Source organism: Chroicocephalus ridibundus, chromosome 3 (genome assembly GCF_963924245.1).
Source record: "Chroicocephalus ridibundus chromosome 3, bChrRid1.1, whole genome shotgun sequence".
Lineage (NCBI taxonomy): Eukaryota > Metazoa > Chordata > Aves > Charadriiformes > Laridae > Chroicocephalus > Chroicocephalus ridibundus.
In genome coordinates, this window is record NC_086286.1 from 67,675,997 (window position 1) to 67,732,672 (window position 56,676).

A 56,676-nucleotide genomic window follows, 5' to 3' on the forward strand; every position below is an offset into this window, starting at 1 on the left:
AGCTGGGGTCTCACGAGTAGAGGGGCAGAATCAACTCCCTCGACCTGCTGGCCACGCTGCTTTTGGTGCAGCCCAAGATGCTGTTGGCTTTCTGGGCTGCGAGTGCACATTGCCGGGCATCTCTTCTTCTAAATGCACCTTTAAATACATCTATAATTTCCCACTCAGAGATGAAGTGACCCAAACTGAAGGCAGTGCTTCAAAGCAGGATATTAGCGTGGTAACATCATATTTTTCACTGTAATATTGTTTCATTATTCATGTTTTCCCCTTGATTCCTGATGCAACAGCATCTTTTCCTTAAATTCGACTCTCTTCATCCGGAGCTGCCGGCGAGGGGCCGGGGCTGTCCCGTTCCCCCTGGGAGCGCTCGGGGCCTGTCAGCCGGGAGCCTCCGGCCATGAGGGGCGGCCCGGCCGCCACACCGCCCCGCCCCGCCCCGCCCCGCCCCGCCCGGCCCGGCCCCGCTCACTCGGCCCGCCTCCCTACGCCCCCGCCGTCACGGCGGGCCGGGGCGGGGACGGGCCGGGGCCTGACCGTTCCTCCTCGCCCTGCCGCCGCCGCCCGCCGCGCCCGGTGGGAGCAGGTTCGCCGGGGCCGGGTAAGGGCAGCGGGAGCTGGGCTGGGGCGCCAGGGGTGGTCGCCGTCCGTCCGGGGGAAGGGGCGGACGGGGCGGTGTCCGGCCAGGAGCGGGGAGCCTGTCAGAGGGCGGTGTTCCGGGCCGCAGCGGGCCAGGGCCAGGGCCGGGGTCGGGGCCGTAGCGCCCCGCGGGCCCTCGGCTGGGGTCGGGGCCGGCCTCCGGCGCGGGCGCCTGGCCTGGGACGGGCAGGAAGGGGGTGAGGGGGCCGTGGGGCGGGCCGGACAGGAGACAGTGTTTGGGAGTGGGGTCGGTTGTGTCACCACCGCCTTTCCCGCACCGCTCCCCGTGACATCCCCTTGGTAACCCGGCTGCGGGCGCGACGCTGACCGTGGTGCTCCGAGGGGAGAGTCGGGGCCTGCAGGTGGTGTCGGGTTGTAGGGTGGGGTGGTCACCGTCGCCGTATGGAAACGCGCTCCGTGCCCTTCCAGATCCGCGATGAGCAAAGTGTGGCAGCAGGAGGGAAGGCAGAGGACAAAAATCCCCTCTGTAAACAGGGAACCTGTGCCTGGCGCCTCAGGCCCCTGGCCTGATGCTGTTTCTGCTCCCCTGGTGAGCCCCTTGCCGTGGCATCAGCACTGGGCACTTCTTGAAACTGTTCAAGGAAATGGAAGGTTTCACTCTGCTTGGCATGAAATGCAAGGCACTGCATCTTAATTAAAGCTCAGTGATCAAGTCCCGGGATACTTTATCATAGAATCATCGAATGGTTCAGGTTGGAAGGGGCCTTAAAGATCATCTAGTTCCAACCCCCCGGCCATGGGCAGGGACACCTCTCACTACACCACGTTGCTTAAAGCCCCATCCAGCGTGGTCTCGCTGGTCTTCATGGCCAGAAGTGATGTGCTTGTGTGTGTTGTGACCCCCTCCACTGACGAACATGCCGTGCTGGCAGGGTGAGCAGAGCCCTTCTGACCATGCATTGTCTGGGTGTCTGCTTTGCCAGCGGTTCAGCCCTTCTGCTTGGAGCCTGAGGTTTTGTGCAAGGGCCGTTAATAGAAAAGGAGGAAGAGAGGAGGAAAAAAATGTTAAAATATATTAAAATTAGAAGCATGCGATGCTAAAGGGCAGCATTGTTCCAGGCCAGGCTGCATGAGGCTTTGAGCAACCTGGTCTAGTGGGAGGTGTCCCTGCCCATGGCAGGGGGCTTGGAACTAGGTGATATTTAAGGTCGCTTCCAACTCTAACCATTCTATGATTCTATGATACTGTATTTGTGTTGCCTTCATGAAGACACCTCTTGTAGTCTTAGAATATTAAGGAGCACCATTCTTGGTGGCTTACATTGAAGTGAAACTCTTTGGGTGTGGGGGAAGGGAAGGAAGCGGGGGGGCAGGAAAGACCATGAACTCTATGTAGTCATTACCATCCTGGTAGGCCTCAGAGAGACTCAGCATCCAGCTCAATCAGATTTTTTTGCAAAGATAACTTCTCCCTCGATGTACTTGATCCTGAGCGTTTGGTTCAAAGTGAACAAGCTGCTGTTAGGGAGATTTGGGTGTGAACATGTAGCACGCTAGATGGTCCATCTTTGTTTTCCCATGAGGTGTTGTTTGTCTGCCAGCAGCACTTCATGTTGGGTCCATTTTCAGCCCTCCTGTTCCCTCCTCTCCCCAATAGTTCCAGTACCCAGTGTTCATTTTCCTATTCCTGCTTCATCATCAGGCCTCTAAACACTTTGTGTGCTCCTAAGAAACATAATTCCCTTACCTAAGGCATTTCCCTGAGAACTAATATGTTCTATTAGGCCTGTGAAAACTATGTGCTTCCTTCTCCTAGTTCTTTATAAATGTCGATGTGGATGAATCGGACGATGATAAGCATATTCTTTTTTTAGCCATATATGCTGAGCGTTGGTGATGCATATAGCATTTCAGGCTTCTATAATTTAATTTTCCACACTGGGCAATTCTAAATGCCACCGCTTTAAATTGCGTCTTTGTTGGACAGAATAGTTTCGAGCGAGAATGACTAAAACACTGACCAGTGGCACAATCTAATTTTTTTTTTTCCTTTCTAAAAAAAATAATAATAAAATACTTCTAGCCGTTACACGATGTAAGCTTGGTTTTGGTATGTTTCAGCATGACTAATGTGGCAAGGCTGAGGGAATTGGGCAGGGTGGAACAGAAAATTGCCTTGTGACATCTTTTATGTTAGTGTTGCTGCATTGGAGCAAAGAAAGTTTTAAATAAACTTTGCTTGTTTTTTCCTACCCTATATGGATTTAAGTTTGACTTTGACCTGAAACTAGGTGATAAAAGAAAATCTAGAAACCTTTTTTTTCTTTTAAGAAGGCAGGAAGGAATTAATTTTACTGCTATTTTGTTTGCGTGATTATTATACTGCATAGTTGGTTTTTATTATAGAAGCCCCCAGCCTGCCTTTGTGGACCAGGGTTCCAGAACATTAGGAGCTGTAAAAGCACAAAGTGTAAAATACGATCTCTGTCTCTAGATATTTTAGCCTAAAGGGAAAAAAATGGACAAATCCAGAAAAAACTTAAACTCTGTCATCCCCACTAGAGAAAACAGTGACAGATTTAGCACTCACCTGTATATTAATAAGTCAGTTGCTATGAGTCGGTTGTCAGAATCCCTCAGGTGCTGTAGCAGGGATTACTTATCTTGCAGCATACAGCCTGACCTTTATTCTAAGAGCTTTTTTTAAATATTTTGTTTAAAATTAATTTTACCTGCTGCAAAGTTACTGCTGAAGTCAGCAGCAGATGCTGTCTGAAGATGGTATTGTGTTTTTGGTTGCCTTAGGTAAGTGCCAGAGTCACCCTGTAGGTGCACCTTGTCTCATGTCAGTATTTGGGGGGTAACACCTACTGAGGTGAAATAGATTGAGCAGTGTTATATTGCAGAGATGTTACTAATCATGGCTGTTACCATGTTACAAATTTTCTGTAGCTAACATTGTGATTGGCTGCAATTTATTTTTTTTTCTCCAAAGTCTTTCAGCAGTTTCTCAGTTTTGCCTGTGTTTTCACTCTGCTTGAAGGATTTTGCACTTTTTTTTGGCAGTAGTTTACAAAGGAAGTTACATTTAGGAGTTGTGTGGGAGAAGCTTTGTTTCTGTGACCTTTATTTAGGGAAAAAAAAATAATCACGTACAAGAAAGCCCCATGACTTGTCTCTGGATATTTAAAGGCATAAAATCCTAATTCAGATCAAATTTAAATTTTCAAGCAGTTCTACAGAATGCAGCATGTACTTTTTGATTTCTGAAAGTTGAGGATCCATGTAAACATTTCTAGGTCCTGATGCTAAAGCACTGCTTGAACAGTAAAATTATTGCTTACAGGTTCTTCCCCTAAATGTATATGGGCTAGATTTATAGCAGAAAGAAAACTCTTAGAATGTCTAAATGAGAAAATACAAAATAGATTAGGTGCTTATTAACTGTAGCTGACTGGATCTGCAGGCTATTTAGGTGACTGCTGCTGAGATCTAACCTGTGCTGCACTTGTCATGTCGCATCATTTTGTCCCTATGGAGCTTTCAAGAATGGCACTGGGAAGCTGCTTGGTTGCGGAGTTCCCACTTTCTTGTCTCTACACTTGGCAGTGATCTGTCTGGAAATAGCTAAGGGAAAAGTGGATTTTTTTTCCATGCCTGACAAACACTTTTTCTAGAAAACAAGTTGATACTAAGGTTAATTTTTTGCTTGGGTGTGGAGTGACAGTGTGATGCAGGAATCAGTTAATGCAGAAATTAGGAAAAAAGATATAGCAATCCTTTGAATTCTTTAAATTTCATGTATGTACAGAGAGGTCTTGCTTCAGCGAGTGTTGATGAAGTGTTCTGATTCTTTATTTCATTTGTGCCAGTAGACTCAGTTCTTTGATTTTCTTCAGTATCTTGACAAGCCGAGTTGCCACTAGATATACTCCCATTCAAAGACAGAGATGTTGAGCAGTAGTAGAAGGTGCAATCAAACGCTCACGCCCGACTGAAACTTTTAGAGGAACTGAAGACTACCACAGATGCAGCGCTGTTCCAGTTTGAATGCAAAGTGTACTTCCCTCAACTGTAGCTGATTATTAACTTTTGCTTTTTAAAAGTTAAGCAGGCAGTAATACCAAAATAAGTCACGACAGAGTAGTTAAATGCTGTGGAAATGAAAAGGGGTAATTTCAGTGGAAATTCAGAATCTTGATGAATGCTCCTATCACCTTGGTATGGAAGGAAACGTGTGGTGCACACGTCTGTTTTATTTCCTGGTGGCTGAAACCCTGACCTTGTCAAAACCATTAGCAAAACTCCTGTTGACTTCCCAAGGGCTCAGCTATCTGTCTTTTCAGAGGAGTTCAAGTAACTTGGTGATAACAAGTGAAGGGTGTGTGAGTGGAAGTAGGGTGTTCATTTGGTTCAGACACCCGTGTTGCTGTGAGAACCAGAATGAGGAAGAAGTTCACACTTCCTGTTTAAAAATAATAATAAACAAATACAAAAATTTCCTTCTCTTTGGGCTATTCAGTTTGGTTTTTCTTGACGTGGGGAGTTTTGGGGGAAGATTGGGAAGTGACGAGAGCTGATGGCTGACCCTGTCACCAAACCGTATTATTGACATGCTCAGGAATAGCATTGCTGGTTGAAGAATTTGTATGGAGTAGAACAGCTGTGAATTTACACTGCTATCCTACAAATTTACTCTAAATCTCAACTGAAACATGTGTGTTGATACAAAGAATTGTATCAACAATCGGAGGTCTATATGTGCAGATGAAAAGCTAAACTATATCCTCTGGACTTTGCAGTCCATCATCTGAACGTGCTTTCAATATGTATTGTGTTTGGCTGCCCAATGTTGTAGCTAGAAAGTTGAAAAGCTGAAAGTCTTATGTATTGTATAATCTGTACATTTGTCAGTCTAGTGCAGTGTAACTTGTTTACAGACACTTATGGTTAGCTGTAGAAATTTTCAAGACAAAAAAAGGAAGTCAATCACTGCTTTTGTCAAGACTTAGACGAAATGTTCTGTGTGTATCTCTTGATTGAAATGCTGTTGCTGAGAACAGTGTTACAGGTAGCTGTCTGGTGAATACAAATACGAAGGGAAAACAATCATGAAGGACTATTTCAGTTAGTTCTGCAGCCTTTCTTTCTACACAAGGTAATTTGGTCTTTTGCTGTCTCCTGAGCAGCTGCATATTAATGTTTAATTTCTAACATTAAATATAATATTTGACTAAAAAGTATTTTAGCCAGTGCTAGTGTTATAGTTAGCAAGCTACTAACATGTCTAGAAATAGTCATAACTTTTAAAACAATGTCAACAGCTATGAGAAATAGTCTTTTTCAAAATAACTTCTTTTAGGTAATTTCTTTGGATTTTATGCCTATGATTGTGTTTTCCGCAACATTGATAAAATTTCCTTACTTAGTCAAGACACTAAAGCACAGAACCATTTATTTGCTGTAAAGTATGCAGGGGTTTGGTCTTACAGTACGAATTCAATGCAATATTGCCTAGAGTTTCCAAAAAGATCAAGGGTTGTTATGCCAGCCTTGGACCAGATAAGTGGGATTTAGGCTGGCTGGCTGACTGACTGACTGACTTCAGACTTTAGTCTGTGACCCAAAATGACTTGAATCTGCATGTGATACAGACAAAGACAGGAAACAATACTGCAGAGAGCTAGCATGACCCGCGGGAGATTGTGCGGCAAGTACATAGAAAAGAGCAAATGCACTCCCTCTTGCCTCATCTAGTAATGAACAACCTGACTGCAGGAGATGCTTCAGGGCCTGAAGACTCCAAACAGGGTTTGGGACCCTGGTGCAACAGCCGTTTCAAAATCATGCAGGGTTTGTCTTCACAGTAGCATCAGCTTGTTCATTCGGCATCGGTAATGTAACCTGCAGGGCAGCGGGGGCGAGCCTGACGTCTGCAGTTAGATCCCTAGTGAAGTTCTGGTGGGATGTGTCTGACCAGCACAATGTCTTGGCAGCTCTACTAGAGATCATTTCATATCATAGAGATATGAAAACAGTCATGTTTTAAAGCAACCAGGGTGTTGCTGTGCTGTATTAATACAGGCATTTCTGAAAGTGAAAGAAAATAATATTTGGCAACAAGGACGGTTAATTATTTTTTAAAAAAAGGTTTGTAAAAGACTTGAGTTTGCTAACTGTAGCACAGCTGGTATCACACTTGACAAATCAGTTGGCCTTTTCATTTCCTTCTTTTCTGTTTAAACATTTAAATGTGCTTTCTCTGTCTCCCTGAAATTGAGTTTTAGCACTGTCTGTTAACCAGAAGCTGACAGGCCTGGAGAAAAGGACATTGCTTGGATGGCACATGGTTTGGGTTGAACAGCAGAAGTGCAGGGAACTGGTGAGGTTGAAATGTTGAACCCATGAAGCTGATGTGCAGGAGAGTGGAAAGGATAAAGTTAAGACTAAACACAGCCTGGATGAAATTATGAGATTGTGTTGGATGCACATATGCTTGATTAGTCTGCATTCTCACTGCAGAATAGATACATTGCCGTATTTGATTTGCACGTGTATCCTAAGCTATGTCTCAGTAATGTAGATTTAGAGCATCTCTGAGCTTGTACTGAAATTTGGTCTGCATGGATGGAAAGCAGGTTAAGACATCTCTAGTAGTTACGTGCTGCACAATTGTGTATGTGTGCTTTTAGGGCAAGTGTATTTGTGAGTAATTGTCAGATTTTGACCTTGTTATGTAAGATATGATAGTTCTTGGTGTGAAAAATGCCCCTAAAAATACATTTGTATATCCAAGTTCTTGAAAAATTAGTTCATATTGGGAAACACAGCAGCTGAAAAAGGATAAAATTTCATTGAATTCAGATGAAACTGGATTACAACTAAAGTTGAAGTTGATAGAAATTATTGGGTTTTTAGAGGGAATTAGGTGCCTCCTTCATTCTGGTATCTTGTGTGATATCTGATGGTTTTTTTCCCAGGAGTTTATATATGCTAGGTTGTATTGGTTGGATGGGTGATACATGGTATGGAAATAATTTTCCTGGGACATAATTCATCAGAGGATTTGGCATTGACGGATTAAACATACAGCTTTTTTTCTGGAATTGCAAAAATGAAAATGCATACTATTTCTTTGCTTACCGTGGGGAAAATATGTAAGAAGTTTGACAAAGGATGTAGTTTCTGTAATGTAGCTTCCGTAGAGTAATTGCAGATCTTAAGCCATGTGTATTACGAAGAACCTAAATAGTAAGAGTTATTTGTAGGAAATTCAAAAAGGACATCATATTCTTATTTAGTACTTTTTTGAGAAAACATTTCCTTAAATTCTGCCTTGAAATACTGTGGTTTTGGAGAGGGTAAACATTAGTATATGGAGTTTTCTTTAATCTTTTCCTGTGTATTCTTCTTTAAGATGGTGAAGACCTTTGGAAACCAATAACAAAACATAATTCTGTTTTCTGGGGTGGGGTTTAGGTGTCTTTAATAGGTGGAGACTGTCTGACTTGTTCCCATCGTGGATGATCTTGACAGCGCATCTACTCAGCCATGTCGTACGGTGCGGGTTTTGGGGATCCTAATCAACTAGCCCAACGCATAACTTCTAACATCCAGAAGATCACGCAATGCTGTAAGTTGCATTTATGCATGTTTTTCTATAAAACTTCAATAATGGTGGTGCCCTCCATTCAGGGTTAGTTTCTCAGGTTCATTCATGGGAAATCACTGTGACTTCACCTGCTCGTTTGACAGGCTTGTGGCACCCCACACAGCAGATCCAGTCCTTTATACGTATGGTTAAGTGTGATCTGTCCTGGGGAAGTATAGTGTCACTCTGTATTCATCAGATGAATAAATAATTAGTAAGATGGCTGCTGATAATAAGCCAGTTTTGTCCTGGCCAGTTATGTGGCACCTTAAGATGGTAGATTGAGATGTTTGCGGAGGAAGGATTGCATCAAATATTTGCTGAAGCTTGAACTGTTTAGCAGGGACAGAAGCTGTGGCCTTGCAGCTTGCCCTTGAAAGTGCATATTAGATATGTAAATAAGATTGTGCAAGTTTTAATATATCTGTGCTTAGATTCATGCCACCTAATTTTTCTAGCCACTTAACTTTCCCTCCGTTTTCCATTATGTTTTTAATATGTGTGTGTACATGTAAATAAAGCAAATACAACTTGATCTCAGAAATTACGCGAAGTATACTGTTCATCAGAAGGCAGCTAGCCATGAACAACATATGGCTAGGTTTTGGCATGCATGTTCTTAATTTTGTGCAGGACGTAGTGTGCATGCAGAAATGGGTATTTTATTACTAAAACTTCAAATGAATTCTAATAAGCTAAGTATGTCAGTTTTAATAAAAATTTTGATCTTTGTTTTGCAAGACAAGTTTTAGGAGTTGATATTTGTAGCACAGATTAATAGCACAGATTGGGCTTTTGTGTATTTTTTCAGCTACATTTTTTATTTTCTTACAGAAAGAATGTATTTAAATCTCAACAGACAGGAAGAAAAATTGCAATTTTGCTTTATTGAAAAGTTTATGTACATCAGGCATGTATATCCTCAACCTTAAATTAACAAACTGGCTCTGTAAAAGCCCTTATGCTTTATTTCCTAAAATCTACTCAGTGCATTCACTCAGTCTCATGGCTTCTAACTTGGTGTTCCAGAGACACCTGCCAACCTGTGACAGACACCAAGTCTCCAAGATAAAAAAAAAGACCTCTTGGTTGTCGGGTGACAACCTAAAGTGGAAACAGTGGTTGAAACTGGAGCAATTGTGAAGACAGTCACTGAACAAAGTTAACCATCTTGTGCTGGACTCAGCAAGTCCTTAGTCTCATCCTGCCTGTCACATCTCCTCTCTTGGTTCTGCTGTGTCTCCCCTCCCCTTGTGACAAGACATACTAAAAGCAAGCTGCCCAGGCTTAGATAGAAGGAGATATGACACAGGGGTTACCTGCAATCCTGCTCTCCTCTCCTGTTTGAAATTTAGATGGCTAAAGTCTGAGCAAGAGACAGGTGCTTCTGCCATTCCAAGACCCAACTCCAAATCTCTCTTAGCCCTACTGCTACATGGCTTCAGAAACAGGAGCTTTGCCTTCAAAATCTCCAGTCAAGCACTTTTCTAGGACTGATAGGTACGCAGATGGATTCTATCCCTCGCTCTTCTGTAGATCTGACTGAACTGTAACCACTCAGTTACTCTTGTAGTCCATTCTCCTCTGGTAGATTTTATGAGCAACTGGATCTTATGGGCCTGCTGAATACTTTTCCTGGACTAAGCGCTGTAAGGGCTTACATACACTTCTCTAGCTATTTTGTTCCTACGTGTAGTACCTGTCCAGCTTCCTGTTGGAAGGTGTGAGCTGCAGGGACTTTGAGGTCAAATGGGAAGAAACCTGCAAGCTTGGGGACCCATGAAGCTAGTCAGCTGCTGAGCAGGGGTCTTTTACACTGCAATTTATGATCTTGGTTAGAGAGAGAAACAGGAATCTTAACCCTAAATCCATGTTTTTCCTTCTAAGCAATTGACTTGATTTTGCACTTCTGTCTAGAAATGCTTAGCATTTGTGAGACGAGTCAACATATTTGAAATCTTCTTGGTTAACCTGGGGTTGTGTAGATATTCTGGTTTTCAGAGTGAGATTAATAGAGAAAGAGAGTTTCATTTCAGGTTACCGAACCATGTGAGGAGATCCCTCAAAACTAATTCACCCTTCTGCTGACATGCTAGCAAACTGTGAATACTACTACAGAGATCTAGATGAGGTACAGGTTAGTTGGAAGGAAGACAGCTCTTCCAGGTAGAAGCTGGCCCTTTAACCTGTGGGAGAAATACAGAACTTCCTGAATTAGACAGCACCATACTGCCAAGTTTTCATAATACGCCAGAATTTTATAGGAAGTAGCACTGGTCAGAACAACAATTATTACTATAACATTTCTTCAAGGTTGAATTATTACACATCCTCTCCAAGTAATAAATTTGATCTGGTTCTTGATTAACTCTTCTTAATATGCCATACATATCCAAGATAAAATACATATATTAAATACCTCACATTTTATTATGCATCCACGTGACACTGCTGTTGTATTAATACTTGTAATCCTTACCTCCCTTCTTTCCTAGTTCATGTAGTCCACTGTTACTGATTGACAAACAAAGCTCATCTCTATGCTGGTTTAGCACACCAAGAATTAAATCAGTTGTGAGATAGCATTCTTTTTGGTTTGGGTTCTTCTGTGATAATAGAGAAGCCCTGTATGTGTATCAGGTAGCAGCTGCATTAGCTTAGCACCCTTTTAACTTTAAATAACAGATTTTATTGATCTGTTGATACAATCATGCAGTTGATTGTTATGTTGAAGATCGCTCTCTACAACTACCTGAAAGGAGGCTGTAGAGAGGTGGGGGTCATAGAATCACAGAATCATTTAGGTTGGAAAAGACACTTGGGATCATCGAGTCCAGCCATTAACTCCGCTCTACAAAGTACTCCCTTACACCACATCCCTTAACACCACATCTAAATGAGTCTTAAATACATCAGGGATGATGACTCCACCACCTCCCTGGGCAGCCTATTCCAGTGTCTGACCACTCTTTCTGTGAAGAATTTTTTCCTAATGTCCAGCCTAAACCTACCCTGCTGCAGCTGGAACCCATTGCCTCTTGTTCTATCGCTAATTACCTGTGAGAAGAGACCAGCACCAACCTCTCTACAGTGTCCTTTCAAGTAGTTGTAGAGAGTGATGAGGTCTCCCCTCAGCCTCCTCTTCCTCAAACTAAACAGTCCCAGCTCCTTCAGTCGCTCCTCATAAGATTTATTCTCGAGGCCCTTCACCGGCTTCGTTGCCCTCCTCTGCACTCGCTCCAGCACCTCAATATCTCTCTCGTATTGAGGTGCCCAGAACTGGACACAATACTCAAGGTGTGGCCTCACCAGTGCTGAGTACAGGGGGACAATCACCTCCCTACTTCTGCTGGTCACACTATTTCTAATACAAGCCAGGATGCCATTGGCTTTCTTGGCCACCTGGGCACACTGCTGGCTCATGTTCAGTCGCTTGTCAGTTAGAACCCCCAGGTCCTTTTCTGCCAGGCAGCTCTCCAGCCACACTTCCCCAAGCCTGTAGCGATGCATGGGGTTGTTGTGGCTTAAGTGCAGGACCTGGCACTTGGTCTTGTTGAAGCTCATACCGTTAGCATTGGCCCATCGGTCCAATCTATCCAAGTCTCTCTGTAGAGCCTCCCTATCCTCATGCAGATCAACACTCCCGCTTAGCTTCGTGTCATCTGCAAACTTGCTGATCGGTCAGGTCGGTCTCTCCTCCCAAGTAACAGGCAATAGGACAAGACGAAATGGCCTGAAGTTGCACCAGGGGAGGTTTAGACTGGATATCGGGAAAAATTTTTACACTGAAAGGGTTATCAAGCATCAGAACAGGCAGTCCAGGGAAGTGGTTGAGTCACCATCCCTAGAGGTATTTAAAAGACAGGTGGACATAGTGCTTAGAGATATGGTTTAGCGATGGTTTTTGTCAGAGTTAGGTTGATGGTTGGACTAGATGATCTGAAAGGTCCCCTCCAACCTAGGCGGTTCTATGATTCTATGTGTTAAGAGGTGTAAATTGCTTCTGCGTTTTCTGAACCACTGGTGAACTACTACAGTAAGTGCTATCTGTAGTGGGCTGTTTGAGTTTCTTTGGAGGAGAGGGCACTGGTGGGTCATTTTTAGGACCTTGAAGATATAATTGAGCTAGCTAATGGAAAGCAGCATACGTTGCTGTCTGCACTCTGAGCTCTCTTGGAAACTTAAGCCAGGAGGGCACCTATATGTGTTTGGGATCCCAAACCCCGTAGCGTTCTGTGAAACGAAGGTTCTTTCAGCTGTTCTTTAAAATGGATTCATGCTCTGTTTTGCATTTCCAGCATTTCTGCAGAAATAAGTGATTGTAATGTGTAGATGTTGCTACATCTAGGGAATGGAGTCTACTTTCCTCAGCCTGAAACTCATGTTTTATCAGCGGCATCTCCGAGCTGAGATTTAGGGAACCAGTCTGTGTAGCGTTTCTCTGTGCATTTTGTTAAAACTGTTCCACTGAGCAGCTGGAATTGCAAAACTGTAGGCTCTTCTTGATATCCGATGCAGAGTGGCAGGCCTCAGGCAAGAGAGGGAGTGAGGCTCTCAGACCCACTCCTACTTTTAGAGAATCCATGTGACTGTCTTTGAGCAGTGCTGTGTGTAAAACCTGGGGAGCCTGTATCACATGTGCTTGAATGAGCTGCAGTGTTGTGTGCCGAACCTCGGTGAGGTCAGCGATGCCTGCGAGCTGTGTCTCGCCAGTTTGGTTTCGGGTCTGTGTTAACAGTGGTGAGAAGCAGATCTGTGAACAGCTAGGGAACGTTCAGATTTAAATAATAAAACCAAAGAAGTGTATAATGAGCTTTGTCACCTCTTAGGCTTAGGCAGCTGCTAAATTTCTGTGTTACTAGAACACAATTTAGGATTAAGGTCTGAAAGTCTGTCTGGAATCTGGTCCAAAGTAACTGTAATTCTCATTCCAGGCCTATCTTTTATCTGATAATAAAATCTAGATGACATGCATTGCGTTGGATTTTTGAAATATGAATTTAAAAGTGGTTGAAGTTTGTCCCTAACTTTCTGAATATGAAGAACAGGAATATGGAGATCAGAATATAAGGAAAGATGCAGGGTGTAGAGCTTCAACCTGTCTGGGCTTTGGAGATGGAGAACCTGTTGTTATCAAGGTGTTTTAATCAGTGTTTACTGAAGGAGCAGTAGCTCCAGAACTGGGTTTCATAGGTTGCACTTTCACTTATGTGGCAGTTTAATGGCATCTGCTCTTAACTTGAGAAAAATCTCAATGCCTTCCTTCAGTGTTTCCTGTTGGTCACTCATTTACAGCAACTGGATAGACAAGGAATGAACGTGGTGCACAAAAACAAGATGAGCTAGCAAAAAATATTTTTGTGACAAACCAAGTCCTGCCTGCTTACAAATCTGTATTTCTGTCAGGCATGTTCATTTACCATACTGGGATATGCCTAGTAGGATGAGAGCACTGAGTCCATATTGTGATTATTTTTTTTCCTTTTTTTTTTTCCTTCTCCTCTTCTTGAGAAGTGTGTAGCAAATTGTACAACAGGAAATCTGTTCTTTCAACAAATGGAAAGATGAAAGTAGAATAAAACAGACAAAAAGCCTAATTTAAAAGCTTTAAAATGTTGATTTCGGACTTCTTACAACTGTGAAGATGAGGGGAAGCAGTTCTTTGAAATCTGACAGTTTTCTGCATTTTAAATAATTCATTCTCTGTATGGCAGAAAGAGGAAAAGCATTTTGGTTAAAAAGGTGTTCCCAAGAGGGGGCAAAATGGGAGTTGCATTCACCTACAGGGACAATTCCACAGTTATAAGACTAGGAAGGATATGGTTAGAGGAGTACAGGCCTCTTCTGCTCAGCTGGAAAGATTTGACTCGTGTCTCTGACAGGAACTGCGCAAGAAGAGGTAACCAGACATGGTTTTTCCGCCCCCCACATACTTCTTCTCAGGTCTCTCTCCTGTGTGTGGGTCATTAAGGAAGCAGACTTGTATGCCTTTGTTTTGTTTTGCTCCTAGTATTTTCTTTCTAGCCATGGAATACGTCACTCACTGCAATCTCTGAAGAAAAGCAGGAATGATACAGGCTAGGGAGGTAACTATCATGGCTTCACTGGCATCTTAAGCTTTGGGAGCTGTTTGTTTAGAAGCAATTTAGAATGCTGTCTTTTGCTTGGGAACAAAGCCTGGCATTGATAAAGTACACCAAATCTTTGAGTTTTAGAGAATTTCTGGTTTGCAAACTGTAATGAAGGAGTTACAGAACCTATGCTAACTGAAGTGAGGCATTCACATTCCCTCCCTACTTCTCACTTTCCAACTCCAGTTTATAAAGGTTGTGGCAGGATTTTGTGTAGTGGTAGTTGCAAAGTCAGTTACAGTGGCATAATCTACCCTTGCTCAGTATTGGCAAGGTCAGCGATACCGTACTTGACTTGTTCATGCACACTGAAAATCAGTCCAGCTGGAGAAACATATGCTCTGCATACTGCAAGATAATAAAAAAAAACAAAACAAAACTCAGTAGCCACAAGCCACATAGGGCTAGAGGGAGTCTGCCTGGCTTTGAGAGATTCTTTATGAGAAAGATTCTTGCCTTCTGCTAACTTTCTTTTCTGTTCATTATGTAGCACAAGCATTGATTCATATAAAGCACATTCCCAGAAGATCAGCTTCAGCCAGCAAAGATCCCTCTGTCATGTGGTACCTCTCCTGTGACAGCACGTTTGTCCAATTTCTGTTGCATCCCAAGTTTTCTATAAGCCAATATTTTCACTGGATGTTGTTAAAATGGGAGTTGAATTTCATCAGTTGTGTGACTTTCCCTTTCACCTTATGTAACTGTAGGAAATCATAACCATAAATTAAACCCTGAAGAATATTAGAGTTCTGATATATGCCTTTTTGTTGTGGTTTAAGCTCAGGAGGTAACTGAAAGGTTCAGCTAAAGCAGGCCAAAACATTCATGAAAAACTATGTCTGACACTATGTTTGTAACACCAACAGATTCACATGATTATTCTGTAGCTAAAGAAGGATACAGATGGGCAAGTGAAAAGTAAATGAAATCACTGAGGTGTTGAAATCAGAGCCTGTATGAAAACAAAATTCTGTTTTGTCTATATTTAAAGTGTGGTTCCGTACAGGTGTAGTTTTTAAGCAGCTAGGCTTAAAGTAGAGCTTGTTGAGACACTTACTATGATATTGTCAGAAATTACCAATTAGCAACAGTTACCCAGAATTTGATTTTGTGGGAATATACTAGTTAAAACAAATATATATATATATATATATATATATTTATTATTGTTGTTATTTTCAGGAAGGTTTCTTGGCTTTAGGATGAAGTCTCAGTAAAACCTGGAAAAGGCTGGTTACGTAGGTGTTTTAAGCACCCGTTATGGTCCTCCACCTTACATTTTGTGGACTTTCCCAAGGCTGAGGAATTGAACTTGAATCTGCTATATCCAAGTCATAACTTGAATATGGAGGATAACAGGAGGAGGAATTCAGATATTTTGGGTCTTTGTAAATGCCTGTCTTTCTGCAATGAGGTGAAGTCATGAAGACCACAATTCTTTTAGAAACCAACTATTTCTGAAAACTTCAAGCGTGAATTATTTGCATGCTGTTCTTAAAGGCTTTGTTCTATGTAAAGCAGCATATATATTTAAGGTAGTATGCCTCACAGATTTGTTTATGATTTTCCAGAGTTTTGTTAGTATTTTTCTGTGTTTTCTTTTGTTTGTTAAAAATATTTTCATTCTATAGAAAATGCCAAACAGTGCCTTAAGTGGGTGACATTGCACATGACGGAGAGGGATTTATTTATGCTAGCAGCAGAACAGAATGAAAAATGGGTCTTCCGTGTACACCCCAATGTGCTATTTGTGTTAGTATGTGTAGAAAAGGCAGAATTTTTCCTTGGCTTAGTGTTTTGTATTACCTTAGTTAACTAGTCTGGGTGAGGTGGGTATGAAAGAGCTCTGTAAATTAAGCCATCTTAGTTTGGAAGTGGTTTAAGTAACAGTTGTAAAACCAATGTGCAATTTAAAAATAGCAAGATGACAATAAAGACATCCACAATTTTGTCTGCAACTGTTGCTTTTGCTGATGCGGCAAGTATAAATGGACTCACCTAGACAACATAACTTTTGCAAAACAGCCTGCAAACAGCCGAGGGGAAGGGATGTAGCCAGGGTCCTCATGCTCCTTCCTGTCTCTAGAGAGTTACATTTCAGAGCCTCTCTAGGGTACTTAAAATACCTATTCCAGTTCAATTCTGTTGGATTTTCCTCCTTGTGAACAGAAGAGGAGATTGCATGGCAGTTTGGTTATCCAGAGAACCCTCTATCAAATCTCCTATAAATCTGCTGTGCGGGAGGCTGCGCTCCAGTTAGGGCTCAGAATAAACCCAGGTCAGTGGTTGATTGTGAGTGACCCCCAGAGTAACAGCTACTTGCTTGTGTTGACTAGTCCGTGATGTGTTGCATGTGTTTGCTTCCATGTTAGCTCCTGAGTTAGCTTCCTGCATTAATGACCTGACCTCTGAAAAAAAACAAGCTTTCTTCATGTAGGTGGGTGGGTTTATGGTGTTTGTGCAGCTACTGCTTACTGCAGAATCATGCATCATTTTCATAACTTAATAAGCTACTGGTATTCTTTAGAGAAATGTTGATACTTTGGGGTTCAGGGAATTACCAGAGGCATTTTAGGATTTGAATATAAAGTGATTGTAACTTGATTTAATGACTTCCCCTTGGCCAAGCTGTACTAATTGATCACATGATCAGTTATTGTGCACTTAAACAATGTGTATTTAGTGTGCTCTACGCCCACATTAGAAGAACAGGCACCACTTCAATCCCACTTCACAGTGTCTTTGAAAGACCATTATAGGTGGTAGTACACTAGCGTGAAATAATTATGACAGCACTGAAAAAGCTGAAGTCACATCCTGAACTTCTGACATGGTTGCTGGTGTTCCTGGTCACCTAGGGGCATGATTCTATTTAAAAATGCTAGAAGCTCTAATAAAATCCAACAGGAAAGGGTACAAGACGTGACATTTTCCCAGTCTTCCATGCTCAATGAGTGTTTAGTCCTTAGAGCTCTGAGGGCAATCTTCATCCCCATCCTCATTTTATTTACTCCTTCCCACACATACTTCAGTTACTGTGGCAATGAAGGAACTTCTCGTGCCAATGTATTATCCTGTTTTAGAATAATCTGTGTTATACACTGAGTTAAGATAGAATAAAGCAAATGACTTAAAACCAAATTACTGAAGTTTTTAGATACTTGATTCCAAGTAGGTGCGCTCTTGGGAGTGGGGGTGCTTTTTACTAAGCTGGGGTCTTTTGGCTGGTGCCCTGGATTTGATTCCTCTAGTGAACTGTCACTCTTGGTTAAAGCAGAGTTAGGAGGTGCACAGCACTGTGGCACTGTGATTTATCTAACATTTTAGTCAGTGTGAACTACACTAGTAGCCTTAAAGAGGCATTTACACTCATACAAAAAACTTCAATTTGCTGAATTTATTGCAACTACGTTATGTTGCTATGTGTAACAGCTTTTATAAAAGATTGATCTGGAAATGTTTTCTGCAGCGTCTGTCCATCTTTAGTCACGAACCCTCAGTTGAAGTGCAGAAGGAAAACACGCTGAATTGGATTTGAATAAATTGAGGAAGTCTGTTGTCCCTAGGCAAAAGCAGTTTGAACTGGTGTAATTTTTTACAAATAATTCTTCTGTTCCAGTAACCTGCTCTGAAGTGACTCTGAAGTTTATTAGATTCTGCACAACTTAATCTGTAACTGGATGTGCTGTTTGTTGACTCACTTCTTCAGCTGGGAACAAGTAGGAGATTTCTTCATAGTTACCCAACCGGTGGCAGTGTGTGTAAGGTCTTTGCTGAAGCATTTCTGAATGGTGACTGTGCTGGTGTGGTATTCACTGTATTTGCTGTATGAAGCCATAGCTGAGCCTGAGCCTCACGTGGAGCAGACTTTGCGTTTGGTGTGCACAAAGGAACGCTTTGCTGATTCTGTTTATTCTGCATGGGCTCAGGAGCTAAGAAGGTGACAAAAAATCAACGGCTTTAAATCCCCATTGTTTGTTTTAGTCCTTTGAACCTTAGGCAGCAACTAAAACCCTATCCATCCCTTTTTAAGTAAAAGACGGTGGCATGTGGGGGACCCTCACCATTGCAGTTAATATTCAGGAGCAGCTGTAGCCGCTGGTTGGAACAGTGTTCTGCTCCTTCTCCCTCTGACAGGTCCCCAGCCCTGCTGTTCTGTAAGGCAGGTTTCATTGTACTCGCCCTGCCTGCTTGTCTGGTTCTGGCCCTCTGCAGTACAGGGACTCCGCGTTTGTTGTTCCTCTTGCTGCCGGTGTTTTTTCCATGCACACCCAATGGGTGCCGCGTTTCCTGTGGAAGCATTAGAGCGCAGCTTTATGAAATTGGGCAATGTGGTGGGTCTGGCTTGGACTGTAGCACTGAAGGAAACTGCTGCTGCATAGCTGTGACGCAATCTTACATGATCCAAGTAAGAAGTGAGGTTCCAGGCTGCAAAGGGGTAATAAGCAGCGCTCATTAAACATATTCCCCCACCCACCCCCCTTTCATGCTTCTATGTTGTGTCATTTTTAGAATTCTGTGGGTTATGCGTTGATTCACCTCGCTTTCCAGCTGTAAAGCTGCAACAAGCTTGATCACGGCCACTTGAGGGTTTAAAGTTTGGTTTTCCAAATATTAAATAGAATGGAAGTTGAGATGGGAAGACAGCTGGTTGTAGGTAACTTGGGAAAGCTGCTCTCCTGTAGCTGGAGTTACTGGTAAGCGTTCCAAAGTTAGACCATCCTCAGTTGGGGATAATTTTTTTTGCTTCTGTGTTCTTAAAGGCAAGAAGTTGTTTACGTGTTGGTCTTCATTGTATTAATTTATTTATTTGTATCTTTATTTTAAGTTTGAAACTTCCTGTGTGATCTTAAATGTTTTCATGTTCAAGGAGCAGAACCAGCAGCTATGTCAACGTGGATTTACTAGTGGTAATGGAATAGCTTTGCAGAACTGGCTGAAAGACAAAGGAAGATGAGGAGAAAGGAGGTGAAGTTTCTTGTTTCCTAGCCAGCTGAAAGCCAGCTGTTAAACAAGGGTGATGTGTGATCCAATATGAGAAATACATTTTTATCTATGGAAAAAATAGTATATATTGCAAATCTGTCAGGAACATGTCTGTTAAAAGATGTAAATATTTCCACTGTAAATCTCACTACTCCTGTAACTCATGTAGAGAAAAGGGTGCCTTTTATATGAGACACTATTACAATTTTTTTCTGTGTCTTTTTTTGTTTTGGTTCCCTTTAACTAGAGGGGGAGCTTCCACTGACTAGAAATGGAACCACTGTTTGCCTTACTAAAAGTAAACATGGGCTGACTCTGAAATAATTGTCTCTGTAGGAATTCAGGTTTGGTCTTAATTGTTTCTCTGGCTCATCATTAACCGTGTCTGACCTGTTCCTGAGCACGTGACTGGTCTGAGGGTAGCTGAGTAGCTTTCATCAGCTAATAGTTATGTACGATGAGATTTAGATCAGGAATGTTGAAAAGGCAAGTGAACAGTCTTCTTGCTAATACAGTATTGCTTCTTTCTAAGAAGAGACTCATTTTCATGTGGAAAAAGTGAGATTCTTTTCTTTTGCATGGGAGACAGCAGTTGCTTGGAAAAAATGCACTTTGCTTGCGTGGTATCATGTACCCTGCTTCCTGCACTGCCCAGTTCCCAAGGGGGACCTGCCTGCTGGGGTGGCTCATTGCCAGCCCACAGCTGACAAGGTGCTGCTCCTTCAGGGTAGCAGTACGAGCCCTGAAAGAGCTGCTGATCTGCATTATATGCAAACATCTACCCTGATCTTCAGTGTAGAAGCGGCTGCAGGAGTTTGTGCACCTCTGACGGAGGCCGTTGTCATATCCTGGTGACTTTGGTGAAGAACACGTGTGCATGCGGTGTGTGCCCTTCTGCAGCTCATGAGCAAAGTCCAGCAGCTAGCTGTACGTACCCAAGGAACCTGAGTTAAAGTGTCAGAATTTGCACTGAAATGGATTAAAATCATGCATAAGATCCAGTCAGGCTCTGCTACAGGATTGGTGATGCCCAGATGGATAGCAGGGACTTCTGGTGGTCATATTACTCCTGTCTTTCAGAGCTCCTTGGGAAGTTGGAAGAATCAGGAAGTGGGGAAGGGAAAACCATAAAGGGTGAGGTAACCTAGGAACCCGTCAAAACGGTACTCTGATCTTTGGTCCCTGACTATTACCGGTGTGTTTACAGTGCAGAGCTGGGACTTTGTGAGGTGGGCCTAAGCCTTTGTCTCTCCGGGACACTTAAGCATTGCTGATGGATTGAGTGGCACCAAAGCAGCTGCCAGGTGCCTTGATGTGCCAGCCTGAACTTCCTGCAGAGGGGCAAAAATCTGCTTAAACAAGGGAGGCAGTACCCTTACAAATACCACCATCAGCAGTGAAGCTAATAACTTATGGGCCTGTGTTTTACGAAAAGTAATCCTGGTTTTCCAGCAGCTTTGCTCTCCACCGCCAGTGCCAAGACCCTCTCTGTGCTTGTTTCCCAAATGGGGCAATGGAAGGAGCCAGCAGAGGTGTTTCTACAGTCTAACCATCAGGAGGAGAGTCTAAGGCTACCCTGCTTTTCCTTTGAGGAAAGGAAGGGATATTGACTTTTCTCTAAGAAGTTTTGAAGCCAGTTCTTGCTTTGAATCAAATCCTGTAAGATCTCAGCGTATGCACGTGAGGGAACACAAGACACTTTACCTCTGTGATCCAGGTGGTAATGTCTCAAAGCCTGTTTTAAATTTTGTTTTTATCAATAAAGCTGTATGAGTTCACGAGTCTGGACAATTGTCTGTGGTTTAGGTGGTTTCGTGACTATATGAATAATATTATATCAAATGTCTGAATGAGTAGTAGCAACAGTAGGAATTCTGTTAAAACCCAATCCAAACCAAAGGAATTGTAAGACTATAAATACATTTTTTTTTTTTTTTTTTTTAGCCTCCATACACTCTAGCATGTTTATATTAATATGAAGGAGTACAAAGGGGCATTTCTTTTACTCCTCAACCTGCAGGTATGTACTGTAAATCAAGATTTCGGGGAGGTCAACTTCTCTACTTCCTGTGTTATACTGATCCTACCAACTTGCTTTTGGCTGGTTTTACACAGACAGCTTCAGCTGCTTAAGATGGTTGGCTGAAATTTATTATTACTGTTCCGCCTTTTTTCTGTTTGCTTACTTGAATAAGCAATGTTTCACTTTTCAATGCAGTATACTTCATATGTACATATGTACAAAAAACTGAAAAGAGAAATGCTGGGGTTTTTTTCTGAATAATATCCTTATTGTGAAAGGTTAAGTTGGAAAATGCTAAATTACAGGAAGCCCAGAAGAATTGCTGTCTGTTCAGTCCTTGGTTGTTTGGTTTTTTTCCCCTTGATTTATTTTATTTTTTCTGAGATTTAAGAGCCTGTTAGCACTTTGCTATTTTGATGCATATTTACAGACGACTTGGTAAAATATGTTTTAATTTTATGTTGAATTATTGAATCACAAGACCTGAACTGGGATGAACTTCCTTCTGCCTGGAACTGTATAACTGACCAGCTACGCAGTGCTGGCTTTTAATTTCCCCTCAATTATCTACTTGTGTTCAGTTTTAGAAGTAGGATAAATATCCAATTAACTTGGAATGCAAATATTTTAAGTATAGGCTTTGTTTCAGAGAAATTTTCGAGTGAGAGCCTTTATTTAAAACACAGGTATTTTCTTTATTTACAGTTAAATAATTCATCTCTAGGTGGCGGTAGAAGACACCGGCACTTTTTCTGTCTGCAAAACAACAGAGCGCTTGCGGTTTGGTTGGTTGTTGTGGATTTTTTTTTTGGTGTTTTGTTTGCCCCCCCCCCTTTTTTTTTTTTTTTTTTTAATTCTCGCTGTAAAAGTACATACAGAATCACTGAGTTCCTTGGCTCTGGAATCCGAAGGGAGAGTGCCTTGGAACAAATGAAGGATAATTTGTGCTCAGTCTTATAGATATTAAACGTTCACACTGTTGAAGATAACACCATCCGGTTATCTGTTTGTTTATTTGTTTTAAAACAACGCATTACACCGAACACAAAAAGAAGACTTAATTACCCAAAGCCGGTATCTATCAGTACGGCCGGAGCAGCGCGGGGACCTCCCGGTCCTGCCCCGGGAAGGGACGGGCTGATGCTCGGCGACAGGTGGCGACTCTTGCCAAAATTCCCAAATTTTTCACTTCTGTTTTTCTGCTTTTCAGCTCAATTAAAATACAAGCTATGTGAAACCCATCTTACAGGGCTGTTCCCCTCAGTTAATTCTTTTAGTAGCTTATGTCCGCTCATTTCCCCCAAAGACTTCTACCTTGAAGGATTTGATTTTTACCTTGTGCAAAACTTCCCCCTTTTTTTGATGTCTTCCTCACCTCGGTGTGCACCGAGGGAGTTGGCTGTAGCAGTTGTCAACGTTGGGATGCTGTGTAAAGTGGTGTAGAAAGTCCAATATCATCTAATTCAATGGAGCCTTGTTATGAAACAAAGCTTAGAAGTAATATTATTACTAAAAATGTTCAAAGGACTTCCAGTTTTATTTAACTGCTTAACATAAGTCACAGGTAACTTTCGTCTTGTAACTGAAGTTCTGTCTGTTACAGATCTCTTCCATGATATATGGAAAAATACTTTAAAAAAAAAATTGTTTTCTTCATTACTTAGAGATGGCAATTTTAACTGTATTTAGGAAAAAAAAAAAAAAAGGATAGTGTGCTGGTAAAGTGGGGATCCTGTGTACTATCATACGGTCGTATTTTGTAGTGACTGTGTGGTATACCAGTCTGCCTGGGGAGGGCCACAGAAATACAGGGAAGACAAGTCTACTCTTAGTCAGGGTCAAGCAAAAATAAAGTCATTTTGCATATGTATTCTTTCATTTTAGAAGGTGTGGGGGTGTTAAGCTGAGATAAAGCACATTGAGGGTATTAGCTTTGCAGTGTGATATCCTTGAAGTGTCTGTCCGTTTTTCTCCTTTCTCATGTGACAGTAAAATACATTAAGCTGAAAATAAGGCTCAGATGATGTGTCACTTCTTGCAGTTCAAAACTAATATTTTTTATGAAGTACACCTCAAAATCACTGGTGGTTTGTATCCCACATTTAAAAATGTAAGGCTATTAAAACTGCAATTTAAACCGGACAGCTGACTTTTCTTTTGGTTTTAGTGTACTGTAAGCCATGAATACTTTGTTGCTGTCTCTTCATTAATGCACTGGTTCTGAAATATTTTTGTATGACAATGTGATGGCAGTCTTTAATGTGGCTTTCCAAAATTACGTGTGTAAGATATGATTAAACCAGAATAAGAGTTGTGCTGCTTACTTTAGAAATTAATTTTAAAAGGCCTGATTTATACTTATTATAGTGAAGCTATTAACTGATCTTTAAATTGCCTGCTTCTACCTAGACACTTGAATACATTCCCATCCTTTATAAAAAACCCTGGGCTTTGTCTTTGACTTGGCAAAAACCATTCAATAGTTGTTCTGGGACTTCTTAAGTGGAGTCTTTGTAGTAACTTGAAAAAGTCTTAAGTATCAGTTTCTGTCAACTTTTATGGCTTAAGAATTGTAGAGCAAAAATGCATAAAATTAAGTATGAATTGTTTGTGCCCCATTAAAATTTCTCTTCCTCTTCACAAACAGCTGCCGAAATACAAAGAATACTACATCAGCTTGGAACACCACAAGACACGCCTGAGTTGAGACAACAGCTGTGAGTACTTCACATGAAAACATTTTATTTCATTGCATTGTAAACAATCGCCTGGTAGGTGATGAGGTGGTCTTTTTGTTAGACAGAGATCTCGCCGAGATCTCACCGAGAAAGGCAAGTGTAGAAAAATACTTGAAATTTAAATGTTGAGATCCACTTTTTTAAATTAATCTTGGGTAGTCTGTAAACTAGAGTCAGCTGGTTTGCTGCGGTATGTTGCCTGCAGTATCAATACATCTATGAGACCTATGCTGTATGTCAGCAAAGGGAAAGTGGCAGGACCAGAAAGCAATATCATTGTTTAAAAAACAAACACTGCATCCTGCCACCCCTATCAGCTCTTCAAACCTGTCTGTATAAGTTTCACAAGATAATGAATATGTTGGGGATTTTGGGACATGTGATACTGAGGGAGAGAGGGGAACGTCTATTTAGTGATGAAAGCTACAGTGAGGGGTGACATCATAGAGTAGAGGTGTACCAGAAATACTAACACAGCAGAAGTGAAATAAGGCTCCAGGGCAGATGCTGTGCTGTAGTTCAGTCACCTGAAGGTGGACTTCCATTAATATGCCACCAGCAGAGACGGTCAGCTGCTCTCCACTTTTCTGCACAGTCAAATGCACCAGGATGATTTTTTCCATTACCGCATTAATCTCAGCATAATAACTGCGTATAAGTGACGTGTTGTGCTAACCCTGTGGGTGAAAAAGTTGCCAGGCTTCAGTGTGGTTAATGCCGCACTGTGACCATTGAATAGGAGGAGGAGGTGTGTATTGGACCAAAGGCATCACATTCATTTTGTGTGAACAGCCAGATTGCTTTATAATAACCCGAGTTCAGGGCTCATAACATCAGCCAGGTACAATCCGCAAAAGATATCCTACTGGAGACTAAATAGGCGAAGATCAACATACAGTTTATGCAATAACCAGGCAGGATCTAGGCATAAATACAAAACTAAACAGGATAGAAACTGTTGTGAAGGACACGTTCCAGTCCCTTTGTGGAGGTAATATATACGGTAAGCTTCCTTGAGTTTTCATCTGTCCTTTTTTCACTTGTCTGAACACTTGGCCTTTCCTTTCACGTTGGTATATATCTGAAGAGTTATTTGATTATTTTAAATATTGATGTTGGTTGCTTACTAATAGCTTTCTAGGTAAAACCTTTTTATATACACTGGGGAGGAGTATGCAAAAGCAGGTAAAGAATTTGAGTTGCTTCAGGAAAAAAATATGAAGATTGGTAAAGTAGTATGTGATAGTATCCGAAGCAAAGAGAGAAAATACCAAAAATAGCAATGCTGTTGAAAACAAGGTGTGTTGGGGTTTTTTAAGCACTGATAAAGCTATTAGTAAATAATAAAGTTTTCAGCTAAGTTCAACAGCTATTGTATTGTGGGAGAATGTAGATCTCTGGATAAGCTTCCCAGTAACTGTCAGGAAATGATTTTTCATGGGCTGTGGTATCAGAATTATATTCAAGCTACGGTATATTCTTCCACACAGAAAAAATTTGGTCTTTTCTACAGTTATTCTGAACTCAGAAATGACCAGGTGTTTCCAACTATGATAGCCTCAAAAGGACTATGAAAAGCATGTTTAGATATTCATAATAACAGGAAACTTATTGCTGCACGTTGGGAAAACAGAAGAAACCTTAAAAAAAAAAAAGTGAGTAATGATGCTGTCGCACTGAGGAACGTACCTTCTTTAGCATCCGTCCCACCTGGAATCCATGATGTTATGCCTTTACAGTGAAGAACAGAATAAAAATGGCTTCGTGCACTCTAGAGAAGCATTTAGTACTGTACCTTTTCTGAGAATCGGTGAAATTCTAACGAAATAACCCAATGGTCTCTAATTAAATTCTGCATTTGGTTTTAGGCAACAGAAGCAGCAATACACCAACCAGCTTGCCAAAGAAACTGACAAATACATTAAAGAGTTTGGATCTCTGCCTGCAACAAGTGAACAGGTATAAAACCAAAGAGCATGGCTTGTTTGATTATCATGTTGGCTCAGGTAGAGGATTTGAGTGACTTCAGTTCTGCATGCCTATTTTTGTGCTCCTCACCAGGCTTTCAAAGCGCTGTTTAGTTAGTCAACATATTTGCACAACAGGGACACTTACAACATAAGAATATTTTGTTGCAGTCCAGACTTGTTCCAAAGTTGGTTTTATGTATCAGGAATGAGGTAGTTTGACCGAAATTGTAGGAATCAAGGCAGTGAGCTGTGTCTGTGATTTCAGGTAGCAGGGGACTTTGTAATCCATTGCAGTGATGCCAAGTCTGACTCCGCAGGCGCTCTGACTGCTTCTGGGGTCAAGGAATTGTATGCCAAAACCGCATGCAGGGCAAATGGCCAGACTGTCCGAATAATTTGATTGTACACAGTAGGTCTGTTCTACATCGCTCAGATCAGCATATGTGCTATGTCTCGTCCACAGGCTTTTCCTTTAAGAGGCGTGTACAGGAGCTGTTACTAAAGCAACTTGTACAGTCTTTAAACTGCTTCTTTCCCGGGTCTGTGTAAAATCTCCTCAGGATGTAACATGTGAAATGGCTGTTGCCATTAGCACACTCCTATCTGCCATCCTATGGTTTCTTATCCTAGCAAAATCTGTTGCTTAGATAACGAAGAGCAACAGGATCCCAGAAAAAATGAACTCAGGTTATTGTCACTCAAACAACTTGCCTGGTCTGTGGCTGGTTACCAAGAAGCCTTTAGGAAAAATGAATTCTCCTGAAACACTGAATTCAAATGGCAGGCCATGATCCACGTGTTCTTATCCTGTCAAGTTGTAAACTTCTAATAGAGGTGTTAAAACTTGGTCTTGGTATATAACCTGTAGTCCAGGCAATGTATGTTTGGGGTGTTTTTTTATGTTTTTTCTGTTTCTTTATCTTGTAGCTGAAAAGGTGGTGGTGAGATGTTTTACTGTTTCATTTTACTCCTTTTTATCATGAACATCTTCATCAAAGCTACTTCCCAATGAAATGTATAAATAACAGATTGATGAATGGCATTTATAGCCTCTCAGAAATTTGAAAGGAAGGGTTGATGTAATGTATACATTTAGGGAAATATGGTGGAGGCGCTCTCACTGAACAGAAAGCTGGCTGTGCTCCACCCCAAACCAGGACATGTGTGCCCAGTATTCCTCTTCCCACCCCTACATCCTAAAAAAAAAACCAACCCAAAATACCAAACCAAAAATACTAAACAGGTATTTTTGTACCTGTTCTTAAGCACTTAAGGGAGGATGTGAACCCACTTCTGGATGCAACTCAATATGTATTTCCAGCATTTATGTAAAATACATGCAAAGTGCCCTGTTCTTTCTTTTCTGCACCCTTCCCCCTCCCCATTCACTGAACTTTGCATAACTAACCGTACTATGGTTTTAGCATCCATGGTATCAAAATATTTCACACTTACATAGTGTGTTTTATAATCAACATATAGTAAGGAAAGTAGAAGATTTCTTGTCCCTGCCCCTTTCTTGTTTCCAGCTGTTAAATGAAAATAAATACACTGGTTTCCTCTTTAAATGCCTTGAATTATACAGAGTTATGTGATCCCAGAAGGAAGGAAGGTTTGTTCATGCAGTTGCAAATGGTTTTGTAGGCAGCCTTCTCTTACATCTATTTAGTACAATAAAAAAAAGAGTATATGCCTTAGTATTGAGCAGCCTGGAAATGGCAGAGCCTTGAAAAGCCAGAGCTCATTTGACTTGGTAAAACTTTTTCTCCTTTAGCGTCAAAGAAAAATACAGAAAGACCGTCTTGTGGGGGAGTTCACCACAGCACTAACAAATTTCCAAAGACTCCAAAGGCAAGCTGCTGAGAAAGAAAAAGACTTTGTAGCCAGAGTAAGAGCCAGCTCAAGGGTATCTGTAAGTATCGGAAAACGTGCCATTATACTCTGTTTACAGTCATGTTGGTGGTGTTGGATGTCAAACTTGTCTCCACAGTGCTATTTACAGAAGCTCATATGTGACTCCAAATACTGCAGAACGTGTGCTAAATTATTTTATAGTAAAGGCTGAATTAAGTTGTGATAACCCCCCTGAGAACTGTTACTTTTTCCCTTGCCTTTGTCACACAAAGGTATGAATGACCCCTGGGTTCATGCCGTAATCTTGCAAAAGCAATTTTTAGTAGATTTTGAAATGCTTTTGCTGGACCTTTAGATATCAACAGATTTTTCCTACAGGGAAGAATCACTTGCCAGATTTCTATGCAGTATTACAGCGCAGAAGTGCTGAGAAGCTTGAGGTATCGAGCTTTTCCTTGTCAGTGTATCAATTTTGCCTTTTCAATCTGTGCCAAATACACGTTGCTGTACTTGTAAATTTTAGGAGACAGTTACTGAGCTGAATGGTTTTGCTTGTATTTCAGCTTTATGCATGCATAAAGCAAAATCAGGATGAGAACACATTAAATCATGTTTCAGTTTGAAGTTGACTTACCTTGTAATATTGACTCATTATAGAAATGCTAACAGTGCTCTTTTCAGGGCCATAATGTTTTATTTATATTTTTAAACACTGATCACGTAGGGTGGTGCTCCTGAAGATGGCTACAAAGAAGGAACGCTTGTCTCGTGGGACAGGTAGGCTGAATTTGTTAATAAGTCTTAACCTAGCTCAGAATAATAAATGGCATGAAGGGAAGCCAGCTGCCAATTATTTAAATTTTTTTAAAAAAAATTTTTTTCTCATCAGTTGCCTTTTTCTGGAGGGAGTTGGGATAGGTTGTTCAGTTAGGCTTTCTTCTGTAAGGCAAATGTAGAGAAGAGGCTTTGGCGGGATAGGTGGGAAGAAAAAGGAGCAGTTCACATAATTTCCCTGTTTTTTTCCCGGTGCTTCAGCTTTAGTCATCTTGTTAAGCTTCCTTAAGTCTGTGTTTGGGCTTCCTGAGACCCAAACTTAGGTAAGCAGTGTCCAACCTGTGAATAGAGTAAAACTGTTAAGTTGTGACAAGGGCCCAATGTTTACTGTGATCTCTCACTGCTTCCATACTCTCCAAGAACTGCTTCTCAGTCTCAGATTCTGTTTTGTTGGCTAGCTTGCTTTTGCCTCAGATGGATATAAACCCTGCAGTTTATCATTCAGAAGAAACTTTGCCATTGTATTCATTCTTGGAATTTCCAATCAGCTAGCTCAATGTGCAATGTTGCTACAGCAGCAGTTTCCTATACCAAAAAGGTGTGAGCACTAGAACTTCCCTGTTAGCTAGACAGGTAAGGGTAAAAAACGTGCGTTTCGTTAACTGGGAATGTAAAGTATGTGCTATGTGCTTAACTGTCGTTTTATTCTTCTGAGTTATTTCCTGTCGTGCCTGTTCAATTCTGGGTGTTTTGGGTTTTTTTGTTTGATAGTCAACCGCAAGCACAACTGCAGGATGAAGAAATTACAGAAGATGACCTCCGTCTTATTGAGGAGAGGGAATCTTCCATTAGGCAGCTTGAGGTAAGTACAAGTGGTTTTACAGCAGAATATGCTTTTAATGCTTTCAAAGAAAAACATTTTATAGCGGCATGAGCATTAACTGCAGATATTAATCTTGAGGAGTTAGGTTTTGTTTGTGGGTTTGGTTTTTTCCTTCAAAACTACAAATATTGCCTTTATATATATTAGAAATCTGCTATGTGAAAGCCATGTTTTGATACTGTGTTTAACTTCAGTGGTTCAGTTATGGAATAAGAAGGTGCTCTTGTGATTGCAAGAAAAAATACATATCATTTTTTTTCCAACATAACCCTTTTTTAACAGTGACTATAAATGAAGCAAAATTATACCTTTTCTCCCAGGTATTCCCAATGTATTATTCAACATTTTCATTTTCTAAGTGGCTTTTTTGAACATTTCTGGAAATACGGAGATGCTCCGTTTCATTCAAACTTCTGTAATTAAGCCAAAAACCTTTAAAAACACGTAAACTACACAAAAAATATCACATATGATGAAATACTGACATCAATAGACATCTGTAAAGATGAAGTTCATTTTCCCAGCTGGTTTGGAATCTACATCTCTACCATCAACAAGAAAGATGCTGGAACTGGAGTTTGTCAGGAGGTCTTGCTGATGCATGTGGCAAAACCCATTCTATGTATAAGTTTTTCAATAATCTCTCCCTTGCCACCCATACATTAACATACAGTGAATTGAACTAAACATGTAGCAGTCATTAGTTAAGAAGAGATCATATGCACAGTGGTAACATGGCATCCATCACTTCATTATAACCAGATGGGAATAGGATTATGTAATATAGGTGCAATTGCCTAGACACATTATAGAGGTAGTTTCTGTAAACGGTGGTACTTATGAAATTTGTGTACTCAAACTCAAGCAAAAGACTTTCTGCACACACTTTTATTAATTTGGCTTAAACAGATAGCTTTTAAGCGAAGTTGGCATGAGCCTTTCCCTTCAGTTAAACTAATACAAGTATGTGTTAAAACAACCTCTCAGCAATAAAGGATTCTTTTTGTGATGTGAAGTGTACTTTGTGCACATACCTTCAGTTAGTTTCATTATGATGAATTTGGTCTCACAGTACCAAAAAAATCCTTCCAAATAAACATATTAAGGTGTTTTTTTATCTCATAGTGTAAAAAGTCATGGACGCGTACTTGGGAGGAGAAGGAGCAGTATTTATATCTAAATATACGGAGATGCTAGAATATGTTATGTCAATTAATGCGATGATTGTTTCCTTGCAGGCAGATATTATGGACATCAATGAAATTTTTAAAGATCTAGGAATGATGATCCATGAACAAGGTGATGTGATAGGTAAGTCCAATTCAGATATTCCCTGAAAATTTTTTATTCTGTTTCTCTGGAGAGCAGCAATGTAAACTTTCTTTTGCTGGAAAACTTTCTCTAATGAGAGTATCAATGCTAAAGCAAATCAGGTGCGACCTAATAATGGGTAGACTGGCTGAGGTGACTGGGAGTACATTAAGGAGGTGTGTTTAAAATGTAGCTTAAAACATTATGTAATTTTTAATGTGTATAAAATGTCTTTAAAAGTAGGTTTTTTGAACTGTTTTTACATAAAATTGGAGTTCATGTGGGGATTTTTAAGGTAATGACTAATGCCACAATTGTGCAGATTCAGCAAAGGTTCCTGCTTTGCCCTACATGCAGACAGCTTTATTCTTTTAATGAAATGTGATTGCAAAATACGTTTCCTGATTCTGCTGCTAAGCCGTGCTGTTGTCTATGTCCAGCATACATTTTCAGGGCTTTTTCTATCACCTTAGCCCATAATCTGTTCATATTTTTTCAGGGGGAAAAAAAAAAAAAAAATCTGTGTCAGTATAATAGAGTACCACACTAGAGTCGTGCCTCTTGGGGTGTTTTGTGTGTCTGTTTCCTCTGACTTCATAGGCCTTAGCAATTTTTTAATCTGAGCAGAGGGTAGTCAGTAGCAAGTTGGAGGACAAGTAAAAGTTTTTTGGTTTTTTTTAAAAAAAAAAAAAAAAAGTTGAAGTACTGAAAGTTTCTACCCCAGTTGGTACCAAAGGTTCAGCCCTGCTTCTAGTAACAGGGGAGCTGTTACTGACATGAATTCATCCACTCGTTGCCTTGGTGGTTCAGAAATGAATTCAGGAATAAGTATAGGATGGATCAAGCTTCCATAATGCAAGGTATAAAACTTTGGGTATTGATGAAGATGCCAGCTATTGGGGGGCAGCTACTACATATGACTAACCAAAATATGAAATCTTTCCTTCTAAAAAAAAGACAGCATAGAAGCCAATGTGGAAAATGCAGATGTACATGTGCAGCAAGCAAACCAGCAGCTGTCAAGAGCAGCAAACTACCAGGTAATGTCAATGCCAACTGCCAGTTGCCTGTAACTCTCCTTTCCCAGTAGTCCTAACTTCTGCGTTCTTAAGCAGTCCAGATTTTGCTTATCAGTTTCCTCAGAGCTTGGAGACTTACTTAAAGGTTTATGTTAGACTATGACGGTATTTCTAGGTCCCTATGAAACAAAAGTCAGTGACCCCGAAAGCTTGGGGTTTCTTGTAAAATTAGCCAGGCTGTTTCAGAGCACCTGGAGTTATAAATTTATTTAGAAACAGAAAACAAAAACATAATCCCAAACAAACCAACCCCTCCTTTGGCAGCTCAAGAAATAAAAGGTTCCTGTGTGTGGAGACCAAGCCTCTAAAGGTCACTAGAGCAGTAGGGAAGTCTTCTGAAGATGCTGCCAGTTAGCACAAATTTTTGCTGTCTTCTGAATATATCTAGCTTCTGTTAATTGCTACCCTGATGCTAAAAACATATTTCAAACTCTCAAATTTGTTTTGAAAAGCCGTTTAAATACCTTTAAATGCCACTTCTTTATAACATTTTGGAACTTACTAGAAATAATCTTATTAGTAGTAAATCTTCCCTCTTAAGTCAGAGTTAGAGAGTTAGTCCTTAAACTTTTTTTTACCTTTTTTTTTTTTTTGTTAATCCCCTTATGTGTGTTAGTAGTAGCCAGGACAGTAAATCAATGACAAAATGTCTGAAGGATTGCCTGCTGATTTCAAAAGTGGAAGAGGGAAAGGGGTGGATGCATCCTTGAACTGTATTCTAGGTAGCACTAATTGGCACGTTAAATATGGTTGATGGCTCCTATTTTGATACTGACGAAGTTCAGAGAAAAAAAAAATAGAGGCAGGCAAAATTTTCTGTGGAAGGTGTTAGTTTTCTGGTTGAAATTGAAAATGAAAAATTTTGTGCTTTGTCTTGAGGAGTAAAGGTTTAATATCTTCTGATTTCAAAAAAAGGTTACCGAGACTTTTGACAAGCTTCTGCTCAGTGGGTCTTGCAGCAGAGATCAGACGCTCGGCAGAGTTGGCCTGTTTGAAAGGATTGTGTAGCTTGCTTCAGAGTTGAACCTTCTTTTGTTTGAAGACTCATCCTTGTTCCAAGATGCTGAAAAACCATTTCCACTTTCAGCAGGCTTATTTTAGTTTTGGCAACTGTTATATCTGTATGCCCTGACCCCTCTCAAGGAAGCGTTAGAGGCCCAGGCCTGCAGGGAGGGATGAGACTGCACATGGTTGGTACCCTCACAACTCCTGTGTGTGGCTGGAGGAGGGATGCAACACTTATCTGCCACATGGGGTACATACATGCAGCAGAACTGTTCGGGCAAAGCCAGGCTCCTCTCCTTTCTTTCCCAGTTTACCACTGGTGCTTCAGCACTTGTAGAAATGATGATCAAGTGTATGAGGAAATAAGATCTCCGTGTCTTTAGTCCATTACCTTGCTTAAGTAGTGTTACAGGGAAAATGTTTTACTTCAGTGCAGTCTTGGCAAGAGGTGGCCTCCAGGATGAAAAAGGAAGAGACTAGGAGTGTAAGGAGAGAACTGCCCACAGATTTTAAAAAAGGAAGGTCCTCTAGCAACCAGATTGAGTTCTAGCGACTAAAATGATGAAATGAAGAAGTTTTAGCCTGACCGTGGGAGAAGTGGCAGTGAGATAGTAAAACCAGAAGAAGAGAATAGTTAAGAAATTTGGTAGCCTGGGTGGTGCTGGGCAGACAACTAGCAGCTCCAATGAAGAAATGACAGAGATGTAGTTTTTTGGGGAAAATAAAAACAACAAAAACACCCAGGCTGAAGAACCTCTGCCAAATAGAGCAAAGCCTGGCTTTGCTTCTGGACCTGTGGCCTAGAATCCCAAGATTTGAGTGTTGTTATCCCTTGGCTATCAGCAAATGCCTGTGAAACCCACTGGTAATTTCCTTTCCTGCTGTGAAGGAAACCGTCAGATAAAGGATGACAGACTGCTGCTAGTCTTGTGTGCTCTGGTGTCGCAAGGCACAGAACTGTATTGGAGATGTGAAAGTTCTGGACATGCTCTTAACTTTGTTGTAGTGACATTTATATAACTGCATCTCTAGTCAGGTCTCTCTTTTTTTCTTTTTTCTCTTTTTTCTGTTTTCTTTTTGAGGAAGTTGTACCTAAGAAACTTCACAAAAACAACTCTGCGAATAGATCCAAAGTCAGTCTTCCAGAAGTCTAACACTGCAGTCCTTTGTCCCTTTCCTTATATACATTAATAGTCTTTAAATATTATCTTTTCTAACAAATCATTTCCATCTCCTTTACTGTGCAAATTGATTGTCCATTTTCCTCTGTACGTGGTCACCTACTCTCTCACATTTTCTTTCCCACAGTGTTCTAATTACATCCATTCATTACGATACTGTATTCTCTTTCATTAGTTTATTATATATGTCTGAAAATACACAGAAATAATTCTGTTGAATAATATAGCTGTAAAAGTAAATTGCGGATAAATTAGCTCTTTTTTTTTTTCTTTTCTTGAACAACTTTATGTGACCTGTTGTTAGTAAGGACTCAATGTAGTTGGATTGTACAAGCAGTAGGACCATAAAAGCATTTGAGTAGTCTTCTGATCTGGTGGCGCAGTTTTCAATCAACTTGTTTTTTTTTTTTTTCCTCTATTGGCAGCAAAAGTCCCGAAAGAAGATGTGCATCCTCATTATTATACTTACTGTTGGATTATTGCTTCTTGGACTCATCATATGGTTATCTGCAAGATAAGTCTCTGGAGAAAGTGTTGTAATTGGTACTTAAATTATGAAAGAAATTCCTAGTCATGGTTTGCTCGTTGTGAAGCTGAGTAAAATAATGGTTCTGTACTTCATCACGCTTGTTTTTTTTATAAGACTTTTTTGTTTTAACCTGAGAAGTAACATTCTCAATACTACCATCAGTATAACTGCCTGCCCTCTTGGATGTGAGTGCTGTCTTACCAGAAGATAAACAGTTGACAACGTAAACTGTTCCATTAAGAGGTTTTATGTTTAAGTTAAGGTTTAGGGGGGCTAATCAAATCCTGATAATGTGTTTTGAAGGGGTGGGTAATTATATTTTGGGATATTGCTAAATGTTGCTGCCAAAACAAACTCCTGAATTGTTGCTTGAGGTAACAAATTCACATCTCAGAATTTATTTTTAAGTTAGAAATGTTTTTCTGTCTCTTTCCCTTCCATCCCACCCACCTGCCCATTTGATATGGGTCATTCAAAAATGAAATGTAGGTTGCTGAAGTTGGTGTGATCTCTCTTTTAAAACTGAAGCCTTTGAATTAAGCCTTCAGTTTGCCTGAAATCTTTTAATACTTCATATATCTCTGTATCTGGCGTTGAGTATGGTTCTGCCTGGAAGCCTCCTGCTAAAGGCATGTAGGGTGGATGATGTAATTACGTGGATTTTTTTTTTGTTTCAGTTCTTGCATTAAGAAATACTGTGTTTTATGTGCACACGTCTGGTATCTTTGCATCTGAAATGTGCATTGATGAGCTTGGCTAGATGAAAATAAGCTCCAGTCTGTGAATTCTTAGATTTACTGGGAAGAGTAAAAATTCCCAACCTCCTAACTGCACTTGAATGTCACTGTTCTGAAACTGCTGTGATTCGGTTTCCATGAACAGATCCAAAGTTGTATGTTTCATACAGCTGAAGAAAAGAAGATTACAAGTTAAACTCCAAGTTCAACAGTGGTATTTGAAATCAACTTGAAATCGGTTGAACTGATTCAAGCTAAGATGTTTGATGCTTATAGCCTTTAAAATGACCTTTTTCCTTTTGTGCCATTTTGTACTAATATATTAAAAATGTAACAGCACTTTTTTGCCAATTAATCTATTTGCCTTTTTAATTGATCTTGATGAACTAATCTGAAAGGTGTACAGATGAAAAAGTCACTTAATCTGTATTTTATAAAGTTCTTGTACACTAGACTGCTAGAGAATGCACCGTTTACATCATAAGCTATGAAGTATTCTTTGGGAACAATCTAACTGTAAGCATAAATAGACTTCAAAATTGTAACCATGCAACCAAAATAAAGGTCTTTTTAAAGAGTACGTTCTTCTAGTAGTTCCTAGCAGTAGTAGTTTTAGTAGTTCCTTTTTTTCAGAATCTGTCTTTACAAGCACAGCTGTCATCTCTGCTCTTATGTAAATGATTGAAACTTCTCTGAACAACTCCAGAGAACTTTGGCTCTGCTGGCTCATCAGCCCAGAGGGACCTCTGTTCCTGTGCTGCCCTTCACATAGTTGATGAAAACACTCCTGGATTTCGCATGCCCAATCTGAGGAGGAAAAGCTGCTTTAAAGCGCTGTGTGGCTGCTGACAGTGGGTGCTGAGGGCAGACCAGCTCTCTTTTGGCATAGCATGAAACTTTTGAGGGATGCGAATCCATGGTGTGAGAAAGGAGGCTTGTGCTGCTGTATTTGCAATTACCAAAAGCAATGAAGGAAAAATAAATCCTGTGAAACTGCATGGTCATGTTCTATGTGATGTGGAAAACATCTCTGAGATTGAAATGGGAATTTAATTTTCATGTAAGTTGCAGTATGGATTCTTGTGTGATGAGATCCCAGCTACTGTGTTCCTGTGGCTGCCTTTGTGGGACTCCATTACCCTTACCCAATAACCATTAGATATGCTTTGGGCCACTACTAGCCATTGTAAGTCTGGCATGTAATGCTTGTGCCTTTTTTTTTTTTGTTTCCAGACTACACTAGTCTGAAGTGGAAGAGCAGTTGGCATTTTGGCTGAGTAGCTTTCTCACCAGTGAACTGTCTAAAATGGACTATGGAAGTTTCCTGACCTCTATGTTTAGCAAAGTCTTTACGCTATTGCAAATCAGTGCAGAGGAATGGCTCAATCCTGCTTGCCCAGGAGATCCTTTTCTCTGTTGCAATACCTAATACCTGCTTCTGTCAGTGACTGACTGATTCCACTGACATGCTGGGGAAGTAAAAGCAGCATAGAATCATAGAATTGTTTAGGTTGGAAAAGACCTTTAAGATCATCGAGTCCCAACCATTAAGGTAGCACTGCCAAGTCCACCACTAAACTGTGTCCTTAAGCACCACACCTACACGTCTTTTAAATACTTCCAGGGATGGTGACTCCATCACTTCCCTGGGCAGCCTGTTCCAATGCTTGACAACCCTTTTGGTGAAGAAATTTTTCCAAATATCCAATCTAATCCTCCCCTGGCACAACTTGAGGCCATTTCCTCTTGTCCTATTGCCTGTTACTTGGGAGAAGAGACCAGTCCCCACCTTGCTACAGCCTCCTTTCAGGTAGTTGTAGAGAGTGATAAGGTCTCCCCTCAGCCTCCTTTTCTCCAGGCTAAACAACCCCAGCTCCATCAGACGCTCCTTGTAAGATTTGTTCTCCAGGCCCTTCACCAGAGTCATTGCCCTTCTCTGGACACGCTCCATCTCCTCCAGTGTTTTTCTTGCAGTGAGGTGCCCAAAACTGAACACAGTACTCAAGGAGTTGCCTCACCAGACCCTTCAGCAGCAGATCTTCAGCTCTGGCTCCTGGCAGATGAGAAATTCTGTCTGTGCTTGATACTTGTCACATTCGGTATGCATTGCAATTTGTCTGTCTGTTTGTTTTTCTGCTAGGAGAGTTCTCTACTAAAAGGCTTATCAAGTTGCTCATATTGCTCATCTTGAGATGAAATGGTATATTTACCGATTGGCTATTTACCTTATAAAGGAATGAATACCCTCCTTACTGAGTTTATCCAGCAGTGGCTGCAAAGCAGAAGAGCCTGTATACAAAGCTTCATCCCTCAGGAGCTGGTGAGGATCAGACTGGGGCAACAGTGTCGAATTGACTTAGAAATTCTGCGAGTTGCACAGCATTGCGTTCCCCAAACTCCCGCTGCAACCTGCTGCCTCTCTTCTTGCTCTTTTGTGTCCGATTTGTCTGTGTCTCTATTTCCCACATGGAGTAGGCGCTCTGTTTTCAGAGTCAGGGGCCTTATCTGTTCAGCTGCTCTCCAGTGGTAGTGGTTCGGGCACCGCCAGGGCAAAGAGCCACGGTGTGTGCGTTGCTTGCTTTCAGTCATGATCTACTCATAAAAACTGCTTGTGGGGTGGAGGTGCCTCCCCCATGCGCTCTCAGACGGAAGATTTCTTCCTTTCTTGAATCCCAGTGGAGGTGGGGGACACTGGAGCCCTTTACCTCTGTGCGAGATGAAGGGTCAGCTGTCAGGAGTCATGGAGGTGTCTCCACCTGGGCAACCAGATGGGGGCTGGCTGGTTCCAGCAGGCTGAGGCTGGGCTGATGCTGCCGCCGACCCGGCCACGAGGCAGGGGGTGGTGGGGGAGTCAGCACTGGAGCATTTACACACGAGCTCCTGTACCTGTTGGAGAGACCAGCCTGCAAGGCCCTAATTGCTCATTAAGAATCTTGGTGCTGTTAATTTTCAAACTTGATTAGGCAGAAACAAAGTGTTGGGGGCGGGGATTGTATTTAGAGTCTCCATGTTGGGGGGCATAAATACTCCTTTTTAAGCTTCTCTAAATGGAGGTCCTCTCTATCTTTTCCCTCCCCTACATGCATACACTCTTAACTGTATAAAATGCAATTTCCAAGTATTTAAAGAAAGCTTTGATATTTATTAAGAACCCAGTAAAACATCTGGATGTAACATGTATGAGTCAATGTTTTTAGAACAAAGATTTTGGCTGTTCCAAATTATCCATCAGTATCTGTCAGATTAGCAAGGCCAAAAAATGCAATCAAAGCACCCTTCATTTTACTGAAGGAACCTGGTTAGAATAGTTCCTTTGTAGTTATCTTAACCACACACCAGGGGTGCTTTTCTCTTCTTTCTTGTTTTGTCAAAGAGATGAAAATCATAGGGGCAGGCAGCTTTTTAAAGGCTTTTTTTATTTATTTATTTTTGTCCCCCTGCAGCTCCCCCCTTGGAAATTGTTCTTGGTAATCAGCAGGGTATACAATATCCATCCCCAAACTAACTTCATACCAAAGAGCCTTCTTAAGTCACCCACACGCACGCTGGGTACATACAGTCGGCAAATATGTTTGATGTCGGAGGTACGGGCTAGATTTTGGGCATCAAAAGTAGTTTGAAACCATGAAAAAAAAAAATTGAATCTGGGGAAGTAAGGGGTCAAAAGGTGGGGGGAGGGAGATAATGACATAATCTGTTAGTAAAGTTTGAAAGATCACAAACCCCTTGCGGCTGATCACTGGTTTGGGATGTTTCAAGGACCGTTCGTTGTTGCGGGGTGTCACGTTTAGAAGAGGTGACTTGCTTTGTTTTTGTTTAGTTCTGGTTGAAGCTACTTGGTGTTTTCAGGAGTAGAAGGTTAGTGAGAGAGGAAAGAACAGAGATCTCCTTCCTGCTGCATATCAACATCTGATGACTTTCTGTTTCTTCTGATACCTACGGTGCAAAGTGGTGCTTAAGCGCGTAGCATGCAGCTTTCCTTTTCAGTGTGCAATTAAGTCCAAATCTCTCACCCAAAGCTGTTGTGCAGTGAGAAGTAATTAGTCCCTGATGAGGTGCCCACCTGCAGAGCCCGTCTAGATGCTACTGCAACATAGAGTTACAAGCATAAATATCCGAAAGCGATCGGCTTTCAGACATCTTTGTCCTCCTAGGTGTCTCTGATGGCGCCCGTGGAGCTGCAGAAGTTTCTGTAGCTTAAGAATGCAGGTAACAAGGCATTTATTTAGTTCTTCGTGTGTCCTGAACATACTGAATGATAAAGGAAGCCAAGTGTTTGCACAACAGTAAGGAACTCTATAAACCCAGAAATAACGAGAAAAAGTAACAAAATGTTCATTTTCGAAAGGCATGTTGTATTCCCTCAAGCAGAACATCATGAGAGCACCACAAGATGTTGTAATTTGCTATTTATACAACTGGTTCTCTGCTTTTCCTATTGGCTGTTTTGGATGTCTAGGCTTGAACACAGCTGCAGTGATTCTTTTTGTTCCTATTCCAAATATCAGAAAGATATTTGGGGTAAGGGAATTCATCACACTTGTTGATATTTGCAGGGATGTTCCGAAGAAGAAATAGTCACTCTAAGTGTCTGCTCGTTAATAGTCATGCCTCGGTCCACAACACAGCACTTTTCTGCTACTGCTGATAAAATAGGGTTTTTTTATTCAAGAAAAAAAAATAACCTTGATTATAAGGCTTGTTAGCACAAGAAAATTAATCATTTTGCAGCTTTGTTTTTATTAATGTCACGTATTTTAAAATACATCTTGCAAGAGGTGGAGTAAAAAGCAAAAATGAAAAAAGATGGAACTGGAGGTTGCTGGCAGCATTGTTAACACCCACCCCCCCTACCCCCCACCCCCCCAACCAAGTTCTTCAACATTTATCCTGGACAAAGTTATGATCATGTTTTCCCTTTATTTAATGTTGAAGCAGAAGATGTTTGGTCTGTGGCAGTGCAGATTGAAGTCTGAAGAGGTACTAAAGAGTGGGAAGGAGCAGGCAAACTGCATAATCCAGGCAGTATAAATGCTAAAATACCTTCCTGCATTTACTCAAAGAAGGAAAAGCTACTGGAGCTGTTGCTGTAAGCGCCAGGCTTGCAGCTGAGGAGGGAGAGCTTCACCACGCTCAAGACCCACGGCCAGTTCCTCAGCGAGAGCTTCAGCTGCTGCCCAGCCCTGCCCACTGGATGGACCTTTATCTGAGGGGGGTAAGTGGGGAAGAGGGGAGGATCTTTTCTCCTCTAAAGGAGAACATCAGCCAGCAACTTAGGGAGAGGGTAGATAAATATATTCCCTGCCATCTGTGCCGTTTGCTCCCTCCCACCCACACTCACATACGCCTGGATGTTCTCTCTGCAGAGGGAACTGAAAACCCAAAATTGGGTTCCCAGAGCCCAGCACAAGGGAAGAATTAGACTTTGTTCAGAAAAGTTTGAGAACTTTTCCTCTGCAAAGCATCACTGAAATAGCGAGAAGCCTCATTGTCTGATAGGCCGTTCCCTGACCGCTCCTCTTCAGCCAGATAAAGAATAAATACCATCTTGGCGACTAGACACTGTGTTGGCAGGGAGAATCAGGCGGAAGAAGCTTGGAGGATTAGAAATGCCTGTTAAAAAGTAGATTTAAACTGTCTTTGTAAGATGACAGAAACACATTGAGTCTTTCTTAACCTATGTCAGCGTTGGTTTTGATGTCTTCAGCCAATCATTATTTAAAATAATAAAAAGAGAACTTTAAGTGGAGGAGGAAACTAGAGCACTTGTCCCTGATCTGCCTTGTCTGTATTAGTTTATAAACTAGTTTTTAAATTCCCAAGCAGGGAATTGCAAACCTTGAAGCTCTAGGGGGAGAGGGGCTGTCTCTGCACCATCCTTCTTCCACTGCAGACGCACTGTGGCTTCCCTGGCAAAGGGCAGTCTGGCACCTGAGCGGCCAGACAAAAGCACGGGGCATCATTACATTTCAACTCTTAAGGCAAAAGCAGGTTTTTCATTTAATGGATGAAATACTCTCAAACACCAGCCACTGCAAGAGGAAGAGATGCGTGCCCCTCTCTGATGCCTGAGCTTCAGAGCGGGAGGAACAGCTCTGCTGCAGCTCGGTCAGCCGTTGCGTGCTGGGGCAGGCTGTGGAAGCTATTTAAGCTTGTCTGGTTGCAAATAGGAATATTGTCAGGTGTTTCAACACCTGAAGAATCTGAAATTACCATAAGGAAATGTAGCTGGGTTACCGGCAAGAGACACTTGAGTATCTCTTACCAGTTGCTTTGCAGATGAGCGTTGGGCTGGCTCTTATTAAAGTCTGTGGTGCCATGAGATGAGTGAAGAATTTCTTTGTTATTCCTTTTGTGGAAGTTTCTTTCACATTTTTGGTATCTGGATGTTTCAATGAAGGGTGAAATCCACCTTCTCCTAATCTGTTTTGAGGAGTATGGGTTTTGTTAAAAATATATTTTGGAACAAAAAATATATTTTGAAATATACGGATTTGCTTTCAGTGCTGGGTAAACTGAGGGTAGTGGATTATATGATCTTTGAGATTTATTCAGGAAAAAAAATCAATACTATTTTGTAAGATGCGTAAGGTATTTTCTTGGTTGGTCATCATGCTAAACTAAACGAGCAGCTACAGATGGGCTGTTTCAATGGGATTTCCATAAGCCTTGGTTTGGGGGCAGATTGTGACTGTCTGCCAGGACTGAGGCCCTGCCAGCTGCTGCTGGGTCGTTCTGCTTAACCACGTAGTGTCCCTGTCCCTTTGAAACTGGCTCTGTGAAGCACTGCTGACAGTTTGTCCCTGCAGAAGACTGACAGGAGAAGCAAACACTGTTTCTTGCAAGGGGCTTTTTGTCTGATTGTCAACCAGAGTTCAGGAGGTGCACAAAGCAGCACAGACAAGTACCGTGTCCAGTTCTGGGCTCCCCGGTTCAAGGACAGGGAACTGCTGGAGAGGGGACAGCAAAGGGCTATGAAGATGATTAGGGGGCTGGAACACCTCTCTTATGAAGAAAGGCTGAGGGATTTGGGTCTCTTCAGTCTGGAAAAAAGACGGCTGAGGGGGGACCTTATCAATGCTTACAAATACTTAAAGGATGGGTGTCAGGAGGATTGGGCCAGGCTCTTTTCAGTGGTGCCCTATGACAGGACAAGAGGTAACGGGCACAAACTTGAGCATAGGAAGTTCCACCTAAACATGAGGAGGAACTTCTTTCTTTACCCTGAGGGTATCAGAGCACTGGAACAGGCTGCCCAGAGAGGTGGTGGAGTCTCCGTCTCTGGAGACATTCAAAACCCGCCTGGACGCGTTCCTGTGCAACCTGCTCTAGGTGACCCTGCTCTGGCAGGGGGGTTGGACTAGATGATCTCCAGAGGTCCCTTCCAACCCTACCATTCTGTGATTCTGTGAGAAGGCAACCAGCACTACAGTCCACCTCCTGGGCTTTGCCACCCTTGGAGTGGTGCCCTCAGAAACTGAGGTCCCTCTCCAGGGCTCGGACTCACCTCCTTCAACATCTTCCCTAACTACGCTCCCCATGCCAACTTACCCAGACAGGAGGCAATTTTTTTATTTTTAAAAGCAGCTCTTTGCACAATTCATCCTGGTCTTGCCTTTCCTACAGGCAGCTTTTCCCTTGCTCCAGCCTTCGGCTGGCAGCCCGTACAGGCAGAACCAGCTCTGCTTCAAGGTTCTGCCTACCCCATTGTGCCGACTTTCTTTCTGCAAATAAGGTCATTTAGGTTGGCTACATGATTGCTGTGCAAGTCAGTAGTTCTAGGCTGGAAACAAACATTTTATTCACCCGGTTTCAAAGGCGTTCAGTGATGGAGCAATTTGACATCATCGATTCAGTAACTTCCGTGAACTTCTCAACCAGTCGTACCCTTGATCTCGGCGTAGCCCTTCCCAGTGAAGGGAAAAATTCTGTTTCTTCTGGCAGACACTGGAGGGAATGTTATTTATTTTTTTAATCCCTACAGTTCTAATTTTATGATGGATCTGCACCTGAAAACAGGCAAGTGCCCAGTGAACCAACCATTTCCTTGCAAGTCAACCCTCCTGTCATCTCCTCTGCTTCCCCTCCTCCCCTCAGGATTTACTTCTGAACATTGCCGGGACAGTGGAAGTTTGACCTCAAGTTTCTCCTTCCCCCCAAACATAAGCTATCCATAAACTCTCTAGCTAAACTGCAACTCGTCTGCATTTTCAGCAGAAATTATTTCTCAAAAAAAAAAAAAAGTATGAGGTTTGTGATTCATCCATTTGCAAACATGTCTCTGCATAAAAAGGCTAAAGGGATATTTTGTAAACCATGCCCATAGACTAGAAGAACTCTGAAAACCCAGAAATATTGCATAAAGACCACAGGACTAAATGAAAGTAAGAAAAATATTTGAGGGGAGAGGATGAGGTAGGGGAGACAGAAAAGGGTCTTTCTATAGTTCGTGCTATAGAGAAGGGCAGAAACAAATATAACAACTGTAGGTCTGAGAAACTGGACATGACTGCGGAGGGTTGTACTCAGTAACACTATGCAACATTGTTCTGGCCAATAAATGGTGGCCGACTGTCACCCAGTTCAGATGACTCAAATTTTGGAAATTTCTCTTCTATGAATAGCCTTCTAAAGCTGGCCTTCTCTACAGCCAGAAAAACCATCTTTGCTGTTGTTGTTTTACAGCGTTGGGAGGGAAAAAACCAGGAGCTTTTCTGCATGTAGTCTGCTGGAGTCATTTTTGTTATGAGTCTAGGGAAGTGCTCAGATCCCTGAACTTTTCCTGACTTCCCGGTTATGTTCTTGTTTACTGGGAGGGGTGTGTGCAAAGCAAAAAAAAAAAACCATAAGGAGGACTGGAGCAGAGGCAGGATGTATTAGGAAGGCTTGTAAAAGGATCAAGAAGACCAAAGTAATGGCATCGTAGTAATACCAACAAATTGAGATAAACGAGCATAACTCAGCTTGGCTATGCATGAGTTGTTATAAGACAAAATATATAGCAATCTCAAAAACTAAGACACTTAACAGGTCAGATATTTTATTAAATCATATTCAAAATTTCAGGAAGGCATAAATATATTTGCCTTGACAGCATCCTTAAGGTTGCAAAGGGTCCAAGAGTATTGGCATTTTAATTACTTTTGGTTCTTAATTACTTTTGTGCTTCCTCATCTCTGCTGTGCTATTGGGAAGGTGCTGGTGAAGGAAATGGGCTGTTCCCAATGCATATTTCTTCATTTGTGCTTTTCACCACAATTCCCTTGCACCAAAATCATATCTGCAGTACTCCTGTGCTATTCTGTTGGGATGTTTTTAGCAAGAGCCCTGCCCCAAGCTGTGTTCTCCACTTGGATGCAGCAGCTCCAATCCTAAAGGAACACATGGGCGAGATTGATCAAGACTGATTTTTTTGAAAGGTGTGTTCAAAATACCACTGCAGGTACTGAAGATTTGTAAAATCTTATGCTTATCTGACATGCTTCTCTTTGATGCCAAGGACGCTTTGGGTATTTTCATCTGGCAACTAAATTTTTTTTTTTTTTTGGAGCCCCAGATTTGGGATGGCTTTCAGCAATCATTCCTAAAGGCAGAAGGGAGGAGTTTCTTCAGCTTGGTCCTCAGCCTTTCCTGGTTAGGTTTTGCCATGCAGAGACACCGAGGATCTTCTGATGAGGTCCATAACAAAATCAGCCCAGAAAAATTTAAGGAAGGCAAAAAGTTCAACATTATCAAATGCTTTATCAGAAAACCATTTGTCTGATCAAAAAGTCCTCAGCGTTACAGACAAAAACATAAGGGGTTTGTAAATCAAAATGAGAAAGAAGAATGCAAATTTAACATGGTTTGACACGGCCTCTAACACAAGCTCTTTCTAGGAGCTGTTAACGAACAGTTCTGGTTTTTTCTACTTATCCAGGGTTGTAAAATTTTCTGTGGATATGCATTACAGAATACTTCCCACTGTGATGAGTAGCGCTTAATGACTATTAGTCATTTCAGTGCTAATAGTACTGATTTTCTTTTAATGGGTGCCAAAGTACCTTGAGTGTTTACTTTGTTAAAGACACTGTGGGCAAGGGGATGAAGTAGACTTAAGAGGATGGCACAAGACTGGGGCTAGTCTGGGCTGGTGCCTGAGTGTCATCTCAGACAAGACCAAGACAAGACCACAACTGCACCTCAGAACTGTGCTGCTTCCAAGGTAGTGATGGGGAAATAATTTATTAAAAAAAAACCAAAAACAACTAACAAACCAAACCAACAAACCCTAACCATCTGCTTGAAACGCAGGCAACAGCCTGTTGGTAGAGTCTGAAGACTGAGATGCTGTGGCACTCCTACCTAGGCTGCCTTTTCCCTCAAATAGGGTCAGGGCAACCTGGACAACCTGCACATCAGTCACGGTATTGATGACATTTTTCCACCAGCTGTAAGAGCGCAGTTTGGTGATATGCAGCGAAAAAAAGGCTCATGACATGCAGCCCAAGATCTGCAGGTGTCACCTGGAAAACCCTTGAGGGTGTTTTTTAGATCATTAGGCCAGATGAAGATGTGCTAGAAGAGTAAACAGGTGACTGTGGATGTCTCGAGGTAGCGATGATGTGCTTCACAGAGAAATCTGACAAAAGGCTGCAAGCATGCAAACTAGCAATTTGCAGGGAAGTCTGGGTTTGGACTGTAACCTCTCATCCTACCAGGGATAACAAGAGCATGGTGTTAAAATAATACAGGAGGTCCTGAAAAATGCTGAGGAGTCAGACTCTGATCTATACTTAGCATTGTGAAATTACAGTACAGCGCCAACAAACCGAAGTTCATTACTTGTAGACCATCTATTTAACGGAAAACTGAGAGTTTGGCTGTTGCAACGTCAGGCTTATAGGAATAGAGAGAGATGAATGAAGTTAAACAAAAAAAAAAAAAGGAAGACATTATGATTTAAAGTCCATTAAATGACACTACTTACTGAAAATGACATACTGTGCAACGAGGTTGGAAAGAAGCGGTCGACAACAGCATTGGGATCACATGAGTCTTCTGAGGTTGCGACCACAGATGGATGTGTACCCTGACCGCCTTCTCCAGCTTTCACAGAGGACTTGGGAGAGACAGTACTGAATTCACTGCTTCCTTCAGGAGCTCTGCTTCAAAAGCAGAACTATTATGGGCCCAGATACGTGAGCTCCAGAGCATGATACTGACAGAGAAAATCATTGTCTGCTGGCAGTGTTGTTTTTTTAAAGGAGAGCTGTAAAACACTAACAGGGCAAGGGGCCACCAGAAAGCAAATGCTGTTGGTAATAAGTTTTGCTGATAAGTGCTAGTACTGTGTTGGCTGGGAAAGGAAGGCGCGGTGTTGGGAATTGGTGTCTTTAAAGGGCTTAGCTTCAGAGATGGGAAGTCTGCAATGTGGTGGTGGAAGCGCGAGTTCCTCTGTCAGAGCTGCTGAGACTGGTCCCTGAAGAAGAAAAGCTTCTCTGCGCCCAGAATGATTCCCCAGCACTGCCGTCTCGGTGGCCTGTCTTGTGTTATCATAGATCGCTTCCCAAAGTAGAAGTGGAGAACCTCTCTAATGGAATTGCCCCTCCCAGCAGGGAATGTAATTCCCTGTAGTTTTCCTTCCTCAGCAATTTCTGTATCCCGTTGATCTCAGTAGGGCTATTTTTCTCCTATAAGAGGAAGCAAAAGAAAAGGGAGGAAAAAAGCTTCTTTTCCTGCTCTGAGCAAGAGTGATGCGTGAAAACATCACTGTCTTCAAAATGGTGTATCATAAAGAAATCATGGACTGTGGAAGAATTTTCTGTTTGTAAGGTGCTTCCCAGGCCGTATCAGGCTTGAAATCTCTGAACCAGAGTCTGGTATTTAAGCCCAAAACCAATCCTTTGAAAAAATACAGTCTGGGGATGCCTCTGACCTTCCCCGCATTGGGAGAGAGGTTTGAACCGACTGTTTTGTCCACGCATATTCCCAGACTCCACAGAAGCCGCCGCTCTTCTATTCGCACTGATAATAGTTTGCTCGTGCGATTGCTGCAGCAGCCTTGCAGCACCCCCGGAGCCCCCCGGCTTTGCAAAAGGAGCACTCCTCTTGATTTACAGCTTGTAGGCTGGCTGGATCTAACCCCCAAGCATGCAGGAATGGGGATCAGAGTGGTTTTCCTATCTTTATGAATTTTTCTCTTTGGCAGCGGGGAAAGGACAACCCCTGCTTTGGCGCTTCTGTAGGAGAGTAACAGCAGGGCAGGGGGGGGGGTCTCCCTGTCTTCTTGTGCAACCTCTTCCCTGCTTTCCTCCACCCCAACCATGAGGTGACCACACAACCTGACCCAAAGTAAACTCATGAATCAGTCTCGATCCCCTTATTTAAAAGTAAATGTTTTCCTAAAATAAAATAAATATTTAAGATATTATTTTTTACTTGTCAGCTTTTCGTATTAAAGAACTGCAGCTCCTGAAAGTTCAAAGCAAACTCGGTTACAGGAAGAGGTAGTTTCTTTTTCCCGCAGCCCAGCGATGTTTTGTCAAAATGGGATTATCTATGTGTTTTGTTAATACCATGACTTGTGACTAATCCAAAAGGCATTAAAACCTCGGTTAAAACAAAAGCCAGCAAACAGGCAGTCGCTTCTCCATGATCTTTGTACTCTCCTCACACCCACGCATCTTAGCACGCCTGGAGTCATCTGATGGATTATAAAGAAAAAAAGGACCCAAATTTGTGTCACCAGGTGTTAAATACAGGTCCACCCAGGAGTCCCTGCAAATAGTTCATGGATATGGAGCTCAGCTGGTAGACTCTCATGTAGAAAGGCTGCTTATACAAGTATGGGTTTCGGGCTTCAGTCTCATGGGTATATTAACAAACCTGTCATCGCTGAAAATTGAAATAACATGTATTCATGCTTTGGATTGATATTGTGCGCTCCAAGCAATGATTTGTTTAGTTTTGTTTGGAAGACTGCAGTTTTGGTGAAGCGAGTCCTAATTTGAAAATGTTTGTGCCTATGAGTGTTAGGCAGCTGCAAATCTGTACAGTAGTGCTCATATGGGAGCAGCTGACAGCTGGTTTTCTCCTGATTTTAGAAGAAACCTCTGCAATCTGCTGTGGTCTGGACTTTCTCAAGTAGTCTAGAAAACTCTCCATCATACTTATTGTTTCTTCCGCAAAACTTGCAAACGTCTTTGAAAAAATGTCAGTGATTCATAAAATAATATGTAATGATGACACTGTAACCTCAACGTGGCCGTATTATAAAAGAACAAGAATGCAAAAGTATGAATAATTCTACTAGAGTAACTCTTAAATAACCAAAATGAACATGGGATAATATTTTACCAGCTATGGCATTCTCATATAGCCATAAACCATCCATGCAGACCCCTCTCCACACGGCCAGTTCCTGAGAAGGTGAATGGCGTTGGTGCAAAGAGATTACAAGACTTGCTCGTACAAATGCAGGGCAGGGCTGTATAACACACCTCGGCGGGGGGAGGGGGAGGGAAGTGATTTCTTGTCAAAACTATAATGAGCTAAGCTAGTTTAAAAGCTTTAAAAGCACAATTTTGGGTCCACTCATTTGGAAAGCACTGGGTTAGGGAGTGGTTAGGGCGGTAAACCGAGGAGCAGAAGCAGTGTAGGGAAGGAAGAAGGAAAAGTGGTAACTCCCGACTAGGAAAATGATGGTGAATATCTGGGACTTGGCTGGGAGAGCAATCTTTTTACCCAGTTCAGACACAGCAAGAACAGGACACCTGCGGCAGCCTGAACATGCTTCAGATCGTATTAAGCCATTTAAAATCTCTTACGATGACAACTTGCCATTAGCATTGGAATTCAGCTTTCCCATGAAGATTTTTTTTTATTTAAAATCTGTGTTCTGCTGTTCCCTGCAGATGTGAAGGCCAGAACGGCTACTGTGACTCTGATATCTGATCACCATGGAGTATTGCCCACAAATTTCTGACCCCAATTCACAGCTCTGTGTTGAGCTCGCACATACCTGGGTATAGGACCACGGGTCCCGCCTGGAAAACTGCAGGGCCTGAGTACCCACCACATCTTTTGGGAAGCTGGTCAGGCATTTATGGTCCCCATTTAACTTTTCCATACGATTGTCCTTCTTCTTTTGAATTTGAACAGCTTTTGTTTTCAGTGTTGCAGTTGGGCAATATCTTCATTTACAGATTATCTTTTTTTACTCTAATTTTATCTCTTGGTGCTTACAGGCCATGATCAACTCATCTTTTACCTTTGACCTGGAAGTAAGAAATGTAAGCAGGTTTTTGAAGCCTTCCATGAGTCTTTCAGTCATTTTCTGTACATTTTCAGTTTCTTAACTGTATTTTCAGTGTGTGGACCCTGGAACAGGGGGAAGAGCCCAGCAATGCTTGCCTCCTTCCCTGGAGGCACAGCCAGCTCTCCTCTCTCTCATGGTTTCACACTGGGAGCTCCTGCTCAGTAGATTATTAAGCGTGATGCCTCGGTCTCTTTCAGCGTCACTGCTTCCAGGGTACTTTTTCTATCACGTACCTGTGGCTTTATTTTTTTCTACGCTTGATGTTATGGTCTTGCATTTTTGTGTTCCTTCTTCAGGTCTGCTTTGTGTCCCCTGAAGTTGCTAACATCACTGATGTCAAGAGGTTATGTCATTTCTTAATACTAAGGATATTAACTTCCTTGCTTTCTGTCATATTCCTTTTGACTTCATAGTGCTTGTTATTCTAGGTTGGAAAGTGTCTATGACCATGACAAGCAACTCAACAAATCCTGGAGAAAAATACAGACATTTTAAGGATGACCACATTAAACATCATATTTTGGAAATCTTAGAGTAAACTTACCTTCAAATCAGAAGGCAACAATCTTGTTCCTCAACCTGTGTACACTTTATACACATACACTTCATATATAAACTCCACATTTCAACAAAACCTTTTTCTTTGCTTAAATACAAGCCATCTTGTGTGTTTGTTAAGTGTTTGGTGTGTGTGTGTTATATATCGATAGCAGTAAAATGCATTGCATCAGTTCTGAGTAAAAAAAACTCAGCTTGAAAGTCTGAGAGGTGGGTGGTTTTTTTTCCACCAAGGAATGTTTTCCCTCCCAAAAGCAAGGATACTTCTCCTGTTTGCATTGGGAATTTACCACTGACTTCAGTGGAAACAGGATTGGGCTCAATAGTTTGCTCTGCTGAAAAATTCTGGAAACTTTTCTGTGATGCGAGCTAATCTTCATAACTCCTTGGGAAGACAGATGCTACCGTTGTTGTCCAAAGGATGCAGTACATTTGGCACCCTCCTTCTGCTACATTTTTCTTTCTTGTGTGTATTTATAGCTTTGGCTGGCTATGCAAACTGTTAGCACAGAGGGTAGGGCATGGGGATGCTTGCAACTTCTGCAAAACAACACATTCCCCGAAAGGCACCGAGTCCCACCTCCTGCTCTCCTTCTGTTTTGTGTTTGTTACGCTAATTTTGAAATTATAAATAAGAGAGAGAAATTAAACCCAGAGGTAAGTTATGCCCTCTGAATCCATAGAATTCATCTGCCCAGGTAGGAAGAAAGAAGAGATTGTTCATTTAGATTTAGAAAACCAGCTGGCTTCCTTCACTCTGCCTCCGCTCCACATAAATGGATTTATCTGGTCGTATCAGAGGGAGAGTATAGGAGGGGCTTTTCAGATGAAGAAATACTAGAAGAGATGAATCATTCATAGTGTTTAATCCATTAATTTACATTACAACGCACATTACAACAGTAACACCTGTATAGAAACTAAAGGAGGCAGGTTTTAGTGCTGTGTGGAATACCTGGGTTGAGCAGATGGTAGTGAGTTCTGGGAAATAAAAGATGCACTTTGTCTCCTGGTGCTGCCCTATTGAGGATGCTCCTAGGTGTTGATAGGAGCTGGGGAGCGAAGGCCAAAGAGATGATGCCTCTCTGTTGTTCCTTAATGAGACAATTAATTACGACGGCTTAGCCTAATCATGGGTAGACACCTAATTTACCCGTGGTGGTGGGCTGTGGCACTGAGACATTCCTGCTAGAGGGTAGTCCAGTAGAGCTCTCTGTTCTGCCCATTTGCAGACAACAGGATGTCCCAGAGACATAAAAGGTTTGGTTTCAGCTTGTTTTTAACGTTTCCTGCGCTCTGTGGCATACTTTGGGTTAGATGCCTGCTGGCTGTTCTCTTATACAAGTTAGGTTACATGCAGGAAATTCATGAATATTGAACATTGATTATACATTACTAATTAATACGAAGTCTTTTATAAACGTTTTATAAACTACCTAACCAATAACAAGGCCCACTTGCTAACAGGGGGCAACGAGAACTCTGTTCTTACCTGTGAAAATGAAACGAAGCACCTTTTATTTACTGTTTTAATTTCATGATTTCTATCCCCCATTGGAATGAATTACGTAAATCCAGATTTTGACATCAACGTGATGCAAGAAGGCTAGAGAAGTAGCTTTCAGATCCAGCTGGAAGCTTTGTACAGTGGGAGAATACCTACGCAGAATAAACCCAGCATCACTGACAATCCTGTTTGTGTTCAGTGTAGATGGGGTACCGACCGCGGCAACTTGATATTGTCTCTGAAATGCTGAGCCAGCGGGACGCGCTCCTAGGGAACATTGCTACCAGTGCAAGTAAGAGGAGCTGGAAAACTCTTCTGTCTTGATCCAGGGCCAAGATTGCTTCAAGAAGAGGAAGATGGAAAAGTTCCACCTGTGCCTCCGCCAGCGCCAAACATTTCCTTGGGGACACGCGATGATCTGGCTGCTCTCAAACATTTGTTTGAAGTATTTAACTTAGAGGAAAAAAAAAACACCTTTAAGTTAGGAACAACTGTTTTGTCTTAAACTACTTGATCAAAGTGGGAGAAAAGAGCATCGTGCTCATTTTATTGATGTTCACTGAAGATGCACTTAGGAGAACAGCAACATGGCCATGTAAATACACCAGAAGTTGTGTATTTACCCTTTCTGTGCACTCCTCTGTTTTTCTGGAAAGATATCAAAGGCATTTACTAGCTCTGAGAGGGGAAATATATGACTCCATTGTGTCTTCTGAAAATGGAAGCCCTCTGAAAGAGAGACATCAGTCAAAGTGGGGATACAAACTCTCCAGCATTTCAGGATATATTTTGTCTGGAATTTGCTTTATTACTTCATCTTTGGGTCTTTAAAGTTTTATTTTTCTCCTTGTCCTTTTTGCACCTCGTTTCCCAAATACTTGAAAATCATCTTTACATTGTAAAGTGGAACATGCCTAGAATTTAATTGATCAGTGTAAACACAGTAACTGCATGAAGGCTTTTATAAGTCTTTTTAATTCTCTTATGATGCACTTTATGTACTTGTTTTGCATTTTTCTTTTGCTGGGGGTAGTAGAGAAGAAGACATAGTTGGTTTTGCTTTCGGGTTGGCATACTGAGGAGGTGCAAATTCTTCTTATGAAGTAATATACATTAGTCCCCGGAGCTGGAAGCGATGTTTGTCACCAATAGGAACAGAGGTGGAGCATTTCTGTCTTTCCGTTCTTGAAGCAGCTTGACCTTCTCAACTTAGGATAGTTTTGGAACTCTCCTGTGCTACCTACGACCTATGTTTTTAAACGCTCTGTTAATCTCAAACTGGTATAAAGAAAGACTAATATAGTTTCAGCTGCTCATATGATGAGTTTGGACTCATATCAGTTGATGCTTTAAGTGACTTGCCTGAGGACAGAAAAACAAAATCAATATTAGAAAAAAAATTATTCTCCCAATCCTGCGCTTGGGGCAGTAGCAGAATGATTTAGCTTTCTTTTCCACACTGGCAGGCTGGTTTCTGCAGACGTTGCCAAATTTCCAAATACCTTCACTCAAGCTCATAAAAACTTCTTACTTCTCTTGGGAGAGAAAATTGGAGGGCAAGAGTTTTATTAGACCAGTTGGAAAAGCCGACAAGCTTTAGAGCAGAGAGTCTCTCATTTCTCTTGGTTGTGGTTGTTGTCTTTTCCCTTCTTTTACGAGTACCTCTGCGAAAGGAGGCACTTAGCTGCTGTCAGCCGTGCAGCGTAACACCGGGAGCTGCCTCACAGAACGTGCCACAAGGGGATACCTCAGCAATGGCGTTTCTGCACGGTCGTACCTCCTCAGGTGTGGGATAGAATTCATCCCCTTTCATTGGAATTTAGCCCAATCTCAATTTTTTTTACTTTTCACTGATCATATCTGTTCTGGCACTGATGTTCCCTGAAGTGGAATACCTTTTGATGTATGTATCTTTCAGGGCAAGTACCATTTAAAAATGATTACTTAGGCTTCATATATACCTCTACCAAGTTAATACACATGTAATTATAATTCTACCTGACTATCCATCTGCGTCACACAGGGCATACACTCAGTTTAAATGCTTTTTGCATAGGTTTAATAGCAGAATTTTTTTTACAGTAATTGCTACGTTCTGGCCTTCACAGCATTACTCACAGGTACGTGGTGCCATGCTTGCATGAAACGCATTTCTATCCATTTCTTGCAGGACCCGAGAAGGCCCTTAAACAGACTGTTTCAAACGTTTCTATATTAATTAGTTGTGGGGTGTCTGGAGTAGGACTGTTTTTTAGGTAAGCAAGCGGTGTGTTCGAGGGAGACAGTGATGTTGTCGCTCTGGATGAAACCCGGTGTCACTGTCGGCTCCAAGTGACTTTTAAGATTTTTCTTACACTGCTTAATTAGCTCACTGGCTGAGGGCCAGCTTTCTTCTGGGTAGTCACAGGTTGTTGTTTCAGCTGTGCCATGTTCTTTCTTTCCTTATAGTTTTCAGAAGGTGGAGTGTCTCCTATAGCAAAGTGCACTGGATTGTATCAAAAGACGTCTACGTTTTTAGCAAGTTTTTAATGCTTTATAGATGTTGTGCTTTTTTTTTGTGTGTGTTTATTTGTGTTATGAACAATAAGGTGCCATTTTTTACACAGTATTTTAGTCCATGAACCACGATGTGTAATGGTGTGAGAGACCAATAGGCAAGATCATCTTCAGTAAGAGTAATAACAGATTTTGAAAAGAAAAAACACTTGCTGAATCTTTCTGTGCTTGGTTAGGTGACTGTCTTCCTCTAGAAGAGAAGCGGTGGGATTGAGTTCAGCCAGGAGAAGGTGGTAACCTGATGTCAGCCTGTGTTCCTGCCGGCAGCGTTACTTCTAAGCCAAGGCTCAGATTTAGACTGTGTTTTCTCTGTATGACTTTGGTTTCTTAATGATGCAAAAAAATTTTTGGTGAAGTCACCAAAGTCTCTTAATGTGAGTTTGGGGAATTGTACTGCTCTGCCCACAAAGCGCCTCTTCTAACTCTACTAGGAAAGTTTTATTACACGAGTATTGTTCTTAGGATTATAAATAGCAGCAAGTTGAAAAAGGTTGGTTTTGTCACAGTGTTTGTAGATCAAGTGCACAGCTCTGCAAAACCATTTGGATGGTTTGTTTTAATGGAAAAATATCTGCTGGAGATTGGAAAGCAAGAGAGCTGCTATTCCTGCAGCTCTACTGGTCTAAACGTCGCCAGCGTGGCAGGGTGTGCAGGGATGCCGAGTGCGCTTCCATTGCTGGAAGACAGGTTACCAGCACCCCCGTGTTTTGGTGAAGGGTCACAAGGGCTTTGGGAATGAAGGCTTCAGAGCTCCTGCGAAGCAGCAGACTGTCCCTCGAGCTGTGCAGAGAGAAGATCATTCAATCCCACAGGAGATTTCAAGAACCCAAGTATTGTTTCCATTCCAGCTCCCAGCCTCCAAAATGTCATTTTTCTCCACAGAAGAAAACAAAGCCCAGGAGCAATCTGGGGTTAGCTCCAGAGCTGTGGAACAGGGGCGCCCTGGCCACAGGCTCTGCTGGCACAGGACACGTACATGCCAGGCTGCGTGGGGGCTGCCCACCCTCCAAGGCCCCTGCAGCTCACCAGAAACACCAGGCTACTTCCCGTGAGCGTTACCACTTCTACCAGACCCACTATGACAAACCTCTGGCTCGTCTTGTCTGAGATACTGCAGTTTGTCCAAGTCACTAGATGGTCCTGCTGCCTTGCCTTTTGGCTGAATTACTGGAATGATCTCAGCGGACCCCAAGTTTGAGTTCATTGGAGCCTGTTGTTCAGTTTTCTGTCTGTGCCCATTTTCTGTAGGAGGAGCAGGGAGTTGGATGGAGGTTGGAGGCTGGGCTTTCCATACAGGGAGGTGCACAGCTCTTACTGACAGCAGCCTCCACGGTGCATACCTACCTCCAGCTCTGCTTCCTTCACGGCACCCACATCCAGGCTGGATGGGGAACGCTATTTCTGCTTACCCTGCTGTAAGGGTTGTATGGGATGTTCCATCACCCTTCTCTATAGAACAATATCCCATGTTACGTACAGGCTTCTAAAATGTTGTCAGTACTATCCTCACTAATCTGAGTACTTTAAAGTATTTTCCACTGTTTTTTACAACACACGCTATAGAAAGCACTAGTTAGACTTCGGTGACCACTGTTGTGGTTGAAAGGCAGCGATCCTCCTACCAGACGTGTAATTCAATCATTCGTTCTGAGAGTGAAGTTGCTGTACCAGCTTGTCATGTCCACGGGATTAAACTTCATCTCAGGGGTTTTGTTATGTAAGAACATAACATACAGTCTTGTAAGAAAATTGGGAAAAAAGCTAATTTTAAGAAACATCCTTCATTCCTGCTTTGCCCCTGCCCCCAGAAAACATAAACATTCTTTTTTGTAACTGTCGTAAGTGTACCTGCTTTAACACACGGTTTTACAAAGTTTTCCCCCAAGTTGAGTGCTGAGGTCACACCTTTGGCCTTGAGAGGTATCGTGCACTTGCAATTTCTCCTTAAATCAATCCATATCCACTTGTAGGTGTTAGCAATTTTTTAGAAGAGAATCTGAACACTCAGCATCTCACCATTTTCTATTTTCTCAGTCATCTGAGTTTGTACCTTTGAAGTTACTGCTATAATTGGAAGAAAGGTCACGCCAATCTATTCCCTTTAAACATTATTTTCATTTCACTAGTATCTAATTATTATTTTTCTCTCATTTCTTACGATGTTTTAGGTGAAAGTAATTTTTGGTGCTTGTAATTTTTTAAGCATTTTCTTTTCTAGAAGTTATTTTGTAGTTTGATGTATTCCTCACATCACAGTAGGTGGTGATGTTCTGGAAGCCCCAGTGATATTTGTGAAATATTTTC

At 41.7% G+C, this 56,676-nt stretch overlaps 1 protein-coding gene across 1 annotated transcript; it reads left to right on the forward strand.

Annotated features, from left to right (window-relative positions):
* Positions 1-471: 471 nt before the first annotated feature.
* On the forward strand, positions 472-36,032 carry STX7 (syntaxin 7). Its single transcript, XM_063329573.1, has 10 exons — positions 472-601; positions 8,080-8,233; positions 24,039-24,108; positions 25,998-26,088; positions 27,874-28,011; positions 28,678-28,730; positions 29,499-29,589; positions 30,849-30,921; positions 31,879-31,961; positions 34,612-36,032. Exons 2-10 carry the CDS (start codon positions 8,152-8,154, stop codon positions 34,702-34,704), a joined length of 774 nt encoding a protein of 257 aa, XP_063185643.1. The 5' UTR covers positions 472-601; positions 8,080-8,151; the 3' UTR covers positions 34,705-36,032.
* Positions 36,033-56,676: the final 20,644 nt, after the last annotated feature.

What these genes read in the sequence shown, in the direction of transcription:
- STX7 (XM_063329573.1), top strand. Translation starts at nt 8,152, where the DNA reads ATGTCGTACGGTGCGGGTTTTGGGGATCCTAATCAACTAGCCCAACGC. An exon ending in CCTGAGTTGAGACAACAGCT is followed by an intron (nt 24,109 to 25,997) that starts GTGAGTACTTCA and finishes ATTTGGTTTTAG; the next exon opens with GCAACAGAAGCAGCAATACA. An exon ending in GAGCCAGCTCAAGGGTATCT is followed by an intron (nt 28,012 to 28,677) that starts GTAAGTATCGGA and finishes CTGATCACGTAG; the next exon opens with GGTGGTGCTCCTGAAGATGG.